A 72,089-nucleotide genomic window follows, 5' to 3' on the forward strand; every position below is an offset into this window, starting at 1 on the left:
AGGTGGGATGTGAAGATCACCCAGAATTATAGATCATCTTCTGACTACAGAAATTAGTTCTCTTAGAGAAAATGGATGCCTTGGCGGGTGCACTGAATGGCATAGGACTTTACTGAGATCCCTGCCCTCCCAAGGCACCATTCCTAAATCTCCAGGAGTTTCCCAATCTGGATTTGGCAATCCTACCCCACTAACCCCTGCTGATGGTCAGAGTGGACCTGGCAACCTTCCTGTAACTGGCCCCCAGCCCCTCAACTTTAGTCATTCAATTTATCCTCTTATTAATTAATTAATTATATTTATTAATTATATTTTCAGACTGCTCTCCCCTGGAGGCTCAGGGCAGTGTATACCAATATAAATCTTTCAATAAAAACAGCATAACAATGGTTAAAATTAGTAACCTAGCAGATTAATAACAACTATTGATGGCAACTTCCCCCCCCTCCCCGTCCCATGAGAGGTCTGGATGATACAAGGGTCCGATGGCTAACCTGACTGGCCAAAAGAATGGTGGAACAGGTCCATTTTACAGGCCCTGCGGAAACTCTGTAGATCCCGCAGGGCCCTGGTCTCCTTAGGGAGCCTGGTCCACCAGGTAGGGGCCAGCCGGACCTTTTTTGGGCCAGGGATCTCCAGCAGGTATCCTCTGAAGAATGGAGTGACCTAGTGGGGCAATATGGGGAGACGTGGTCCTTCAGATATGTAGGTCCAATGCCATTTATGGGCTTAAAGGTCAAAACTAATACTTTGAAAATGACCCGGAACTCGATAGGCAGCCAGTGTAGATGGTATTGGACCGGAGAAATCCGGTCCCGACTAGATGTTTCCGTAAGCAATCTGGCTGCCACATGCTGTATGAGTTTTAGTTTCCAGATCACTGTCAAAGGCAGGCCAGTGCAGAGCACATTCCAATAGCCCAGTTTAGAGGTGACTAAATTATTGACTAAAGATGGTAGCCACGGGCAGCCTCATCCAAACCTGGAGGCAGTGGGCTGTGGCACCAATGCAGCAGTGCCCTGCTGCTTCCATAAGTGTTTTTTGGTGGCACAGGGAGCAGGAAAAGCCCCTGGACTGCCCCACTGCTTAAAACCCCCATAGATCTGACTGGATGTAGACCACCAAAAGGCAGGTATATGTTCGAAAGCCAGTGTCCTACGCTACCAGCCCTCAATCCTGGTAGGGAGCTTACTAAAGTCAGGTCTGCCCCTGGGAACACCCCAGCCTACCCCCTCCCACTCTGCCATTTGAGCAGGAAGCCAGCACACCCCCTTCGCAGCCTGAACTTCCAAGTTCCATTGCAGCAAAGCTGTGGCGCAGCTAACCTTCAGCACATCTGGCCTTTACCCACGGTAAGTGCCCAAGGGAGGGCAAATGCATCAGGATAAGGGTGTGGTGCTCCCACTAGCCCTTTTGCCCCCCCTTTTTGGAAGGGGCTTTTACTCTTTATGGTTATTGAGAAACTAGATAAAACCATTTTTATGTGTCTTTTGTGTACAGACTGTAAAAGTATGAACACAATGCTCCAAAGAATGGAATACACTTAAACCTGCTGATATCAATAGCTTTGTGTATTTTAGTCTGGGTTACAAGATGGCTGCTATGGTTTCCAGGAAGGACAGTTACAAGGCAATGTCAATTCCTTCAAAGTCTACTGAAGTCAATGATCTTAGAAGGATATAACTCTGCTTAGGATAGCACAGTTAATATCTGTTCTGACTAATTTTGTATCAAAAAATGTCTAGAATCTGGATAAGTACCCCTTTTCACTTTATTTTTCCTGCATTAGCTCCATGTATGCCTATTTTAACAGTCTCTTGCTTCTTTTCCACCCTTCTTGCTCAATTTAAAAATGGTTGGCCACTAAGCACTGCTATCAAGGAAGATATGAAGTGAGGCTATTGTAAATATGCCAACTCAGAATTGCAGCTCCATGCTAGGACAGGAGTCAGTCACCACTGTGAGGCTGTGTGTGATTGGAGGGTGACTGGATTTTAGAAATCTTCATTCAAAAGTGACTCATGGGGATACCAGGTAAACTGCAAATATTCTCTGCACATTTTCATTATTCAAGAGTGCTTGATGCCAGATCCACTGTAAAGGTCTGCATTAAAACTCCAGCCTACAGTAGTAAGATGAACATTTTAGTTTCAAAGAGTGGTTTTATAGAAACTTGGCACCAGAAAACACATTTCTGTTTCATTATTATGACACATAAAATTTTATTGGGGTCTCATAGTCTTTTTTCCCTAAATCACTGGCATATGCCGCAATAACACAATGCATTGGCAAATACACAGTAGTCCTCGTTCCACATCATTTCCCACAGCATTTTAAAAAGTATTTGCAATAACTTCATACTTAAAACATGCAATAAGTTACAGTGCAATACAAGAAGTTATAATAACTCAGTCACTCTTTGTATAGACTTTAGCAAAATTTCTGTTCCTGAGAATAGTTATACAGTGGTAACTCTTGTCCTTTTTCCAATTTTTTTACAACTAATCCCAGGAAAACTACAGAGAGATTGCTGCATACATTAACATGACCTTCGGGGATTGGGCGGTCTATGAAATACAATAAACAACAACAACAGCATGTATATTGATGCCTCAAATCAGGACATTGTGTGTATCTTTTCATTTTCTTTCAGATGACCTGTGTTATCATCTCTGAGAGCGTTCTTCATTCCGTAAGTGAATTCATCATTTATTGGGTAATTGAAAAACAGTGCCTGATTTGAGCAGGATGCCTTCAACCCTGAATTTCCACCCCATGCCTCAACTGTCTACATACCCCAAACAAGCTCAATCCAGGATTTCATCCCACTCCCATAGAAGAAAATCTGTGAGAAGAAATCTGTTTTCACTTACTAATCCTTTTCTCAAAATCAGGGTGAGTAAAAACACTTACTAACCCAGGTCAGCAAGAAATTTTAAACAGAGACCAAATATTCAACACATTAAGGCGTGAAGAGCCAGCAACATTGGCTTTGAGTACTGACTCCCTCCCTCATAAGCAGAAACTTAGGGTCAAATTACACGTGATGTAGAATCATGTGAACATTCGCTGAATTTAAAAAACAAAACAAAACTAATGCAACTGTGGGAAGCTCAATCCAGACCAGATGTTCTTGCCATGGGTTGCTTATCTCTTTCCCTGTGAATTATTCCTCTGATAAAAATGGTTCATTTCAAACTGCTTTTGGCCCACAAAGAAAAGATGCATATACTGATATCTTTTCTCCATGTAAGGTAAAAAAAATAATAGATTACAATCCTAGCCAGAAATACAGCCCATTTCAGGCTAATAGTGCACTTTATGAGGGATTAAATTTGTATTCAAAACCGGGTGATTAATAAATTTGGCAGCATCTATGTCTTTAACTTATTTTTCATACAACAATGGTGCTGTTAGTATTCATAGGATCCCTGATCCGATGGTAAGCATATTCGAACCCTGGGAAGATAAGCAGGAGTGAAAAGAAGATTGTAGGCAGACCTCATATCGAGCAGGAACAAGGATAGATTCTGTTTCTGTGGACAGAAGTCCAACCAGAGGAAAGAGAATGGCTGAGGAAGAAATGACGAGCTTCTCATGAGTGTCTTTGCATTGCGAGCATCCAGAATGGGAAAGATGAAAGCGAAGAACACATTTTGAAAATTCACTACAAGAATGTTCAGAAGAGGTTAGAGCATATATCCCAACCCAGGATTTAGACCTCTGTAAATATTTTCTCTATTATAGTGTATAGGCAGCCTGGTGAAGAGTTTATTTCACTGATCAAGAATAGTTTAACAAATGAAAGCAATAATCTGTTCTGGATCAGTTTCATCCTACTCCATCTACCTTGTCTTTTAGAAACGTATCCTTTCCTTTGGGATTCATGACTGAATTAGTCCAATACTGACAGCAATTTCTCTTTTTCAAGACCCACTGAAAAAGTCAATAATGCTAGGAAAAGTTGAAGGCAGCAAGAAAAGAGGAAGACCCAACATGAGATAGCTTCAGTCAATCACAGAAGCCACAACCTTCAGTTTGCAAGACCTGAGCTAGGATGTTAATGATAGGAGGTTTTGGAGGTCATTAATTCATAAGGTCTCCATGAGTTAGATGTGACTGGATGGCACAACACACACACACACACACACACACACACACACACACACACACACACACACACACACACATCTGATGAAGAGAGCTTTGACTCTTGAAAACTCAAACCCTGCAATTCTTGTTGGTCTCTAAGGTGCTACTGGATCAGAACTCACACAACGTCCCAGAGTGAATCCATGGAAAAGTACCTGGTAGAATGACATTTAAATGACACCTAAAAGGGCCACTGATGTGTAATGTCAGAATGAAGGAATGGTGGACCCTGGAGAGAGTTTAGCAGGCATAAAATATTCATAACGTTCCTTGGACTATATGTTCATTAAAGCTTCAAATATGTCTCTTTATTCTTAATAAGCTAATATTCTGAAGAATTCCGAGTGCATTTTACTTTCTGAAAACATGTAAAAAAAATCCAATCTGATTAATTTTATATCATTCTTAATGTGTAATTACTTTAATCAATGGCAAACAAACAGTATTTGATACTACCATATCCTCCTCTCAGTGACTGTACATTCCTGAGGAATCCTTCTGCTGGTGTAGCAAAAAGAGCTTTGCGCTGGAACTCCTAGAGTAAAATGGCAGGCTCTGATCTATATCTCCTATTAGCTCCCATTGGAAACAATGGGGGATGGGGCACCCCCTTTGGGAGTCCATAACTTTGGACTCCTTGAACCAAACCTCACCAAACCCTGGGGGTAGTATAAGGACAGTCTCCCGATGATACGCTGAAATTGTGGTGCTGATATGTCTAAAAATGCACCCCCTGCAGGCACCAATGTCCTGGTGCAAAAAAAATTGGCTGTGGTGGAGTGGCCGCCCACGGGGGGGCGGGGGGGCATCCAACTCAGGTTTTGCCCAGGGCTACAGTTTGCCTCGTTACGCCCCTGGGCAGAGCTATCCTTCACTCTGTTCTTTTTCCTGAATCAGACTTGAGTTGTCACTGCTTTCTACCTAAGACTGATCTTAACTCCTCCCTTCTTCTGTGTTCCCTCCAAAATTTCATCCCCCTTCTCAACAGTGATTGGATGCTGGAGCAGCACTCCTATGAGCTCATCTTAGTGGCCAATTTTCCCTTCAAGGACAGGACAGCCTCCCATCCATCTCACTAACCTATATAAGATTTTGGACTCAAAGAAGCTTCTGTTCCTCCACTTCAGTGAACTTAGAAGGGTGTAACTCTTAGGACGGCTCTAGTTGTAAACCCCATTGAATATAGCTGTGTAGGAATCTGAATAGGATTGCTTAGGATAGCTCTGATAGTCTTCCAATTATCTTGAGTACACTTACTTGGTAGTAACTTATATTGAATTAATTTTTGAATTAATATTGAATTTTTGAATTAATATTGAGAAATAATTTTTGAAAGCATATGTTTTATGCCATTCTTTATTTGTTCCCATCAGAGTTCCCTTTAAATAATCATAGAGACCTGAAATTTCTGACTGCCTTTGCATATTTTACCTACCTAAAAGGATTGGCTTTGACTTCACTCTTATCAACGAAGAAGTATTCTCTGAAGCTTCAGATGACCCAGTAGGAACCTTGGGGGGGGGGGGCATTGTAGTGGTGATCTCAGGTAAACACGACTGGCTCTTGACCCCAGAAAAGGAAAGTCAAAGTTCTTTTGGAAATGACACATTGTGACCTGCAGTCTGCTGTAGCACATTAAGCCTGACAAATGTTCAGAAATGATGACTAACACAAGCAACCAAGAAAGAACATTCCAGTTATTGTACCCAGCAGTTAACCTTATGTAGTCACACTGCAGGGTGGGATCATTTGGAAGCTTTATCCCCCTAGTTAAGAGTAAACATGGCCTTACAACACCATTAAAAAGGTTTTCTACATCTTTCTTCTGTGTTAATGTGGTTCAGTGCTTCTGTCATGAAAATGAACTCAAAGGGACAGTTTCCCACACACAGATTCACAAAGACCACACTATGCAGTTCTTATAAAGATGGTATTTTATGCTTCCTTGAACACATGCACGTTGCAGAGGTTAACTATGATTCTATATAACACTGGAATAGCCTGAGATTACTGAAGAGGAGTTGACGGTGTAAGAGGGAGGCAGGGGGAAAGGGAGAATTTATAGTTCAAGATCAGAGAGCATTGTATAAACTTCCTAGGCTGCAGTAAACCAAAGGAGGGAGTCTCATTTTAATCTGCTGTCTTTTATCATCAAATTCTTAGCATATCACTCTGCATTTCTAATTATTATGCAAAAGTAAAGTTGATCAATAAAAATAATTTTTGTAATTATAATTTTATAAAAAATCTTCATAGAATATAAGCAACTGTAAACCCTATTCCTAAATTTTTGAAACAGACATTTTGTTTTCAATATTTTTCATTCAGTGATTACCAGTCACAAAGAAGGATAAGGGTGACTTGAACTAGAAACAGAATTTGCACAAGGGGCATTGTAGTACACAGTGCTTAAAATTAGACATTCACCAGTAAGGCTGATTCCGCATGGGCCAAAAACAGCAGTGTGAAAACGGTGTGAAAACAGCATAAACCCTTTTACACTGTTTTAAACACTTTTACACCATTTTCACACTGCTGCTTTTGGCCCATGTGGAATCAGCCTAAATGACAGCTAATGATGGCAATTAGAGATAGAGTAATAGATTTCTATCACTTTTCTACACTGGGTTTTTGCTCCAACTTGGCTTCTTAACTGCATTGTGTTTTCTCCTCCCTTACTCTCAGAATCATTTGCTGATTATTGCTCTCCGGTAAAGTTTTTCCATGCATTTTTTCCCAGGCTACTGAAAAAGTGGCCTGAAGAAAACGGGGGGAGGGAATTGAAGAAAAACTGAGAATGCAGTGAGCAAGCATTACTATGTGAAAGGAAGGAGGAAAAAATACAGTTAAAAAGCCAAGCTGGAACAACAACCCAGAGCACAAATGCCTGTGGTGTGGTCGGGCAGTATCAGACTCGCATTAGTAGGCCCTTTTTAAAAACTCACACAGTCTTAGACTTAGAAGGGTATAATAAGTCTGGTTAGGATTGCACTCTGAGTCACTCAAGAGCTGAATATTCATTGCATCCTTATCCTTTCTTAATGCTTCCTGTGCCGAACAAATTCATTTTATTTCCCAAGTGGAAAAAAAACAGATATGCATATGTGTGTGTAAACTGCCATCAAGTTGCCTCTGATTTCTAAAAGTAAAGGGCTTTCAGGGCAATTGAGAAGTAGAGTTGGTTTGTCAATTTGTCTTCTTCTTGGTCTCCCTTTCAAGTACTGATCCTGCTCTGTTTCTGAATTCTGATGAAATCAGTCTATATCATACCATCTTTGCTCCCAGATATGCGTGTGGAATTTTCAAAACCCATTTGATATCAGACTGTGATTCAGCAGCATGTTAAGATTTTGTTCCATTAGTACAGAAAGACAAGAAATGCTACCTAGTAACTTTGAAGAGTCTTTAGGGGAATATATGGGGGAAAGAAAAATGATTCATTGCCCATCCTGAAGAGAAGAAGATGCTGAGCTGAGATTTGGGGCAGGAGAAGGAAAAACAGGTCACAGGCAAAGGAAGTCAAATCCAAAACCAATTTAGAACCTCAGGATCCAAGGAAGGGCTGGGGGTCCAAAAGTATAAGGAAAGTATTCGGTGATTCAGCAAGCCAAGTGTCAACTAGAGAATGAGGTTAGGGTGCCGAACTAACTACAAAATTTGGGGCTAAAGATGCCCTTTTATAGATTTAGGAGGATGGTATGGAATTATTGAATTACTGGGGTTGATGGACCAGCTTGAGCCAGGCTTGCCAGCCCCTCAGTGGGAATGGAGTATACTCCAACCCAACCCTGGTTCCTGTTTGCTGTGGTGGGGAAAAAATAAAAAGTAAATGGCTGTTGATCTGATGCTGTGACATCACTACCGAGGAAATTCCAGAAATTAAGTCCATTCTCTCTAGAGATCTCCAGACGATTCTTAGAGAGGTATGATGTCACTTCTGCTTTTCCAGAAAGTGATGTCACACTGTTGCCAATAGGCCCCTCCCATAACTCTGCCCCCTCCACATCTCTTGCTGATTGCCTGGCAACCTTAGCTTGGGCTGACCTAAGTTTGAATTGTATTAAATTTTCCTGGATTTGCAGTTAAATTACTAGCATAGATTGTATCATGATGAGGATACTACTACCTCAGGTTACTGTACAGCAGTCTTGAATCAGTTATTCCTGGATGATTTCTGGAGGTTAAGGCCAAAAAGACCTTTAATCAGTGCTCACTGGACAATTTCAGCAGGTGGGAATCCTTGTGAAAGCATGCAAGGGAAAGTCCCACTAGCCAAAGCACTTCTGCTTCAATATCTAAATTGGATTATTTTATCCAGGTTGCTTGCAGTTAAGTCAAAAGATTGAAATGTGCAAAAAGTTCTTAGGGGAGGGTATATTTGCAACAGCTGCAGTTTTGTTGTGTGAAATTTATTTGCTTCTATACTTTTGTGGGCATCGCTTCGCTCAGGACAATCCTTGCCCCTCCCATATCCCTGCCCCATCACTTCGCTCAGGACAATCCTTGCCCCTCCCGCAAAAGTGCATAAAAGTGAAGTATCAACGTGGAGTAATGCAACAGTTCCAAGCTTGCATAAAATGAATTGTAGACAAAGGAGGAATGCATGAGTGGGAAGTGGTGAGAGAGTCTACAGGCTTATATCTCCGCCTTATTAAAAAACGTTTAGATGATACCCTGTACTATCTCCAACTACTAGAAATGACTGACAGTGCAATCTAAAAGCAATGGGGGGAGGGGGACTTAATTTTTCATTCCACTCTGACCGAGTTTGAGTGTTTCTACTTACAGTGGCAGTTTCACTGGGTGTAGACATAGACAGGTCCCAAATGTTGCTTATTTCTGAACTTGACATCGATACACAGCTGTGCCAGTGCTGGGTTTACTTTGGTCCATCAGTTGCAGGCAACTACATCAATTTATGCCTGAGATATCCAGGTATGAGATTTCATTGGCATCTTAAAGTAGTTCATAGACTGGCTTTAGGACTGTGCCCTGAGACATTCATATACAATTATTTAGATTTATTTTATTCTCTTTTGTCCATTAAAAGTTAAAACCTTAGATGTTTACTGGACTTTTTTTGTACTGTGTAATCTGGAATTGTTTCTGTAAAAGATGAACTCAAATGTGGCTGGGAATCTATGTTCAAAAGCTAGCATCTGAAGAAAGGAAAAATAAACATGAAGTGGGAGGAAGGAGAGGAGGGTGATCAGATCAACCGAAATCTGATTGTGTGTTTTCCCAGGACAAGTTTCCCTCCTTTTCTTGAATAATTTGTCCTTCTCCATGTCTGAAATTGCCATACATTTGTAAATATTTTGATGTTTTGTAAGTGAAACAAATGTGCAGTGAAATACATCTTCCTAGATGTAAAAGCCCAGGAGCCGATTATAGTAAAAACACCCTTTTAGAAGATAATCATAGGCTATTCATTTATGTATGTTCTCCTTTGCTTTCAGCATACATTTTTGTTTGGGTTTATTTTCATTTACACACACATTTCCCATTCTTTAGCACCGACCTTACTTTCAGCCTTGCAATTCCCTACATTTTGTTAATGTTGTGTACATATGATAGGAAAAGTGAAGTAGATGCCTTTAATGTCACCCTCCACAACCTCCCCCGCCACACCACAGCACACCAATTCCTCCAGCTCCACCATCCACCTCCCTCCTATGCCTTCTCTATTTCGGGGTGCTTGGAAGTTTTGGGAAGTTCCCTTGTGAATTCCTCTTTTTAAAAACAAAATTCACAGTGCTGTCTATTGATGGGGTGGTGTGGTGTACCCGGTGAAATTGACAAGGCTCAGTTAATTGAGAAAATATACTCAAGCCTCCCAACTGCCTGATCTATTCAGAAAGAACCAGGTTTCACTTTGAGCAATAGTGAAAGAAAAGGAGGGGGGAAATGGAGGGAAGATTTTTTTGTGGAATGCCAGGACTATCACACTGCAATTGTGCTTTTGCTGCCACCATCTACCCCAGACACACACCAGCTCACTCCCGCTCACAATCACACAGCTTCAGAGAGTAGTGTAAATATGTTTAACAGCACCTTCTGAGACCCGATGAGATCACGCTAGCAGCAATAAAATACAAAACTTGAGTTTTTTACTCCCATAGTCAGTGAACTATCTATAAACCGGGTCTCACCCCCTCAAAGAAAAAGCTGGTAGGAAACCTCACAAAATGCATGGCAACAAAGAAGGCAAAATGGTAGGTAGATTGGCCTGGATATGGGGCACTTTGGGGAAGGCAACTATGACAGTGGAAACAAAAAAGAAGGTGGGTGTGGAAGGGTGGTGCAAACAGAAAATGGCACTGTGAAGCAAAGATTCAGAATCAACTGCTTGTCAACCTGCGGTAAGCAGTGCATGCTTAAACAGCCATAGACAAACTTATGTGCTAATTATGTGCTCTTGTTTGAGAGCTAGTGATCTTACAGGAAATTCAAAACAAGTACTCCTATGTGGAGAAAGGTTTGTGGGATTTAGAGTAAAGATGGAGAGAGTAGACCACTTTGAACTGAAATCATGCCTGACGCTATGGACATCAGCAGTACACATTATGGGAGTCAAAAACCTCTCTCCCTTCCTTCCAACAGCCCTTGAAATAACTCAGAACACAAACCTGAACCCTTGACCCAAATTTCAGAAGGCTAAAAAGATGCATGTAAAGTGGAGCGCTAGCTAGAGGAGAGCTACATTCACCACTGGTTTTGTGCCATATATCTGCATGATCCTCCAAAAGTCTGTAGTGAGTTCAGTTAGTGCATGTAAAAACGTAAGTATGAAACGTAAGTATTGGGTATTTTGTAAAAACAGAGTCTTAATTGCATGGAAGAACTATACACCTATGCATAGGATTGCAGACAGTCGTTTAAGTGCAAGTGGATGTATTCCCATTATCCTGTGCATTTTTAGAGTGCATTAAACCAATCCCTTCTTCACTGCATTGCCTTCAGCTCAAGACATTTATAGGCTAATCAGATAGAGCAATTCAAGGTACCTGCTATAACCAATCCAAGAAAGGTTTATGAAAGGGAGAATCCTCTCTCTGGCTAAATTTGGAAGAAAAGTGGAAAATTTTGCCTTCTTCACACATTCGCTAATCCAATGATATTTATAATTATGGATTTGGAATGTAATTTTTCCAGAGTGCAAATAAAGCTCAGTGCAAATGAAAGTTTTCAAATTTTGTCTGTGATGTAAAGCTCTCAGTTTTCATATTGTGAGATGCAGTTCTGGCGTTCACTTCAAGAAATGATTATAAAAGACATATTCCAAGGTCTATTAAAATTAAGGAATATAACTGCTGATTAATATAGACACTCAAATTAATGATAAGCTCGTGTGACTCTGTAGCTCTAATCTGCATATTCTATATGCTGCAGAATCATCATTTATTTTAATGGACTACTGTAGAGCAAAGAATGTGTGGCTTGCAACCTGTGGGTGTCTAATACAAAGCAGGCTTCTTTTATTCAGTTTTCCAAAACTCTTGGGACTTGGGGTCTACTGCGAGTTTAACAAGGGTCAGTGATGAGGTGATATTGAATTAGCCATCAGCCTATCTACAGTGTCTGCACCAAAAACATCTGGGAATAGGTTAGACACCACAGTAAATAATGTTGGCACATTCTAGTTGCAGTGCTTTGGAGAAAGACAAAAATGGATGATAAAACATTATGAAATCTAAAAATATACAGGCAGTCAGAAGTGAACACTGTGGGAGGCCCCCTTCTCTCCCAGCAACCTTAGGCCATTCTGCTTGGTGATGATATAGCCAGGTTTCCCAATTTTGACTTTGTACCAGGTTGTGCAGCAGATCCCTCTTGAGCAGTGAAAATAAAGGTGGCCCAGAGGCATAGCTAAGGAAAATGGAGCCCATGGCAACATCTGAATTTTCTAAAAAAAACCTTCCCGGTATGGGCAGCTGCCACCCCCCACCCCCCATGACCAGAAGTGTGATAAAGGCAGTAATAGTATTCTATTAAATGTTATAAGTAAAAAAAGTCAATGGAGATGCCATTGGCAAAGAATTCACATGAGGGGGATGAGATCTGAAAGAAAGAGAGAGGGAAAGAAAAAGAGGGTGGAAGAAGGGGGAAAGAAGGAGAGAGAGAGCCCAGCAGAGAAGTACTTGGCATTTCCCCAACCCCCACATGGAGAACTGGAATTTCACTCCCCACTTCACCAGACCACACTCACCAGCGTTGTTTCCACTGAGAGCAGTCGCTGCTCCAGCCCACCTTACCTCTCTGATGCTAAACATTTGGTTCCAACTCTTTGTCCAGCACACAGAGAGGGAATGGGGAAGAGCCAGTGGTGTAGTGACAAGGGGGCAAGGGATTGCACAATGTACTGGGCGCATGCTGGCATGGGGGCAGGGCATGGGAGGGGCGCAGGGCCCACACATGTCCCTGGCACTGTTGCCCCTTGCTCTGGCCTTGGGAAGAGCCTCACTGAAAACAGGGGGAAGGGAATGAAGGTTGTGGAAATGTGTACTCAGCCTTTCTTGTCTCCACTCTAATACAAACACACTTTACATTCAAATACTATTACAGGTATAATAATACTATTACAGGTATAATAATAATAATAACAAATACTATTACAGGTATAATAATACAAGGCGTGCCTCTAAAGTGGAGCTGAAGGGTGGTGACTTCCCTCAATTTGGCTTCCTTTTTCCCAAAGAAATGCCCAATACCTGCCGCTTCCCCTGGCCTGCACTCAAGCCCTAGGATTAGGCACTCACTCTGCACCTGCTCAGGAGCCCAAGCCTCACCCCCCCCCCTGCCAGCACTCAGCCTGGCAGCCAGCAGCACCTGCTCGTTAGCTGGCCCACACCACTTCATTCCCGCTTGCGCTTGGTCTCTGCTCCAGTGCCTGAGCACACTGTGCCCCCTCTACCTTGTCCCTCGATCAGCAGCACAGAGCACACCCACTAGGCCGGCCGAGGCCTGCCCACACAGCGCTCGCACATCACGCCCAGCCCAGGCTAAAAGTGTGGGGGGAGGCAATTTTCCACCCCCACATGATTGAATGGCAGCTGCCCAAGGCATTTGTCCCCAGATGTCCCTGTAGAAGCTCTGCCGCTGAGGTGGTCCTTTGGTTATTCTAGCGTATGGTGTCAGCTCTCAGCTGTCCTTATTCCAAGTGCAGGTGCCATCTCTCATTTGGAAAAGTGCTTAGCCAACCTTCTTCCAAACTACCCCTTTTAAACTGTCAAAGTGTAAAAAGTAGTTTGAGAGTTTGCTTGATAATTGCAGTATATGTATGTGGGGGAGGGGTGTCACATACAATTGATTTGTGACTATCACTTTTGAATTTTGAAATTTTTCCAAGTTGATCCAACTTAGCATGCAGTCTGGATGTGGTGGATTTTTATTACAAATGTTAAAGAAAATTATATTCCTTAAGAGAGAGAGAGAGAGTGTGTGTGTGTGTGATATATACAGGGAAATATATACATTTATTTCCTTGCATTATTTAAACTGTCCAGGTTAGTAAATGAAAACATAAATACTGAGAGCAGCTGTAGAATTTAATAAAACCTCGGGTTTGAACTAACATGTGAAAAGAACAATATTATTGGAAACTTGTGGTCGAATGTGAAGCTTGAAAGAAATATTTTAGCACTATCACAATATTAAATTGCAAACATTATTCAATTTATCTTCCCTGAAATGCTGAAGGGAAGTGTGCTCCATAGCTCTGTTTACCTAAACCAGGAAATAAGTCAGTGATCCGATTGGTGAATGAAGTAATCAAAAGCTGACAGGGGACAATATAATGTCACTATTGTAATAGCACTTACTCATATTGTTTTGACTTGGGCTTGCTTTGGAATAAGCATTGCACAGCCTTCGTTTAATATTAGAAAAAGTAAAGTAATGAAACAAAATATGTTCTTCTAACTGATTTCTTGGTTTAAAAATGATGAAAAATATCAGCTTTGGCACATCTGTAGGAAAGGAATGTTCCCCCCAATTATGAAGATTTGAAAATATATATGTGAATTAAAAATTAAGGTATTTGCCATTCAGTATTGGGGAAAATAAGAACCTCTGGCAACCTGTGCATTTCAGTTGTCACTTTGAACTTTAGAACAAAGGCCAGACTGTAAAAGCAGTTTATAAAAAGTATTATGAGATACCACAACTGGCATTTTTATGGCCTTATTAAACTACATTCAAATGGCATAAATTATGTGCAATGAAAACGAATCGGTTCTGTGACTTGATTTTAATATCAGGAGCATGCTTATTAGTTTTCAGAGGGGTAGAGAGTTGTTTTCTGAAGAGAAAGAGGCTTTATTGTTTTTGCTTTCTTACCTTACCAGCTGATATTATATGGAAGTCATAAACGTCAGATTAAATTTGGTTCATGGGATAAAATCATTGTTAAGCCACTTGAGGTAATGAGCAGTTCTTCTCACTGAATCGTGCTGGAGGTGCTAATTTAGATTCAAAGCATTCTTGCTTATTAGAAAGGTATATTAATTTCCCACATGCAGAAGATGTATAAACCAGCATTTACAGTTCAAAAGGTCATCTCTCCATGAGAGTGCTCCAGGAAATCTTGTGCCCCTACCTTTTTTGTCGGGAAGGTTGCCTGTTGGAATAATTGCAAGTTCTCCCAGAAGCAGGGGTATTTATGAGATAGTTACAACCTTTCCTTGTGCTTTTTTTGCATTGAAAAAATCAGGCAAAAATGAAGAGTTAAAACTAACCGTGGACTAGTTTTGAGAGGCAAATTATAAGTCTGTGACTGGAGTAAGGTTGCCAACCTTCAGATGGGGTCTGGAGAGTCCTTGGAATTACAACTGGTCTGCAGACTACAAAGATCCACTCTCTGGGAGAAAATGAGAGCTTTGACGGGTGGGCTCTATAGCATTATATTCCACTGAGGCCCTCCCTCCAAATCCCACCCTTGCTAGGTTTCACCCCCAAATCTCCAGGAATTTCCCAAACTGGAGCTGGCAATGCTAATACAACATTTCAATTATGAAAATAACCATAAAGAGAGAAGAATTATCAGTGTTACAATGTTTTTGGTGGATTTAACCTTCTTGCCGCTACAATTTCCGCAGTAGAAATAAATCCTCTGGTTGCCACCACCCATAATAGAAAAAATAGTGTGGTACATCAGACAGTGTGGTACATTCGACCATCCTCCAAGGAGCGTTCCTCTAGCCTAAGGACAATTCCTGCAATTTAAGTGGCTTTTTATTTGGAGGACGTCTTCTTAGAGTGGGGGAGTGGGGGTGCCAAACTTTGTTCAGTGAAGAAGAATAATTTGGATTTATATCCCACCCTTTCTCTACTGTAAGGAGACTCAAAGGGGCTTACAATCTTCTTTCCTCCCCCAATACAAATACCCTGTGAGGTGGGTGGGGCTGAGAGAGCTCTGAAGTACTGTGACTAGCCCAAGGTCACCCAGCTGGCATGTGTTGGAGTGCACAAGGTAATCTGGCTCACCAGATAAGCCTCCACAGGTCAAATGGGGCGGAATCAAACCTGGTTCTCCAGATTATAGTGCATGGGGCGGGGGGATGGCACCTGGGGAATATGACTTATGGTGATTCCATAGGATTTTCAAGGCAAGACACATTCAGAGATGGTTTGCCGCTGCCTGCCTCTGTGTCGCACTCCTGATATTCCTTGGAAGTATCCCAACCAAATACTAGCTGGAGCTGAGACTGAGAGAGTCTGACTGGCCCAAGGTGGCTTTAACCATGGCAGAACGGGGATTCAAACCTGAGTTGCCCAGATCCTAGTCTAACTCTACCACACTGGCTCTCTAAGTTACTATTACCATTCATTACAATGATAGAAAACATTGAACTTAGAGGCACTATTAAAGTGAATGCCACTATTAAAGTGAATGCCACAATGAAAAAGATTTCATAAAATGAGGAAATGACTGAAGTAACAGATGGAGAAAATAAGATTCAGGGGTCATATCAAGGATTTGTCCTCACAGCATCTTAATCAAAACTCAATGAACTAAAATTTGTAATTGAACTCTTTTTAAAGAAAACAAACAAACTTGAGCTGGTAAAATGGAGCTGCTGACAATAGGATTCAATGATCCTGTGATTGGTAAGTGTCATGTAGCCTTTGGACTAGACAGCAGATTTCAGGTAAACAAAATAAGCCAGCGTCCAGTTTTGTCCTACTTATATGAACTGTAGTTGGATTTGTGATTTTTTCATATACTGTTCTAAAGAGGCATTTCATCCAGAATCCCAAAATGCTTTGCCTATGTTCTATCACATCACCAAGTTCTCTCAGTTATCACTGAAAAATGCATAAAGTTCAGAATGGTGTATCTCTTCTTTGGAGTTTCCACATATGTTTAAAACTATATTGAGAAAATGTGGTTTCCTTAGCACTCCATCTGGTGTTTTGGGACTGATAGTAAATCCATGTTCAATGAACCATGAACACTATAGAATTTTAACAAGGATTACATCTAAGACATCATTCGTTTAGTTACATAAACTAAGTTCTAGAATTCATCTGGCACCCTAATGCACTACAAAGAAAACTATCTTGATATATTATTATTAAACAAGACTTCTAAAAAGCTATGAAAACCTTAGTTATCTGAAACATTCAGTACCTTACCCATCTTTCTTCAGGAAAAAGATAGGACCTCTTTGCTGTTAAAATAGCTTTTGGTGATGTCATGTAATCATGAGGGTTGTCTGAGGCCGCTGATAAACTGAATTCGTATGTGTATGTTTTATCCACCCCTGTTTGGACTAGCAAAGGCTCCACTATTTTCCCTTTGAAATTTCTCTGCTGGAGAAATGCCATTTATTTGCAATGAATGTATCGGCATATGGGATGGTCAGGGTTTTATGGTTCATCCATCTGTAGCTCCAGAGTGTCTGAAATTGGTCTCTGGGCACTGCTAACATCAGGTGTGGTCTAACAAGGCTAGTATTGCTTACATTCTCTTTAGATTTCCCATATTCTAGAGTGTTGTGAAATAAAGCACAAGAATTAAATGCACCATTGAGATATCTTATTCATTTATTAAACACCAACAGCATATACCAAGATGACTTAAAGAAAGCATCTAGGAATTTTAAGTTCTATATATTTTAACTGGACACTTTGTTTTAATTGCATTTTTCATAAATCTGTTATTGGATGCAGTGAAGACTTGGAAAGGAGTAAAAAACCTCAACCAAGTAAAATAAATAAATTATAAATGCTACAAAACATTTGGGCTCAGTATAGCCCCCCTACCCCCCGCAAAACTCTCTCCTGCCCTTGGCTGAATATCTGCAGCATTGAGCACAGTGCAGCACCTTCACGAATGAGAATGCACTCCCTTCCTGCGCTCACAAAATATTCAGAAGGACTGGTTATGTCCTTGGTTTTAGAAGTCACAAGATTTTGATTTGCTGTGATATTAAGGGATTGCTGAGAATAAGATTAATACAAGCAAATTGTCAAAATGTTCCAACTGTTGTAAGTGATGTCATGTATCATGACACTATGATTAAGTAAAGGTGATAGTTCTTTAGATAACAAACAATGGTATGATTATGGCTAATATTGCCTGTCATTTACTTGTTATTCTTTTCTGTGATGCTACCGCCATTGCTTTAATGGACTGCTCAGGATTCTGAAGCACTATAAAAACTTGAAACATTTGTTTCATCATTAGGACTGCCAGCTGCCAGGTTGGCTTGGAAATGTCCTGAAATTACAATCAATCTCCAGATAACAGAGATCTGTTCCCCTGGAGAAAATGGATGCTTTGGAGTGTAGATTCAATGGAATTATACATCAATAATGTCCCTCCCCTTCCCAAACCCCACCCTCCCCGGGTTCCACCCCCTGTCTCTCCAGGTATTTCTCAACCCAGATTTGGCAAACCTGCTAGACACAGTCTGTAGCAGTATTCCAAACAATGTACTTTACCATACCATCTTCAAGATTCTTCAGGGCCCTTTCAGACAGCCCTTATAAACTATTTTGGATGCCAGTGGTTGACAGATTTTGGTAACTTTTTCACACAAAAACCTTTGTGTCCCATTTAAAATGCAGAGTTGTCAGATTTTTTGAAAAACCTTTTGTCTTATTCTTCACGTGCTCTGCACATTTTTTATTCAGGCTAGTGCTTGAAATGTCTGTGGCACCCGTGAAAGTATAACCGTTTTATTTTCCTACTCATTTTCAGTGCATTCTTTTTAATTTTTTGAAAACAGATTTTTGATATAGTACTACAACTCTGTCTTGCTATGTATTTATTGAAAAAGTTGAGATCATTTAAAAAAAACTGTCCTTTTTAGTTCACCTTGTTCTTTTGTCGACATGCAAGCACCCACCAACTTTCTCTGTACATTAAGTTATTATGGGACTAAGCTGCTGATGTTTGAGAAGGTAGGTGTGAACATACCTATCATCATGAGTTTGTCTAAACACACACACACTGCTGTACGACCATACGGGCCGCACAGTTAGGAATGCTCCACATAGAAGACCACACAGGCTGCTGTTATTGCTTGACAGTTTAAGTTAGAGGATGTGAGATATGTTGGTTTTTGCACACATAAGACACAAGGACTCCTGCATAAAAATGATGTTTCTGCTAATGAGAACATGTTTGCTAATAAGAAAAATTCCCAGCATGAAATAAGTGGAACTGTAGATGTTAAAATGTATGCCGGAGCTGTCGTGCCATGTACGATGCTGATATATCTTAGTAGAAAAGAGTAACAAATTGTGACAAGATGCAAGGGGTAAGCAATTTAAATTGATTTTGAAAAGGATAACATTCTTTTTGGACAGTCCCTCATTGGCAGCCTTTTACAGACCCTTTGGCAGAGATTGCCACTACCCTTCATGAGAACATCTGGTCTTCTTGAATTGTTCACCACTTGATTAAACTTGGGCCTAAATCAGTCATGTATAAACAATTAAGTGGCAAATTTTTAGAAGCAGAATCAGGGGAGGGGGGAGATTGTGTGTATGCGTAATGTCCCTATGTCTCCATCTTGACCTGAAGCTTAGTTACCTATAACCTGTCTCCACCATCACCACCAATCACTTTTCTCTTCAACCAAACACCCAACAAGAGCACCTGCTGAGAGAAAGAGTATAGAAAGCAAATGGTGGATGAGGAACAAACTGACATGGCCCACACATTTTAAATGTGATTGAGGCACAAATGTTTTGAACAAATGTATCAGCTCCATGGCATCTATTTTTCTTCTTTGTTTGTCATATTCTGAACATTTTATATTCCATAATCCAAAACATATGTACGTATTTTCTTTGCCTGTGTGGGAGCTATTGACACTGGATACAAATTTTGGTCCAACTTAACTTCATCAAATTATAGTTTGAGGGATGGGAGAGACAATGAAAAATGAAGAACACAGATGCCTAATACATGTAACAAATTGCTGAACAATGTGTCTATCTTCATTGTAAGCCAATGGAATGTTATATTTAACTTTAAAAATTGATCTCCAATTGTGCCCCAATGAGTTTTCTCTTTCTAAAACACCAAGGAGAGGGGAGGAAGGAAGCGACATTGACTTTCTGCCTCCACCTGTGCTGCATGTGGTCCCAGAATGGCAGTGGCACACTCCCAACATCTGTTCCTTTCATTGAAGTGAGCTGCAAATTGAAATTCCATTGCAATGTTTTTAGGCTCAGTTGAAGCAAGGAGACTGTCAGAAATCCTCTTTAAACTTACCCTTATCCAAACAGGAAGCTGACCTCTGACCCCCGGATGTAACAGTACACCAGTGGAAATTTCATTATCCTTGTTTCAGCTGTACTAAGTGAAAATTAATTGTGTAATTATCTGGATGAGCGCATGTGTAAAAGTTTACAATGTGCCAGTTAGATTATGTAACTTGTTAGTGGCATGGTTTTGAGCAGAGACAAGGCTGTTGTGTTAACCCAAAAAAATGCATTATAATTTTGATGGAGAGGGAGGGGGGATGCCTGAGTAAACTTTGATAAAGATAAAGGAAATGTAAGCTTAATATCCAAACCTGTTATGGGAGAGTTCTTCCTACATCACAGCTGTCACATTTAAATAGGCTGTTAAAATTAAGTGGAATAGCCAGTACTGTTCCATACACATTTTGCATCAATCATATTCTGCAATTACCATTTCACTGATCGCAACAGCTTTACCAGTTGGATAAAAACACTGAATCTCATTCCTTATCTTTGATATTTGTATTACAGAAATGACTGACTTTTTAAGTTTCCTTCATTAAATCCTCAATAGCAAAGTGGGATCAATTATATTAATTACATTTTAAAATGGTGGTTGTTGCAGTGATGTCTTTCTTTCTTTCTTTCTTTCTTTCTTTCTTTCTTTCTTTCTTTCTTTCTTTCTTTCTTTCTTTCTTTCACAAGCCTTGGGAGTAACTAAAGGCAGTACTTAGTGGACATTATTTCCATTTCAAAGCCACTGCACTGTTTAGATAGCAGGATACCAGGATGAAAGGGGCAGTTTGGATAGTTCTGTGCAAGTCCTTTGAAGAGGTATAGTCAATTCTAACAGCCTGGCTCAGAATAAACTAGTTTTTCTTTACATTAATATTAAGAAAGCTGCCATGTTAGCGGCAAATTCTGAACACGTACATAACCAGCATATGAACATGCCAGAGTGTCCCTTGATACAATTGTGAAGTCAGCAGCTTCAGTAGCTTAACCAGACTAAACTATATTTTATACACTTATTAACCGAACTAAACTATATTTTCTACAGTTATATTATTGCCATGAAAAGGCATAAGAGTGAAATGGTCAGTTTGCTGTTTCCATGTGGAAATTTTTGCTGGGTGTCCATTAACAGAAAATAAACTAGTAACGTTATATAGTGGATATGAAATGTACTGTGTTTATACACTTGGAATATCATTCAAAATTCAATTGACATGGTTTATTCATCAATTTGTCAACATTTCCTATTTTATTACAGATAGCTGAACAATAATAGAGATGGTTTACCAACCCGTAGTACTGAAATCAGCACAAATCAAAGTTTTTTCGGCCATTATATTTTACCACACAATTGGGAGGGATGCATTAATTACCTGATCAAAACAATTCAGAAAAGCAGTTAAGTATATGAGAAGTATCACACAATTAGGCCCTGATCCCCAAAGCTGTGTAGCCCCAAGGATCATTCTTGAAATTAATCAGTGGACGTTCATACATTTTAGAGAGTAAGAAAATAAGACTGTTTTGGTGAATATTTGAATATTCTATTACGTAAAAACAATATAGTATCAGCACATTTGCTTAAGAGAAAGTACCAGTAATTTTTAACAGGATTTACTTCCTAGGGGCAATTATACATGATCCTGAAGTTCCTAGTTTGGAAGTAAATTGACCATAAGTATTAGTTGTGGGGAAGCATGGCTTGAACTGGGGTCACAGCACTGGGAAAGGAAGGGGGATTATTTTTCATGCTTATTTCCCCACTCAAATACAGCTGTACCCAGCTAGTTTTCAGCCTGGGTAAAGATAAAAAGTCAGGGGCACTTTCTATCAGAGAAAAAAGATGGAAGTGCTAAATCCCATCTTTACCATAATCAGAATTCTAATTCAGTTCAGGGCCCCTTAGGGCTGCTTGGTAGGGCTGTTATATGACTAGCATTCCACTTACAGAACTCCAGCGGTCATGTGTCAGAATTGTCTCTAGATTGGACTACTAGTGAATTTTAAAAGTTTTGTGATGATGTATTAAAGTTTTAGAAATTACTTGATGTCATGAATTATGACTTGTAGTTGCTAAGGAAATTCTCTATTTATATATTTTAAAAACACATCAATTGACTTCCCAACAAAAAATGCTAAAGAAAAGATACAAACACAATAAAAACAAAGTTTAAAAAAACCCCATATAACAAGTAGCATAAAAACTGGATATGCCTGCCTGATCTTGTTTAATCAAACATGATTTTATGCTTCTTTTGCCAGTGTGGGAGTGTACAGGCTAATCTGAATTCCCCAGATAAGCCTGCACAGCTCAGGTGGCAGAGCTGGGAATCAAACCCGGTTCCTCCAGATTAGATACACGAGCTCTTAACCTCCTACGCCACTGCTGCTCTTATCTGATAGGAAGTCTCCTATCTGAATATTTGCCAGGACCAACTCTGCTTAGTTTCTGAAATTTGTCCAGATCAGGATAGCCTTGGCTATCCAGGTCAAGTCAGGTAAGCCAAGAATTGGGATACAATAAATGTTATGCAATCCATCTATACTTGGAATCCAGCTTGGGCAACAGAAGGTTATTAGTGATCTGGCTATATGAATGTCTGAGAGTTTTTGGGTCTTTCCAACCTGAATGATCACACCCAAAGCAGAACAGAAAAAAATGGCCTCAGAGAGATCCTTCACTATGACCTCTCACCCAAAACTTCTAATCATCAGCTAAAATTGCTAACCTGCAAGTGGGTCCTGGAGATCCCTTAGAATTACAACTTATCAATTCCCCTTAAAATCAATTCCTCTTGAAAAAATGATTGCTTTGGAGTGGGGACTCTATGGCATTATATGCTGCTGAGCTCCCTCCCCTCCCAAAGCCCACGGACTTCAGGTTCCTCTCCCAAAACTCCAGAAATTTCCAATCTGGAGTTGGCAACTGTATTTTTAGCCAAAACTCTCCTCTTTCCTGAACCAGTTTTTACAATACTAAAATCTTCCCCCCTCTTCCCCTCCACACACATACACATATACTCACCCATGACATCAAGAAGATGATTGAGGCTCCCTTCGTCATATCTTCCCTTACACTACCTAGTAGCCTGTTACTAGTTCCCTGTACAAAATCTGGCTACCAATAAAGCCCCGTTTGGAAAGCACTCTCTACTATAATGAGTTATTTCTTAAGCTTCTTACATTACATTTTCTATTGCTCCTATAGCACCTGGGATCCAGCTTTGGCAACAGAAAATTATAAATGATCTGGCTATATGAATATCTGATTGTTTCAGGGTCTCTAGGGCTCTTTCCGCACATGCAGAATAATGCACTTTCAAACTGCTTTCAGTGCTCTTTGAATCTGTGGGAATAGCAAAATCCACTTGCAAACAGTTGTGAAAGTGGTTTGAAAACGCATTATTTTGCGTGTGCGGAAGGGGCCTAGGAAACTGGTGGGATCACATCATATCAATTATCACATAATAGGACCATATTTTTTTTCATTTTCATTGGCAGGATAGACAGCAGCAGCGATGCCAACAACAGCAAGTTGCACTTAGGACACAGCGAGTGCGTCTCCTTCTCTGTCCCTCCCTCCCTCCCTCCCTCCCTCCCTCCCTCCCTCCTTCCTTCCTTCCTTCCTTCCTTCCTTCCTTCCTTCCTTCCTTCCTTCCTTCCTTCCTTCCTTCCTTCCTTCCTTCCTTCCTTCCTTCCTTCCTTCCTTCCTTCCTTCCTTCCTTCCTTCCTTCCTTCCTTCCTTCCTTCCTTCCTTCCTCTGGCATCCTTTCCCCTCCTTCCCTTGTCTTGTGCCTGCTATCACCTGCCCGGCTGGGGGCGTCCTCCATAAGTGCATCCACTTCTGCAACTTACTTGGTCCGCCAGCTTGCATGGCTGGCTTGCAGGCTGAAGGTGGGGCTTGGGGGGGCTGGGGCTGGGGCTTGGGGAGGCGGGGCCATGCCACTGTGGCTCTTTGGGTGTTAAAGGTTGCCGACCCCTGTCCTGCATTGATATGAGACCCTTAGGTCGATTCCCCAATGGCAATTAATCGCATGGTACTTATGTGAAAAACCCAGGTTTCAGGAATGCCTCCCCACTGCTTGAGTGATGAAGAGGGTTTCTTAACGTTGCTGGCGCTCGCTCCCCGCCCCCCCCATCCCATGTCCTGGGAGAACCTGCTTGAAAGTACAACTTTTCCTCTTAGCGTGTTTTCTATCCAGTTTCAAGGGAAGGAACGGGAATCTAATCTTTATTTAAAATTCCCGCCGTGAAGCATGACACAAATGCCAACAACCAATCACCAATCGGCGGGTGCTGAGTGATGCGCATGCAACATTTCCTGGGTTTCAATTTTGCTTTTGGGGTCGGCTAGCACATGTGCGGATAGACATGAACCCGTCAACCATTGCCATAGGAGATTGAGCAGCCGCTTAAACGATTAGCCATTCACCCTTCCAAATGAGCGAAAACCCGCTTATACACCTAAACGTTTAAACATTTAGCCTTGCAAACGAGTGACCCTCAGGTTGCAAGTATCTTGGAAGAATTTCCTCGGATGTGTTACCATTCTAACGTCATGACATCATCGTGTCATGACATGATCACATTTTTTGCAGGGAAAAAAGGACCACCCCAACACGGCACGCCAGCCAATCAGGAGAGACACAAAATGGAGATCAGTTTGTAGTGGGGATTGCTGCATTTCTGGAACCCGAGATAGGCCTACATGTCTTTGCTGAATACTTGCTGCAGTGGAGAGGTTGAAACCCCAATGAAAAGGTGCAGTTTATTTTTAAACTTGTTTTTTATCTAGATTAAATTTCCAGTGGGAAATTGCCGTTATACTACATAGACATGGAATTCTAAATGACAAATTTCAGACAGATACGAAGAGGAGAGAGAGTTTGACCAGGCAACTCAATAAAGCTTATACTCCTGGCAGTATAGGCACTTATAAATAATAAACAAAATGGCTTTGACCATGATGCTTAACACGAATGGGGAGCAATCTCTGTGGCATGTAGGAATCAGAAAACATTTTTGCAAGACCAACATCTCACCCCTTTGATATGCATGGTACCATTTCTGTGTAAAATTTACTTCTTTCCATTATAGCTCAACTAGACTACGCTCTGGAGATATGTGGTTAGATTTTAAATTTCATCTGTGGTGGAGGGCAGTTTGGATCAAGGACCTAGCACTGAGGTAAAGGGGTTACTTTTCCCTAGATAATAATTACCCCTAATTAGCTATTTAGAGAGCCAGAGGGTGGATGCTAATCTGAAAAACCAGGTTTGATTCCTTACGCCTCCACCTGAACCCTGCTTGGTGGGTGACGGGCCAGTCACAGTTTTTTCTCAGAACTCTCTCAGCCCACCCAGAGGCAGGCAACAGGAAACTACCTCCAAATGTTTCTTACATTGGATACACTATGGGGTCACCATAAGTCAGCTGTGGTGTCTTCACACCACTTTACATTCACAAAATTGGCTATTTGTCCTTGGTCAGGCAAACAGAAATACTAACTGTGAAATAGCAAAAAAGAAAACTCTAAGCCCTCTATCCCAGACCCATGGCCCCAATCCACTCCTCTGCATGGCTGCTTATTGGAAAAAAAACCCTCACGAGATATCTGAGCATGGTTCTCCATCTTGTCTCACTACACTCTCAGCAATTGGTTAGCTAAAGGTGAAACTAAACATGGGGTTCTGTGGTACTTTTAACTATTTTTAACCAAATATAGCTACTAGAGCTGTAACTGCAAATCACAGAAAGGCACAGAAGAAGGGAGAAGGTCTTTCTACTCTTATCCTGAAGTGCCATTTTCTCAACAATAATCACAACCTCATGTTTTGAATCCCCATTAGGTAAAAATTTCTTACAGACCACTCAGTAACTAATCTCTCTCTCTCTCTCTCTCTCTCTCTCTCTCTCTCTCTCTCTGTGTGTGTGTGTGTGTGTGTGTGTGTGTGTGTGTGTGTGTGTGTGTGTGTGTGTGTAATTTTTGTACATACTAGTGGGATGCTGCCTGCTGCCCAGGTATCAAGGAAAGTGTAACTTCTGTCTCAAATTCCAGAAGGTATGAGGTTGTAGAAGGATACACTAAATAACCAAAGACATGTGAAAGATACAAGCAATACTGCAACCAGAAATGCAGCCCTATTAGAATGGCAAAAAGAGGAAGTAAAAGGCGACAAATTATTCCTTTACAGGGAAAAAGAAAACAGAGGAGGTAAAATGTAAAATAATACCGATCCAGAGCTAAAAATAAACTGCAGAGTATCAGATCTTAGAAAACATAACATATTGTCCTACAAACAGAAATATAAGACGGCAAAAGGAATTCTTTCCTCACTGTCTACTTTTATCCCAAAGATCTGAGAAAGTCAAAGGAAAATTTCCTGGCATCCTGGGGCAAGACAATAATCTCTGTCTTCTTGTGAAACCACATTTGTGTGCACATCGAACAGTGGCTCTTTGAGAATTATAAGTGCTATGTAAGCATCGTTTTTTCCCAGGAAACTGAGGTTTGCTTATTTGCACAGATCTAGGCATGAATGTAATGAGAAATAAACTGCCCAGATGAGACACAATCCTTAAAAGCCGGCAAGCTGTATAAGGATAATAGTGGGCATGACCAATGGAGGGAGGGAGTGGCCCAATTAGCCTGGGCCTTAAACTTGTGGGGTGGGTGGACCTCTGATTAACACACTTTTTAATTTTTTGACATTTGGTAAGTTTTACAACCTGTTTTTATGTGCATCACCTGGTGAATTTTAATTTTTTTTAAATTATGGATAGGGACCTCAAAATTTGAAGCGGTCCAGATCACTATGGACCTCTGAGAGGGATTAGTAGAGTTCCCAGCCAGAGCTGGCTACTGATCCAGAGAATTTGGGGGCAGGGTACAGATATTACCACCCTAACACCAGCATGCAATATTACTTCTGGAAAAAAAACAGAAGTGGCATCTTGATACCGGGGGGTGGGAACACCCTTGGTGAACCCCTGATAATTATTTTCTGACATTGTGTATTCATAATTTAGGTGTTTACCACAAGCAGGAATATATTTTTCTTACTGTCATCTGTGATAAACATAAAGTTAATAGACCTGCAACACAGAACTCAATTTTGGAAACAATGAAATAAATTGATGGATTTTATGCTTCCTTGGAAGGTACCATTTGCCCAGATCAACAAGGGGAACGAACAGGGATATCTCAGTTCTTAAAGCAATTTTCTTCCACAATTCCACAGATTGGTAGCCAGCCCTGGCACCCATTGATGTATTCCCTGGTGTCCACTTGCTCCATGAATCTTAGGGATAAAGTTCAAAAGTTCTTAAATTAAACAGGAAGAAAGAACCTGAAGTCACCCTCTGTCAGCTGACTGTATAGCAGAGCACTGAACTCATCCTAAAAACCAAGTCAAAATAATGTGCTCTCAACTTGGCCATAGACAAAAGCTTTTGTAAGTCTCTGGACTTGGCAACTTCTCCCAATGGCTGCCCAGGGGATAAAACCATCCTTTCTTTGGAAGCTGAAATATCTCTTCCCTAAAGCAAAACCTTGACAGCTCCATGACAGCCTTTTTCTGATTGGTCCCATCTCCCACGACATCCATTTTATGGTGGCTCAAAATAATGTCAGAATGCCACATGTTCAACAGGGTCGGAGATCCCTTTTCCAGGCATTCTTGCTAGTACTATCTACATAAGGTTTCTAGTTATTTTATTCAACAACATTTTGTTATTGTTTATTTGCCTACAGTCTAGTTAAATGCCTGTTCAATGTCCAGCTAACTAAATTTGAAGTTCTTGGATTTAAACCAATTTAGTATCATTACAGGTTATGGAACTATATGGGCTTTAATCCAAATAGTTTAGCTTAACTGAGTTGTGGATCAAGGCTATGGAATCATTCTACATTGGATGGTTACTTGCTGACTTTTACCTGTATTTTATCCAGATTTTTTCTTGTCCTCGTTTCTAGGATATAGAGTTTCCTCTCTAATAATTTCATCCCTAAGGGTTGTTTTAGTTCAAAATATAACTGGCCTAATTTATTTGATTTAGAGCAGGGCAGCTAAACACTCAAGGTATTTAATGGGCTCTCTTGACAGGCTGAGATGCTACAAAATGCAAGCTTTCTGAATAAATAACTAGGTAAATCTTAGCTTCTCTATTTATGAATATGTCTGAAAAGTGATTTGCAAGATAAGATGCAGAGACAAAATATTTACACTGAATCTTGAGGATGAAATAATACAAACCATAGGTGGAATGAAGACAGTTGTGGTAGGATGGCAATAGACTGAGACCAAAGAAACACAAAGATTGCCCAGTTTATACAGTAAGACTACTTGTAGCAGTTTGTGGAACATCTGATTGAAAAACTTGCTCCCAGATTTGATTTAATGTAATATTACTTGGGGGTACTATGGAAAATTTGTCTGTGTACTCCTACCATTTCCTTCCAAAATAACAGCCACTCTCATACACTGGGACCCAAAATAGTACAAGCTCTTCTCTCAGAGTATTTACCAACATCACTGCTCCTGTTGCCATATTGTTGGCATTCAAAATCTCATCATAACATACAAACACTCAGTGTCTTCATTCTATGAGCAAGTCTTCTACAAGGTAGACTAAGGAAAACCACACATGTACACACTGTTAATCTCCTTGCTGGTTTTTTTTAGGTTGGGAGGGGGGAGACTGATTATAAAACTCCCCACAGTTGAATTGGAGGGAGCTGGGGTCAGAGAACCTAGCAGAATGAGATCCTACATACCTTGATACATTGCAAGATAATATAAACTATTCTCACAGGTCTGGGGGACAATCATTCTGAAGAGTAAAACCTAAGATAATATATTGATTTTGGAAGTCTGGAAGTAATGCAGCATAATAATTTATCCTCACATTTTGTACATTTGAATATATTTGATAGCCTTACAACTAGTGCCTAAATCCAAGAAAAAGCCAATGGCAGAGGCAGAAAAACAAAATAAAGAATATCACTGCCTCATGTGCAAGAGGGGCATTCTAGATTTCTGTGCGGGGGTGCCAACCTTTCTGAGCCTGTGGGGCACCTTTCGAATTATGACATAGGTTGGTGGGCGTAACCACAAAATGGCGGTGCAAGTGGTGAAGCCAGTCACACAGAAGAAGTTCAAGTGCTGGTGCCCAGACACAGCACTGCAGCTGCTCCAGCCATTCCCAAGTGGGCTTTCCAAAGGCGGGAGGCAAAAAATACAAAAAAGCCTCTCTGCAGTCAGAAAGTCACCATTGGGCTTAATGGACTTAAGTCACAGAAAAGGTAGATAAGGTCCAAAGCTCTGGGCACCGGAATTGTTGAGGCAATGGCCAGGTGAAAGCCAGCTAGGGTCTATCCCCTAGTCTATCCCCAGTACACCAGTGGGGGCAAAGGAATGCTGGCAGGCCCTCTGTGCCACATTCAACTATCATGGAGGGCCACGGCATATGCCCAACAGCAGATCCAGCCCCCTAAGTGCCCCGGGAGGGCAAATCTGTTGGTGAGGCCCCACGCTGCTTCCAGCAGCTAATCCCACCCCCCCAATGGATTGGGCTGTCAGTCATATAATTTTTATATGAATAATTAAGACTTCTCAGCACTGGCGTTCCTGCCTAGGGACATGGGGTACCCCTTGTCCCCCAGGGCGCCTATCGTGATTGAAAGGAAGAATCACATGGGGGGCGCCAAAACATCCTCCTACAGAGTGAGGGATTGAGCAAGCCCTAGAAAGCAGGCACTGGGAAGCAGCCTGACTGACATCCCGAGGAGTGCCTGTACAATGGTAGCCCCACAAGCCCACTCTGTAATGGGTGTGCCACTGGAGTGTCCAGGGGCGGAGGAGAAGTCCCACTGGACTCCCAGGGAGCAGGACTGGGGAGCCTCTGCCTCCTCCTCCCTCTAACCCCAGCATGCCTTATTCGGCCTTTAAATTAAGATGTGGCATTTCTCAGAAGCCTTCTCCCGAGACAGGCCAAACCAGGAAAAGGCAAGCTGAAGCAGGGAGCCCAGAAGCTCTTTCCAGCAGGAACCTAAAGAAGAATGATCCACTGGCTAGTTTGCTTAATAAACCTCTCTGAGATGAGGGGTGACTTTGTGAGAGATTTACATGGCAAAGTTAATTCCCTACATGCACTGGCAGGGAGCTGTTTCAGTAGAGCCTGGCAGCCTACCTCCACAGGGTTGATGTTGAGGGACACCTAAATTCACAAAAGAAAGTCAGGTGGGAAAAGGAAACCAATCTGCCTGTTTTGCCTAGAGGGGAGGAGGAGGAGGTGAATTAGTTTGTGAAAGGAAAGGAAGGATGCTGATGTTTGCTTGGTAAAACAACCTTCAGATGAGGGGGGGGTGACACTTTGTGAGAATTACAAAATGCTTAAAAGATTAAATTCCCGATGTCACTAAGGCTTGGAGCCTGTTTCTGCCGGAGCTTGTAGCCTACCTCACCTAGGAGTTCAAGGTGTGAGCACACAAATAAAGGAAAAGTCGGTGAAGGAGAAGGCTCCAAATGCATCAGTTTTTTTTGCTGGGGGTAATTAGGAGAGTCAGATTTTGGTGATGAGAGGATGCTTTTCAATGTTTTAGCCTGGTGAAGAAGCACCTTCACAGATGGGGGGGGTGACTTGTAGAGAGATTTACGGCATGCTTAAAAGTTAATTCCCATCATGCTACTGAGGCTTGGAGCTGTTTCTCAGGCTAGCAGCCTACCTCACCCAGGGGTTGGTGTGAGCTTACACAATTAGGAAAGTGGTTATGGAGAGAGAGCCATGCATGTTTTGCTTTCAGGGGTAGGAGGTGATTTGGTAAGAGGAGGATGCTGATGTTTCTGCTTGGTAAACCTTCAGATGGGAGTGACTCTCAGTGAGAAGATTTACATGCTTAGAAGTTAATTCCCACTTGCACTGGCTTGGAGCTGGGCTTTCTCAGGCTAACAACTCCTACTCCTCATAGAAGGTTCTGGTGTGAGGACACAATTAGGAAAGAGAGTTGGTGGGGAGAAAGCCATGTATGTTTTGCTGGTGGTGGGAAGTGTTTTGTGAGATGGTGCAAAAAATCATTGTTTGGTCATTGTGGGGGAGGGTGGTCGTCCATACCTGGGGTGGGGGTGGGGGGGCACCAAACTTAGATTTTGTCCCCGGGCTCCAGTTTGCCTAGATTCGCCCCTGCTTCTCAGAGATGATGGATAGAGACTTACTGAAACAATTTAGTTAAGACTAGCAAATGTACTCTCATGACAGAGCACTTAAGTATCCTTCTGACATCTCTGGTGAAAGCAGGCGGTAAAAGTATACTTTGATGAAAAAATAAACTCTCTGCCTTATTAATTTGTAGTCAAATTAACTGACAAGCTTTGTATTGCTAGGAGATTTATTTGTATATTGGTTCCTTTGGAACTTTAGGAACAATATTACTAATACTGTTATAACAATAACAATATGTTGCAACTGCATTAACTCCCTCAGGATCTGAGACAAGTGCCACCAGAATCATTCTATCAGATTTGTATTAGTACAACAGAGAGTGACTTTAAAAGGGGCATCTCACTTTACCCTCACAGTAACTCTGTGACTTGCCTAGGCTACCTGTGAGAATGTCATGACTTTACAGAAATATCTCTCCTGCCAAGATGTAGCCACTAGCTCAGAAGTTGAATGCACCTAATAAAAGTTTAAAAAGAAAGAAAGAATAATAAGTTCTTGTATGGGGCAGTGCTTTCTTTGGTTCCTTCTCTCCTTACATAAAAGCAAATCAAGGCAGTTAGATTATAATTTGTAGAACAGATGTGATGCTGACTTTTCCTAGTTTTAGTGAAAACTGTCTCTGAAGAGCTTTTGTTTCAAATCCTGAAGCAGCTGTCTCAAGCATGCACCATATCTTAAGAGCAAATGTTTTTTTTCTCCCTTTGCTTATGGAAGTGTGGATTTTACAGGTATTCCCAATATCATTTCCAGTCTTGTTGTGTCATGCTTTGAAAAAGAGATCTTCAGATATCAGTGGTCATTCCAGAGGAATTTGTATATATGCCAGTAAAGAGAAACTACACAATTTCTTGTGGCATTGTGTTTTCTTTTGAATTTCTCTTTGGGGCAAAATTGTATGTTAAAGTTAAAAAATGTACTTTCACAATTTGATCCAAAATAGGATGCACTATTTAGAATCTACGACAAAAAGATCAAGGGAAAACTATACCATGCTATCTATCAGTTCTCACTTTAGGCATTAGCATTTCCGGATATTAAAAACTCAACCCAAAGGTATTGTTAATTCAAAGGGCACCTGGAAAAGAAACCATAAAACAAGTGATTATTATCAGTAAAGTGTGATAGCAGCTGAAAGCATTAGAATCAGCCTGGAGAATCCAGATTCTTTGGGCCAGGTGGGTAGTGAAAGGGTGTAACATAATATAAGCCTAGTAAATCCTTTAAATGTACCAGTTCATACTGGGTTAAGACAATATGGTGTCACTTATTTCACCAATGTGACAGGCATACACAGATGGATAGCTGATCACAAAAGGATTTCCATTCAAGTTATGTAAAACTTACAAGATGAAATCTGACACCACTCTAAATTCTCTTGGTTTTGATTCAAAAACAAACTCAGACCATGTTCATAAAGATTTCATCATTCACACTCACTTCCAGCTCCAATGAGTGAGTGCAGTTTGTTCAAAAATCTGTTTTATGTCAGTGGAACCCATTACTACAAACTAAATGTATTTGTCCTGGTCTTGAGTGATGGCCTGGGCCATTGGAGTCAATTTCCATTCTTGGAGAAGAAAGGAGTAACAGGAGAAGTTCTAGGACAATTTTAATCAGAGTTTGTCGAGAACCACCAAGGAGTAATATTATCTCTGGGATCCACTCAAGACTACCCAAATACTATATGAAAGAGAATCTCACAATTTGCTTGGCTCCATTCCCTCATTCCAAATTTTTGTTTCTGTAGCCCCTTTCCCTCTTCTTGGTTTTAATACTGCAGCCCCGTCTATAATATACTTAGGAGGTAGGACTTTGTACATTTGAAAACATCAATTCTCCACTTTGCTAAATTAGTGTTTGATGGAAGTTTATGAACTGGAGTGTCAGAGGAGTATCTAGACCCAGATGCACCTGGCACATATTTTTGAAACGACACTAATGCCACAAGTGGCAGTGAGGCTGAATACTATTCATACTTCCATGAGACTAAATTTTACTCTGACATAATTTAACCTTTAAAATCCTTTTTAAAATACTTTTAAAACTAATTTAATGGAATACATAACACCGAGGATTCAAAACATTGGGGAATAACAGATCTTTTTCTCCTTGCTGTAGTTTGCTGTAGTCACTTGAAAGTATCTCTCAAGGCTTGAGGTATAGCATAGGTACAATCCTGGGATTCTGAAGCAGAAGGGGGAATTGGTGATGGATATCCTCCCTTCTCTTGGAGCATAAGCATCCTTCTGTTCATAGAAATAGTACTTTGATCTAATTCTAAAAGCTGAAATATAATAATAAATTGAAAAAAATTAAGAAAACAGTCTGGAGTTTTTTAAAACCATAATCTCAGAGAAGGAGGAAGTCAGGAAGATGAGAATTCCTGTGTACCTCACTCCCATTTCTCCTACAGCAAAATATTTCTTCTTTTTTTAATTGCTACTTCTTGCTACTTCTAATGCATTTTCTTGCTACTTCTTGCTATTTCGAATGCATTTTTAACTTATATTTTCTCCACAATTCCAAATCGGCAACTGTTCACATGTATCAGTGCTATTAACATTTGTGTCGCAGGATCAATACATCAAATTCTCACTGTGGCCAAACATGTAAATACTTAAATCCAGAGACCAAAGTCATGAAAAAACAAGATCTTTCTGCAAACCTGAAAAACACCCCAGGTTTGCAGAAAAAATCTGAAATCTAAACAAACATGGCAGTGGTTGTAGTTTTAAGAAATAAATACCTTCAGTGTCCATTGCCAGGCCACCACATAGGACTGCCAGCTGGCCTTGCAGCATTGGTTCCTGTCAGTAAGAGGCAGGAATGGGTCATTTGGCACTTAAAGGAGAACTCATTTGAGCCAGACCTGCAGTATCCACCAGGTGACTGGGTACCGTGCAACTTGCATGGCTGACCCACAACCTGCATATTGGTATTGCTTAACAGTAGCTGCCTCTTGAAAGCCAGTGGTCTGTGGTAGTAGTTTCAAACTAGGATCATGGAGACCCAGATTCAAATCCCCATTCTGCTATGGAACTGACTGGGTGACCTTGGACCAATCACAAACACTGAGGCTAATCTACCTCAAAGGGTTGTTGTGAGGAGAATGAGTTAAGCTGCTTTGGATTTCTATTGTGGAGAAAGGTGGGGTATAAATGAAGTAAATAAATAAATATAACTGATGATTGGGGAGCATATAAAAGTTAGGTTGATTGGTGGGTGGCAAGGAGAGAAGGAAGCAGGGGAAAGTGAAGATATCGGGACTTCCAGGAGAAGGGAAAGAGGAAATAATGTAGGCAGTGTGATACAAGGGAAAGTGAATTACCCCTACAATTCCTATTTATCTCTACCATGCAACTTTTGATGGCCAGTACTACATAATTGGGCTATAGTTTTCCTAGGCTGCCAGGGACAAGGAAGGAAGAAAAGTTGAGAACAGAGGGGGAGATAAATATAGGTTGGCTGGGGTGTGGGAAGGAGAGAAGGAAGCATTTAGAGGGGAGAATCTACAGAGTACAGAGCTTTCAGGGATGAGAAAGAGGCAATAGTAGAGGAGGAGAATATGAGATGCTTTCTGCAAGACCTTGTGGATCTATAATAATGGTTGTAAAGTCTGTGGTTCCTTTTAACACAAGTGTTTCTTGCCTGTGTCCTAATTCCTCTGTTATCTAAGGACAATACCGATCATGATGATTCGAACTGAAAAATGAGGAGGCAGGAAATAATATCAGCAAGGCTTAGGATTTCCAGCTTTCTAAATTACTTCTGTAGACATCCTTACAGTTTTATATGTATGACTACCAGTGCCATTCTAAGGAGAGTTACAACCTTCTAAGACCTTTGACTTTCACTGTAAAATACCATGTTTGTGCTATGAGATACTTTACTGGTTAAGTTCTGTACATCAAGCTTCTCTTAAAGAAAACCAGGCCTCTTTATTTTGGAGAACTGGCAATTATACCAAGGCAATAATAGTGAGTCACGTATTTTGAATTTATCTACTCTTGATTTTTATTTACAAGAAGACTCAATGTGTGAATAGATTCCAGTAGAAAGTCTTGTATTTAAGGTGATGTGGCAAAAATGAATGTTCTGTCTGTAGTGATACATCTGTGGTGGACCATTCTGATAGATGTCATCACTTAATGTCACAGTCAACAAGTGTGGGACAACCAAAGGATATTTATTTATTTATTTATTTATTTATTTATTTATTTATTTATTTATTTTATTACTTAAACTTTTATACCGCCCCATCCCCGAAGGGCTCTGGGCGGTGTACAACACAAAAATATAAATTAAGTTACTAAAACCATTAAAACAGCGATAGCAATAAAAAGAGGCGTCCGCCAACCCCAATTTTAAAATTCTCCCCGAGAAAAGAGAGGGGGAGGCGGAGAGTCACGTTAGATGGTAGGCCCAGATATAAGAACCAACTGGGGGCCAACTGGGGGGGCACCATTTCAGTGGCTGGACTCTCCAAAGGCCCGGCGGAACAGCTCCGTCTTACAGCCCCTGCGGAACTCGTTGAGGGTCCTTGGAACCAAGACTACAACAGGAAGAGTGTTCCTGAGGCGGGGGCCAAAGAGCCGTAAAAGACCCACAGCCCATGTGGAGGCCAACCCGCGCATCATCAGGAAGGGCCAGGGACCACTAATAGAATTAGCCTCCGCATGAAGCGGAGAGGCCGTGCAGGGACGATATGGGGTGATGCGGTCACCGAGATTACGAGGGTCCCAGGCAGTAAGGCCTTGAAATTCCTTACCACCTTGAAGATGATCCGGAACTCCATTGAGGAGCCAATGCAGCTGGCCTGCTTACAGGCTGAATACTTGATGCGTAGATGGCGCTGCCTGTGAGTAAGCAGCGCCGCTACATGTTGAACCAACTTTAGTCTCCGGAGCAACCATAAGGGAAGGCCAGCGTGAAGCGAGTTACAATAAATTAACCCTGGAGGTGACCGTTGCATGGATGCGGTGGCTAGGTCCGCTTGGGAGAGAAAAAAGGGAGCCAGCCGTCGGGCCTGACGAAGGTGGAAAAAAGGCAACCCAGGTTGTATGGAGCCACCTGGGTCTCCATTGACAGACGAATCCAGGTGGACCCCCAGGTTGCGCACGCCGAGGAGGGTCGGCGCCAATGTGACCCCCTCCCACACCAGTGACTGGAAAGAACCCGTTCTCTCCCTCGCTGACCAAGCCAGAGGATCTCTGTCTTCGATGGATTTAGTTTTAACCTGCTCTGCCGCAGCCAACCAGCAACCGCCTCCAAACGGTGCTGGAGAGCCACTTGGGCGGCGACCGCTCCCCCCTCCATCAGCAGGGAATGAGCTGCGTGTCACATCCCAGCTGATACTGGTGACAAGTCATTAAAACTCCCATTACCAGTTGGGCAAGAATTCGCATATAGATGTGCAAATAGCAGCGGGGATGGTAAAGCCCCCCTGCGGAACACCGCAATGATGGCGGGCACTTCCGGGAGGCCGTCCCCGCACCTCACTTGCTGACTTCGACCCCGGAGAAGCGAGGCAATCCACTGAAGGACAGTGCCCGGTACCCCGGAGGCGGCCAGGCCCGGTGGGTCAAAAGGTGCGTGATCGACCACATCAAGCGCTCGCGGTGAGATCTAACAAGCCCACCAGCAGCGCCGATCCGCCTGGGTCAAGCTGGATACGGAGTGTATCTGTGGCAGCGACAAGAACAGTCTCTCCGTCCCATGCCCAGCATGGAAACCGGACTGGAAGGAATTACAAAGCCGATGCGTCATCCAGGAAACCTTGAAGCTGCTCCAACACCACTCTCTCAATTACCTGCTTCCCCAGAAGCGAAGATTGAAGCTGGGGGGTTGGTAATTGGCCAGATCTCTCTGATCTAACTTGATGGTCTTTTTTTTAAGGTGGGTGGACCACTGCCTCCTTCAACCCATCCGGGAAGACTCCTTGCTTTCGAGGGAGCCATTGATGATACTCAACAGATGGGGTGCGTAGCTCCGCCCTGCATACGAGTTTTTACAAGCCAGGAGGGGCCTTGCGGATCCAGAAGGACAAGGTAGTTGGTCCTAACAGCAGCTAAAGGTCCTGTCAACAGCGGCTTCAGAGAGCAGGGAAAACTGGGCCAAACAAAGGGCCTGAAAGGCGGCAAGGGAGCCTCCAGTTCACTAATTGCAGCTAGCGTTCAGGGGAGAGATCCTGGGCGGAGGCGATTAGCGACCTTATCCATAAAAAAGCTCATAAAGGCCTCCACAGCTAATACTCAATCATGGATTTGAAGACCTCTCCGATAGGGAGGTCAATGACCCGAATTACTCACGAAATAATAATTGTGCGGTGAGCTAGCGGATCGCGAGGGAGGAAGGAGAAGAAAGTCCTCTTACAGCTTCGCCATTACCGCCATTAAATACCATCTCATGAAACTTTCATAAGCGTCCCTGCTATAGGATGTTAAGCGGCCCCGTCCACGAGACTCTCCTCCACACTCGCTCTAGAGCGTCTAAGCACCCATTTCATATGGGCGCCCAACTCCTCTGCTTGTATACCATGGAAGCGCCGGGAGCGAGAGGTGTAAGAGGGCGCCCGGGGGCAACAACCTCGATGGCATCCAGGAGAGCCGGGAGTTCCAGTCCCTCCACCTGCTCATCCCGAGAGTGTGCGGCGGAGTTCAGGGTCCCGTAGAGCATTCCAGGAAACCAAGTGGATCCATAAGTCTCCAGCGGGCAGGCATAAATCCAGCCCGTCGCCCTAGACAGAGGTGTTGTGGCAGAGTCCATCTGGACCCTCAGGGCGTAATGGTCGGACCATGGCACTCTATCAATAGAGGATACGACCAAATTAACCCCCAACCCAAAGACCAAATCCAGCGTATGCCCGGCTTCATGGGTGGGGCCAGAATTTACTAAGGAGAGGCCTAGTGTTGCCATGGATGACACTAGCTCCGTAGCCACCGCACACAAGGCGTCGTCGACATGGACGTTGAAGTCACCCAAGACAATAAGTCTGGGGAACCGCAACGCCCAGTCTGACACCACCTCCAGCAGCCGCGGCAGGCCGTCTCCCGGTGCGCTAGGCGACTGTAAGGGATTCAATGGTGTTGATGTTCAGAACAGCCGCCTGGCCTTGACTGAATTCCGGAACCCGGGCGATGGGCCAGCATCTGCGGCGGAGACTCTGGTGGAGGCCTTATCTCTTCGAGAGAGATGAGAACTCCGTTCCCATGAGAAACCGGGAGGGGGGATGGGATGGACAGAATTATAACCTGTGCTTCTGGCGGGAGACTTTATTCCTGCCACGTCGTGTACGTGAGCTTTCTAGGATGTCTGAATAAACGGTCTTTTACACCAAAAAGCCTTTTATTTCTGCTTCTATGGAATTCCTTACACCAGAAGAACGGCCAGCCTCTCCGAGGCCAACCACTCGAAGCCGACGCATTCCATGCCGGTGATCTCCGGGACGGGGACCGCCCTGAAGGGAATAGATTCACGGATGAACAGAGCCACTCCACCCCCCCCCCCGGCCCTGTGTTCGTGATCGGTGGAGGCACACGAAACCTGGTGGCGCGACCTCGCACAAGGCAACAGTCTCGCCTTCGCGTACCCAGGTTTCGGTGACACACGCCAGGTCCACCTGCTGGACTCCAAGAAAATCCTGGAGCACTTTGGTCTTATTATTAATGGACCTGGCGTTAAACAGCACCAAAGATGAAGCAGAGTGTCCCTGATCCCAACCACCATCGTTCTTCGGGATAGGTCGGAGGTCAGAAGGTGAACGAGCATAGCCGTATCTCGTACGCCTTCTATCATATGGCCACCGCCTACCGCTATATCTACCCCGTCCCATCAGCACAGGGATCCCTAGCCCCAAATTTGGTGCCCCCATGACTCTACCAACCTCCCTCCACCCAGGGCCTGACTAAACTTCCCACAGAAGATAGGCCCAGCTCTGCCGATAAACGTTACTAGCCTAAACTAATCTGATCTAAACTACAACAGGCTGGGCAAACTAACTATAACTTACCCACAACTCAACACTAAAATACAACCAATATACTAAAATAGTATATAAGGATAGCCACTCATCCTTAGAGGAAGAAAACAAAGCATTATATATCACTCAGCTTAAGTTGGCTTTCTTACCTAGATGGGGATATACCATTACAATTTCATTAGCATATAGTTATTGGAATCTTCCACTACTCCCAAGGTTAAATTGTGATAGATTTACTGGCTACAGTGCATTCCTGTAAAGGGACTATGAAGAGGTCGAGCAGATACAACTAAAGGAGAAATTCAAACTTTGACAGAAATTTGACATCAGAGGCCTTTTTCCCTCTGGTTTCCTGGCCAGCTACCACCTGGTTCTTCCTGTCTTGGACCCCATCAGCTGCTAGCCATTCTGCAGTAATAGGAGACAAGACCTGAGGGCAGGGATGCTTTTCCATTGGGCTGCTTTCATACTTTCACTTGTTTTTCTTATGTTTTTTCTTTTTTAAAAAAATGTGATAAATAAACAATCCCTTGTTGAGTATACAAGTTACCACAACAGTATGTGGGGTGGTAATATGCACACCAACCTCATGCTAACATCCCTGAAGTAATCTGGTGGCAGTTTCCAAATCATGGCTGGGTCAGTAAAAATATAAATGGAGCTGGGAGCAATTTTGTTACATCACATGTAGGGGCTGTTGGTCATGCAAGCCAGCCCAAAGAGCTGCATTATTTAGTTCATCAGATTTCCTTAACAGAGGGAAGAAAACCTAAATTTGGAGCATGAACCCAATTGTCAATGTAGAAAGTTTCTCTAATAGCATGGAGACACCTAGAAAAACTGAAATGATTGTGAAGCACAGCTTGTTACCTATTATAATCTTTTTTGAAATTAAAAGAAAATCTTACGTATCTTTGTTTAACTCACATTTACTTTTAAATACATATATCTATATTAATTTTGCAACATAAACCTAATATAATGGTTAGCAGTTCTATTATGATCTCACCATTGTCTTGATAAAGTCTTTGAACTCTCCATTGCCAAATCCATCTTTTCCCTTCCGCATGTAGATTAAGAACTGAAGCTTCTCTTTTATGTTCTCCCTTGCTAAATATTCAGTCAAAGCCTGGGGGTGCAGAGGAACTGAGCACATAACATGTCTGGTTTGTGATTAATGCAAGAAAACTGCTGTGGAAGATGAAATGTTGGGTTTGCTGGGAAACTGAGATGCTATCATTTTCGTTTGTACTCATTTGTACGGTTTGTAAAAGAGAATGTCTTAATTTGTTTAAAAGGGAAACAGTTCAACGTAAATTGATTGTGATTAGGACTGAGAAAAGAGCATAACAGCAGCAGCACATGAGAAAGTAGCCTAGGAGGACATCTGTTTCCTGCTTTCACTGAAAAGGCAAGACTGTCCAGTAAATGTATACCTTAGGCTGCCACCTGCTGGCAATTCTGCAAGCAGCATCTCCCCCAGTATAAGCCCTCTTCCAATCTGTGTGCTCCTTTCTCTCTCTCAGCTTTGGCATGTATTAATTCTTCTGCTTCCTTTTGAGAAAGTTACTAGATACACCTTCCTGTAGAAAAGGAAAATCCTTTTTTTCCTTGCCAAACTGTATTGCTATTAAGTGATAAATGTAACCTTGAGCATTGCTCAGTTTCAATGAGCCATGGCAAGAATCTGAACTGCTGCTCTTAAACTGAAACTCGCATGAAACCCATTGTTTCGGTTATGCCTGACATTCAGGTTTCCTGGTCTACATTTATATACTGCTTTATCAGCTGAGCTAAATTTGTGCAAGGCAAGCATGTGTAAACAATAAAGTAAATCTATTTCTGTAGTTGGTTGTGGTGGGTTAAGAACATAAGAAGAACATAAGAAAGAGCCTGCTGGATCAGACCAGAGTCCATCTAGTCCAGCTCTCTGCTACTCACAGTGGCCAACCAGATGCCTTTGGGAGCTCACATGCAGGATGTGAAAGCAATGGCCTTCTGCTGCTGCTGCTGCTCCTGAGCACCTGGTCTGCTAAAGCATTTGCAATCTCAGATCAAGGAGGATCAAGGTTGGTAGCCATAGATTGACTTCTCCTCCATTAATCTGTCCAAGCCCCTTTTAAAGCTAAAAAATTAGATCTAGTCCATATGAAAGAAAAGTACACCATTCACACCCATTTCTATTGGCATGTCACCATTTCCTTTTATACATGGATCACACATGAACACCGTGGTCCATCAAGATCAATACTGTCTACTCAGACTGGCCACACTTCTCCAGGGCCTCTGATGTCTTTCACATGACATACTCTAGTCCTTTTCACTAGAGATGCTGGAGACTGAACCTGGGACCTTTTGGGGGCAAAGCCTGGGTTTTCCAGGCTGTGTGGCCGTGGGCTGGTGGATCTTGTTCCTAACGTTTCGCCTGCATCTGTGGCTGGCATCTTCAGAGGTGTATCACAGAGGGAAATCTGTTACACACTGTGTCCTGTTACACACTGTGTCTGTTACACAGGCTAATGACTACTCCACAACAGAAATCAGAAGAGCTTTAAGACCAAGAGAAACCCAAAGGACTGAGGAGAAACAGCCCACCACAGGAAAAATATTTCTACCGTACATCAAGGGAATCAATGATCAAATAGGGAAACTGATGAAGAAACATAACCTACAAACTATCTTCAAACCTACCAGGAAAATACAGCAGATGCTACGCTCAACAAAGGACAAGAGAGACCCCCTCACTTCTGCAGGAGTCTATCGCATACCCTGCAGGCAGCTGTGGAAAGGTCTACATAGGAACCACAAAATGCAGCATTCAGACTCGTATTAAGGAGCACAAAAGACACTGTTAGCTTAAACATCCTGAAAAATCTGCAGTTGCAGAACATGTCTCAAACAAAACTGGACCTAACATTTTATTTGAAAACACTGAAATTCTGGACAATTCAGAAGGCTACTTTGTCAGACTGCACAGGGAGGCCATTGAAATTCACAAACACCAAGACAACTTCAACAGGAAAGAAGAGACTCTGAAAATTAACAATGAACAATGGACTCCACACAAACACAGGATTTGCATTCAACAATACTGCTGCTGCTATAGGGCATGAAAATGTGAATCACTCCCTGGACTGATAAGCCCTACCCCCAATACAATACTATCAACCACATCTTTGCATAACAAGTTCCACCCAAACACTAAAACATTAGGAACAAGATCAACCAGACCACAGCCACATAGCCCGGAAAACCCACCACAACCAGTTGAATTTGGCTGTGAAAGCCTTTGACGATATTTCTGTAGCATTTTCTATGTGAAGGCTATGTTCATAAAGAAAATAGTATTTAAAAGCTTATGATATTTTGCAGTGTGTTGGAATATTTGTAACTATTTTGAACAAATGACTCTAAAAGTATAAGGGCCTATTTCCAAAGAACTTGTCAATTTCCCTTAATGGGGGAGGGACACAGTGCAACTACACTTTTAAGTCCCATGGATCAGAGAGCATTTAACATTCCCATTGAAATTAATGAGACTTAAAATATGCTAGATTTTTGTTGGATTGTCACAATTGTGGGAAAGCATATGGATCCAAAGGTACCTTTTTGCTCTGAGAAAGAGTTTTCTGCTTACAGAGGATTGGATCCAACCAGCTTTTCCACTCGATAAAAAGAAAGAGAGGGATCCACTTTGACCACCCAAAATACTATGCTGGGGATCATGACCTGCATATGACTCTGATATTGTATGGAGTAAGACTGAATGAAAAGACTGGCAAGGTCCAACCCAGAATAAACACTTTCATAATCAGAAAGGCAGTTTTGGATTGTTTTGATCTGGTTTATAAAATAATACTTAGAATATCCCAGATCCTTCAAGCCCAAAGACTGTGAAACAGCTTTCATATAATCCAGTCCACAAGCAAAGAACACACCGCACTGTTTAAAGGTGGAGGTAGCTTTGTAGAACTAAAGCAAGAGAGTTAAATCAGTATATTGTATGCTCTTCGTTATTAATTTGCCTGATGATGAATTAACCCAGCACGGAATAACATAAATGAATTTTACAATACTTTCCCCCTACTAGTGACATCCAAGGGATAATTTCAGATAGAAAAAAAATTCAATTGACACCATTTTTCTACAAAGACTAAGGGAGCACAGTGAGCTGGTCAGCAGCTAGTGTCCTTGACTGTATGCTGCAAAAGCATGGGCTCTTGACTGCCATTGTTCAGCCACTTCTTACCTAGTTGGGTTTAAAAAAAAAAAGCTTAACAAAACTGGCACAGGAGACAAGCAGAGTAATAAAAGACCAATGTATTCAGCACACAGGGCAGCTTCTCCACCCAAGAAACTGAGGTGAGCCTTTGAGATACTGGCAATGCCACTGAGGTTGGCAACATAGGCAAAAGCCTATTATGGCCATGCAGAAACTGCCAGCTGGGTCCAAAGCAACCAACTGGGGATCTGGGGGCATGGCTTTCTCCCAGTGAGTCCAGACAAGTACCACCCTCATCTCTCCTACCCCTTTTACTGGCTGTAAGGATCTTCACCAGCAGACAATGCATTTTTTCTTTGAGTGGGAAAAAAGTGTTGCCTGTCCCAAATATACAACACATGTGAGAGAATAGGCATGCTGTGAATAAGGCCATTATTTCTGTTTTGTAACAATGCCTAGAATCTAGAGTTCAAGATCTCATTTTTATTTGTTCTACAGCAAAAGCAATAGAGAAATCTCCAATACAGCACCTGATTCAGATTAGCAGTTGCATCTCTTCTTTCCATTAGTGTCTTCCACTCATGCATTGGCCATCCTGGGGTTGTAAGCCTCCCTTGTCCAGTAAAACATTGTACTCTCTTATTAATAAAGAAAAGCTCCAGATGATTCCTTTCCCCATTTTGAACACTGACTTCAGTGCAGCTTGAACTTGGCCCAGAATTTTAACATCACTTTGTCACTGAATGACCAGGCGCCAGTTGCATTTATAGCAGCATGAGAATAGATATAGCCTTAGGATTCAGTAAACCTGGTGTCAAGGAGATTAGAATCAAACATTAAACGTCTTGACATCTCATGGTTTATAACCATACACAGATCTGGGGAATTAGGAAAGGTCAACAAGATCAATGGTACTGTCGTTAGAAAACATTTCGGATACTAAACTTGTTTACTTAATGTTGTATAAGTATTGCTAATCAGAAGTAAACTGACTGTCTTTGTTTATGCATGTCAGCAATGAGAAATTATTATGGAGTACATTTGTTTTTTAGAAAAACAACATTAAAAAGTTTACTGTGTTTGTCAAATGTTCCAAAAACTTTTAATACTCGCATGAATCTTACTATGCTAATGCTGACATTACAAGACCAGCATTATTAATGCATCATAAAAGACAAAAGTTCTAAAATTTGTAAACAGTGCACCAACTCAGCCATGATAATCCAGGTTGATTCACATAAACAGGCCTAAGACTTAATGCCTTGAGTTGATGACATCACATGCTCACTTTCAACTTAATGTACAAACTGTATTGTTTGAAAAACACTGTACTTGTTGCTAGCAAGATGAAAATTCTGACAATAATGGTTTATCTATCATGGTTGAACTACACATGAAAGTCATCACTTGACAGCATTTTTATTTTTCTAAGGTAAATGAAAAGTTAGACAAATATCAGGGCAATCATTTTCAATTGGGCATGGTGCTATACATAAAATATTCTTTATTTTGCTTGCCCCCCATGTTGCAAACTGGTAGTGGTACTTTCATCATGCAATGCTGGTTTCCAGCATTTGTGGTTAGAAGTCACTGTTCCAAACAAATCAAACTGAAAGTAATAACAGTGATCAAATACCCAAATATAAGATAGGGATGTTAGCATTTTCATTGGTTTTATACCATGCTTTTCTCTGCCTTTAAGAAGCAACAAAGTCTTCCCTTCCCCTCCCCACAACAGGCTGTGAGGGAAGTGGGGCTGAGGGAGTTCTTAGAGAACTATGACTAGCCCAAGATCACCCAGCAGGCTTCATGTGGAAAAGTGGTGAATTGCACACAATTCACCAGATTACAGTCCACCATTTATGTGGATGAGTGTTTTATTACTGCTATGAAAACATGTTATGGTGTTGTATCCAATCTCCCCAATTGGGGGAAGCAGCATCACTTTCAATGTTATTTAAACTGGGGACCCCAGATTCTCCCTTAAAGGTGGATTTAAAAGGAGAATCTGGGCTCCCTAGTTTAAACAAGTGAAGCTGGAATCCACCCCCAAACAGCATCATTTTCAATGGTGTTTAAACTAGGAAGCCCAGATTCTCCTTTTAAATCCACCTTACAACATTGAAAGTGATGCTGTTTTGTGGTGGATTATCCCTCACCCTGGCTCATTCCGCACATGCAGAATAATGCACTTTCAAACTGCTTTCAGTGCTCTTTGAAGCTGTGCGGAATGGCAAAATCCACTTGCAAACAGTTGTGAAAGTGGTTTGAAAACGCATTATTTTGCATGTGCGGAAGGGGCCGCTGAAACAGCATCATTTTCAATGTTTAAACTGGGGACCTCAAATTCTACCTTTAAATCCATGCTGAAGGGGATGGATTTAATAATGATGATGATGATGATGATGATGATGATGATGATGATGATGATGATGATGATGATGATGATGATGATGATGATGATGATGATGATGATGATGATGATGATGATGATGATGATGATGATGATGATAACAACAACCTTTATTAGGCATTGAGAGAATAAAAGAAAGAAAGAAAACAAGCATTGGCAGGAAGGGGGTGGATTTAAAAGGAAAATCTCTGGAAATTTAGGGGGTGCCTGCTGTCAGGGGTGCAATAATGAAGATAGAAGCACCAACATTTCAGTATCTTCATGAGACCATACTGATGATACCATCCAAGTTTGGTGAAGTTTGGTTCAGGGGGTCCAAAGTTATGGACTATCAAAGGTGTAGCTCCCATCTCCTATTAGCTCCCATTGGAAACAATGTGGGATGGGGCACTCCCTTTGGGAGCCCATAACTTTGAACTCCCTAAACCAAACCTCACCAAACCTGGTTGATATCATCAGGAGAGTCTCCTGAAAAATCCCTGAAATTTTGGTGCTGCTAGCCTAAAAATTCCACCCTCTGCAGGCCAAAAATGGGAAAACACTGAAAATACAAAAAAATCCCACAAACAAACCTGCCGTTTTTGCACCCCCCCACAAGGGGGCGCCTTGCCCAATGGGAGGAACGCCTCTGTTGAGCAGCCTCTTCCAGCTGCTTCTTTCTCTTTGCAGCTGCAGGGTGAGGCTGGTTCTCAGGTTGGCTTGTGTCTGTGGCTGGCCTGGGTCTGTCTTGGGCTGCTGTGTCTGCTCCAGGGCCTGATAGTGAAGATAGGCTGCTGGCCTCTGCTTTGCCCTTCCCCCACCTGTGCCTGCTGCTTGAAACCCTGCCACTTGGCATCTCAGACCTCCTCGCTGCCAGTGCGTTCTGGCCCCTACAGCCTTCCTGAACCCAGGAACACGTAAGAGTTCTTGCCTTCCAAGTTGGGATGAGCCATGGCAGGGAAGCTGGGGTCCAGAGGCATGGTCTCCAGATATAAGCATGCACAGCCTAAAGCAATGTATAGCTCTAAGCATGCAATGCTTTTGCACAAGTAGATTGCCCTCTTCAATTGAGTCAGCAATTTACATACTAAGAAATTAATGTAGGAACAGATGTCTCTTCAAAAAAGCCATCACACGCATGGAAATTCTTTGAACAAATAAGTAATTTCAAGTCTGAACCCACTGGATTTTGAGCAATCTGTTCAGTTAATGAAATAAAGTCACAACAAGACTCTGCATTCTACTGTACAGACAATATTTTTCTCTTGTGTCACTCAAAAACCATTAAGTAAGGAGCCCTGTGGCCTAGAGTGGAAAGCAGCAGCACAGCAGTCAAAGCTCTGCTCACAAATTGAGCTCAACCCTGACAGAAGTTTTGTTGAAGGCTTTTACAGCCGGATTAAACTGGTTCTGGGCGGTTTTCCGGGCTGTGAGGCTGTGGTCTGGTGGATCTTGTTCCTAACGTTTCGCCTGCATCTGTGGCTGACATCTTCAGAGGTGTATCACAGAGGGAAGTCTGTAACAGATTTTGGTTGAGAACTGGAGCTTAGATAAAGAGATATAGAGATCCATATGGATCAATGATTTAAATGAACACTATCCACCAACTGAAGCCATCTTGGTTCTGGGCTGAGATCTGAGAACGGAATGAAATGGGTCATGAGCAGAAGTGTCGTCCAAAAATTCCCTAGACCACCTCACTGGTTTTATGTACTTAGGGTCTAACGCAGTGGTGGGATTCAAATAATTTAACTATCAGTTCTGGTGGTGGGATTCAAATAATTTAACAACTGGTTGTATACAAGCACCATTTTAACAACCAGTTCTGCCGAAGTGGTGCAAACCTGCTGAATCTCACCACTGGTCTAATGAGATAAGATACTAGAATATCAGTGGCTGGATCTTCTTTTCAATTTAACAATAGAAATAAATGCTATCTGGAGTCCAATTTTAGATCAGGGCTATAGAGTCAAATCATTGACCTGTAGAAGTCTAGTCTGGTCTGCAGGTCTCAGTTTGAGAACAACCTAATCCCTTTATTTGCAGATGTCAAGAATTGAACCTTGGACCTTCAGTATGCAAAGCAAATGCTCTATCACAAAGCTCTCCCACTGAATGATCTTTCAAGACCTAGCCTAGTTGCTCCCCAGGTGCTAACTGCTATAAATTCATATGAATGAATTTCTGTCCTTCTAGATCTAAACCTACACACACACACACACACATTTGCAAAGCTCAATTCTTTAAAATGGTGACTGTTTCACTTGTGATGATGAGATTGCTATAAACATCCATGAGAGGTACTCCTGAAACATGCACCATCTCTGCAATATAATCTGGAATCTGTCCAACAGCAGGTGTTTAAACTTTGCTCTGTTTTGTTTCCGAATACTGAAACCTCTCCCCCACCCACAATGAAATGGAATCCTGGTCCATTGCTACATAACAAAGGGATTTTAAAATGTTTAAAATAAAATTAGTTTAAAAGTTGAACCATGAATTGAATTATTAGGCTCATCTGAAATAAACAAGGTTTTCTAAAGTCTTCAGTTCATAGAATTCTCTTGTTTAGCTCAAAGCTTCCTTGAGACTCTTTTACACTTATTACTATCTAATTCCTGTTTAGGGAAATTACAAAACTAGTTCTAGCTCTTTTGGAATGCAACACTGAAAAGTAACAAATGCATTGCATTTAATGATCTCTTTGTTTCTTGGATGTGAAACTGCATCTCTTAACATTTTCCATGTCTGTTCTGAGAAATGTTTGATGAAGTGCAAGCTGTGAAATGCAGCTTCAACTTATTTCATGCTCATTTCTTTGCTTCCTTTGTGTGCCTCCAGTGTTAATTTATGAAACCACATTCCTTATATAATCTCAAGCAAAATACTCTAATTTTTATGGGAAAAATAAATTTTCTTTTTAAATGGCACATTTGGTCACATGGCCGCTGTAAACATTCTGAGTTCAGCTTTCATTTTCATTTTAATTTCTAGCTGGTTTAAAATATCAAAGGTATCCCAGTCATCCATAAGGACCTTTCAGTCCCCTGATCTAAGGCCTCCACATATACTAGCACTACAGCCACTTCTGTTGAAGGCATGTACAGATGCCTGAGGACATCTTTCAGCAAAAGTATCAGATTTGCTTGTAGGACTGAAGTAAATATTTTCATGGTCTGTCACCTTGATTTTATTAAAGGTGTTGGGCTACACTATTAACCAGCTTTGGAAAGCTCTCCTATAGAGTCTTTACATTGTCTCTGGAATGTATAAAAGCTAGTCATTTTCAGCCCACAGCAAACTTTCTTTGCATGGTTCATTTTGGAGCACTTTTACAATTAAGTGGTGCCTCAGTGCTAAGTGTTTTACTAGGTTTTAGGAATTGTCCTAGACTGAAAGCTCTGCATTTTACACAACTAGACAACATGAGTCGAATCATGCTTACTCAAGAGAGTTAAATGGGACTTACTTACTAGTAAGTTTACTCACCTCAGCTGTGTTAGTTTGGTTTCTTACCAAAGGCATTTCCTGAAGTAAAGTCAAAAAGAAACCTAGCCACAAACAAATGTTCACCACTACTTTTTAAAATGTATTACTTTGAAAATTCATTTGCTGTAATTTTAATCTTTAAGTGAATAAAACTAAACACAAATAAATGAGGACAGCAAGATATAAAATAAATGTTTTATTTTTTGCATACATATTTTTGCATTCTATGGCGGTATCTTACTGAGGGATATAATGTAAGGACACAAACCAAAAACTATGTAGGGTGCCACGTAAATGTTGCAGAAATTCAACGCGTCACTCCCAGGCTCCAGGAATTGAAGTAACATACCAATTCAAAATATGATGTATATCCTTATATGAGTGTATATATAGTCATAAACGGTATTCTATTAATGTCAACATACACTTATTAATTCACATAAGTCACACAGTTGATACCAAAATGTAAGGACCTGAAGATAGAACTGCTATTTATAGTACCACTATTATCCTTTCCACAAGCATATTTTTATTTTTAAAAATCAGCTCTCTTTTTTTTAGCCAATACTGCTGAGTTTAAAAGCTACAGGCAAAAATAACTTGTATACCTATGTAAAATGCTCTGTGCCTGCTGTTTATATAACAAGGGCAGAGCAAGTGTATTCTACAGGCACCACATGGAAGCCAGAAGATTTGTGTGTGGTCTGAATGGAACTTTTTTATCATCCTGTTTGGGAACAAATTCAGGATCTGTTTCTGTTGGCAGTTTCCTCCTGTTGTGAATATATTAGTATCATTCTCAAGCCCTCTGTAGAGCTGCAATGTTAACAATGTGAGCCCCCGGGATGATAGACAATCATACTCCATCAGGTCAGATGTGGGTGATGGAATGAAGGAGAATAGATTAGATCACAAGACGGAAGAGAGTTAAGGAGTGCCAAGACTAATGAGTAAGCTCTAGTTTTTCTCTCTTTGACCATAAATGTCCAAGATCATCTTATCTGTGCATTAAAAAATTATAAGAAAGAAAGAAGTGCCATGCTTTGAGAAGCCAAAATATTACCCCCTAAGTAACAATAACTCCAAAAGAGTTCTTTGAAACTTATCATTCACCATTTCATTTTTAGAAGACACCACAGAATTCTTTGTTGCTTAATATTTTGAAATAGTTGATTTAAGAAGCGGTTCCAATCAATGTTGTTGATCACAAGACAAGAACCATTTTTGTAATTGAATTTTAGTAGGACTTTTAAAGTGCTAATAGTCTTCCCTTTCAGAAAATGTTAGAATATCTTTCCCCTTCCTGGTTTGCATGTCCCACTGAGCACCCAGATGTAGCTGTGTGAGGTAATGAGTGCTCTGCATGATGTTTTCTATTGCTGCCATAGGATGCAGTCTCTTTATGAGAGCAATTCTGAGCAGGTCAGCTCAGAATCCTATGTAGTTCTATTCAGTGGAGCTTACCTCAGAAGTGTGTTGTTAGGATAGCAATGAAAGGCACTGTTGAAAATTTCTCTAGATTTCATGGAGATTTTCAGCATGATGATGGTAATTAGAGTGTGTTAAGAAACTTCTGGAGATTTTGGGGGTGAATGAAAGGCTCCGTTCTGCAAAACCGATCTCCTTGTTACCTTTCTATGTCTCTTTCTTCTACTTCTATCTCTGAACACAAATGCCAGTGTTGAGTGTAACATGTTTTATTTTGCACATGTACTGGACACCTTAGGAGCAGTGGTGGGATTCAATTGGTTCGCACCAGTTCAGAAGAATCGGTAGCTAATTTTTTGTGTAGTTCGGCGAATGTCTGAATGAATCCCAACACCCCAAGGGAGGGGGAGCAAGGGGGCTTTCAGAGTCCCAGAACAGACAGTCAACTTGCTGCTACAAGGGGCTAAAAGCCCCATCACCCCCTCTCCCAAAAGGGTGAGCATGGGCAGGCCTCCCCCAAAGGCCACACTGCTGGGCAGGGGCAGTTGGCTTTCAGAGTCCCAGAACAGACAGTCAACTTGCTTTCAGAGGCCGCTTTCAGAGGCCGCACTGCTGGCTCAAGTGCGCAGCCCAATCTGCGACTGGCCAGCTCCCTGTGGGGGCCTCCGGCAGCTGCCACCCACCTGGGCCTCCTGGCCAGCCTTCAAGCACACGGCCCATTCCGAGGCCAGCTGCCTCCCACAGTCAGTCGGTGAAAGAAGCCTGGTCCCTTCAGTGGCTGGTAGTCAAATCATTAGAATCCCACTACTGCTCATGTGTCCAATATACACCAGTCTTGCAGTCATGTCTTTTTGTGACTCTGCATTTTGTGATCCAGCTATGTATTTTATTAGATTTTATTTTTATTTTTGTGGTGATTGAGCATAAGCATGCTGTATAACCCATGGGGGAAAGTTAAAAAAAAAAACACTAACACGGTTGCTTTCCATATCCCTGTACTGATTTTTTGGAACTTACCTTAAAAACAGAAAGTCTTTGCTGACTGTGCATTACTGCATTACTGTTCATTCCTAGAATGAACTCTTTTTTCCCTTCTAAAACAGTGAACAAGTAGTACGCTGCAGTAAAGCTATCCTTTCTTCCTACTTCATGGGAAAAGGATATTTTGCCATGGGCAATCGACAATGGTTTGGTTTTGTTCTAAACATAAACCTATATGGAAAATGGTATATCATTATTGATACAGTTGGTAACACTGGGAAAGTGTCTCTCCCACAACCAACCTATATCTTAGGGTTGTTAAGAGAATAAAATGGAGGACATATTTATATATACTCTGAGCTCCTTAAAGCTTAAAGGTGGGATAAATAGGTCTGTAATAGACAGATGGATTTGGCTTCTGGAACACTCTCTGATTAATTGTTTGGGATCTTGGGAGGGAAAGTGGCAAATGATACTGAGGAATGAAATATTGGATCCTGAAGAACACCGAGAGTATTAAGAATATACGATGAGAATTCTGGCTGATTAACATGGACGCAGTAAATGACAGTGGACTCTTGTGGGATGCACATAAAGCTGTGATAAGAGGAAGCCTCATAAAAGAAGAGTTTAGATTAAAATGCAAGAACAGGAAATTGAAAATGAGTCTAGAAGATGAAAAAGAGCTAACTTTGACAAGAGACAAGACTAAAATACTAAGCAAGATAAAGATAATTAAATCTCGACTGGATACACTCTTGATGGAAGAAATAACTAAAAATCTCTCTTATTTAAAACAGAAAAGTATTCTGGCTGAATGAATGAAAGTGGTACTGGATGACTATATTGTTGAAGACCAGGTAGGCTTCCTGCCAAGAAGACAGATTTTTCATAATGTACGATTAGTACTGAATATAATAGAAGTGGGCACATTGAATCCACATGATAAAATTGCATTGTTGTTTGTAGATGCAGAAAAGGCATTTGATCAAGTGAATTGGGACTTTCTACTCCATACATTAAGGATGGTGGGCATAACTGGAAACTTTTATACAGCAATCCAGAACATTTATCATATGCAAGAGGCAGAACTAAGATTAAACAATACCTATACTCGTAAATTCTGTATAGAAAGGTTTCCCCCTCTCTCCTTTATTATTTATAACTACCTTATAGATTCTCTTAAACATTATTCGAATAGATAAGACAATAAAAGGGGTTGAAACCAGAAGAAAGGAATATAAAGTAAGAGAGTATGCAGGTGATCTAGTGGTTTTTATAAGGAACCCAAGAATTACTATACTTAAATTATTGGCTAAAATTCAATAATTTGGTGACGTTGCTGGACTAAAAATAAATAAACAAAAAATTAAGATAATGACATTGAGTCTTACAAAAAAAGAAAAAGAGGAACTGGAAAGTAACACCACCATCCAAGTTGTGAATAAAGTTAAATATCTGGGAATCACATTAGCTACAAGAAATGATAAACTGTTTAAAAATAATTACATAAAAACATGGAATGACATCAGGAAGAATTTGGACAAGTGGGAACGTATGAACTTTTGTATGTATGATAGATTATCATTGTTTAAGATGATGGTGCTACTGAAGATGGTATACTTGTTTCAGTGCATTCCGTTCATAACATTGAATAAAGTATTTGCTGAGTGGTCTAAGCAGATAACAAAGTTTATTTGGGGTGGTAAAATGAAAAGGGTGAAATATTTGCACCTAATAGATGAAAAAAGAGAGGCAGACACAGTCTTCAGATCTTAAGTTCTATCATGATTTGGCGGTGTTGATGTGGGTAAAAACATGGATACAATTAAAGGAAGAATCTCTGTTAACACTGGAAGGTTATAAAATGAAAATGGGTTGGCATTATTACTTGTGGTCAAGCACAGACAAACATAAGAGGAATTATAAAGATATCTCCAAATATTTCACCAGAAGGGAACTGTTTAAAGCATGGACAAAATATAGAATAATTTTTAATACGAAAGTACCTATATGGGTTTCAAGGATGGAGGCGTTTCAGTTACAGGATAATAAAAAAGGGAGAAATTGGCCAAGGTAGTAATGGAAGTTGACAGAGGAATTATAAAACTAAAGAAGAGAGATCAAATACATTGGGAGGGAAAAATTGTCAATTGGATAATTATAATAAACTACACAGTTTTATGCAAAAGGACTTCGTCAACTGAGGAATTTCAAACACATGGAATGAATTTGATCGAATGTTGATGATTGCTAATACAAAGGCAATTAGTAAAATTTATAAAGTCCTTCTTGAAACAAAAAACAGAACAAGAAACTGTGAAAGATAATATGATTAAACGGGCACAGGATTATGGAGAAATCATACCACTAGAGACCTGGTCTAAATATTGGACATGCTTATATAAGTATACTCTGAACACTGACTTGTGAGAAAACCACCTTAAATTATTATATAGAAGTTATATAACCCCAACAGTGCTGGCAAAAATGGATAAAAATAATTCCTCGATTTGTTGGAAATGTAAACGGGAGGAGGGAACCTTTTTTCATTTATGGTGGAGGTGTGGATTGGTATACAGATACTGAAGTATGATTCATACTGAAGTTATAACAATTATAGGAATAGATTTTCCATTACAATCCATTGTATATCTTCTGAGATTGGTGTTTTCCTAAAATGCTGAAATACAATGACACATCCACTTATACCATTTGATAGTAGCAGCCAGAATTGCATTTGCGAGGTTGTGGAAGACGGAAAGAGTTCCAACAAAAGATGAATGGATCGAAAAGGTACAACAATTTTATAATGTAGACAAAATGGTACATCAGATGAGGAATTAACCCATTGATACTTACAGTAAAAGTTGGGAATGATGGAGTAGGTACATTAGAGAAAATAAGGGAATTTAAATTTCAGTTATGGCTTTCTAGCAAAGTATTATGATAGAAGAGGGAGATTGATTGTAATACTCAATGGCAGGATAATGTTAATAATGTTTATAAATATGAGATACTTTGTTAAAAATGATACTATAAAGAACTGTACTCTTTTAGTTGCTGAGGTAACATAATGAGAAAGATATGAAATGGTAGGATGATAAGATGAGAAATAATCTTAATTGAATATTTGGTTCTGTTTCCTAATTTTCCTTTAGTCAAACATTAGGACTAATGAAATATATTCAAGAAATATTAATTTATATCTGGTATATTTGTCTTACTGCGTTTACATGTGAATAATTACAATGTTATATCAATGTGAATGATTACAATAAAGAAAAAACATTTTTTTTAAATAGCTGCAGCAATACCAGATCGTTTGCGAGCAGTAGCCAAAATTACTGCAAATAGCAAGGGGTGGAGAACAGGGGTTTAAATTTTTCAGTTCCTTTCATTGTTGGCACAATAACTCTAACGATCATCCTATTATCAGTTACAAACTTTCAAATCTCTAGTTTTGTTTTCTGATGAGTATGCTTCCACTGCAAATAGTGGCCCGGAGGGGGTGTCACAATAAAATGTTCCAATTCCCTTCATCTTTTGTATTGCAACTTCTATGATCATCCTGAAGTTGATCAGGTATCTAGTTTTCTTTTCTGATGAACAATGCCTTCTGCAAACAGAGTACCTTAGTTTTCATTGTAAATGGCAAGAAGGGTATATTTGTTGTGATAACCTGTAAGAGTAGGATGTTCAAATTTCTTTCCAGTATGGCACTGCAACTCCCACAATTGTCTTGAAGGTGGTGGCAATTTTTGAAGCTCTTAGCTTTATTTTCTGATGGGTTATGCCTGCCATGAATGAACACACACAGTACAGAGATGAATCCTTTTATTATTAAGGCTTTCAAAATATTAGGATACTGGCAGCTCAATCAAGAGCTGAGGTGGATGGGGATGGCGCCACTTGAATGCACAGGACTTTTCTGTGGTGCAGGAAGCCTGAAAAGGTTAAACAAAAAAAAAAACCCCTTCAACTCCCCCGTAGGGAAGAATAGAGATTCACTGCGAAAAATGCAAAGTATCCCTGCCAGCGTATGGGGGCTGATAAGGGCCTGGCAGTCGATTAAGGTCAGCCCCACTCCCAAGGATGCCCCTGGAATGCTGGTGAAGCTAGGGATGGATTGCAAGCTCTGGGGCGAGCATCGCGGTCAGGCGTTTCAGGGTGCCACAGCAGCCGGATGCCAGCAGATTTGTCCCCCCATCGGTGTAAGTGCCCCAGAGAGGGAATTTATGGCAGTGGAAGTCCATAACACATCCAGAGGGGGATTCGTCCTCCCCACTGGGTTGCATTGCACTGTGAATTTCATAACTGATTCATTTTTTAAAGTGAAACGTTTTCTGGGAGTAAGCCTAGCAACATAAAATTACTCATTTTTGAATTGACCTGTTCAGGATTGTTCCCAATTTTTTATATTAAAGCTATTGTGTCATAAATGAAATAACCATGTTTTGGAAAAAATATTCAGGTGGACAAATGTAGTCCTCTGGCCCTACCTACACCCTGGTTTACTATCATGGGCAATATATGGGGCTAGTGATCAATGTCACCACTTCATCAGTACTGAAATTCCCAGGTTTTTGAATAGTTCAATAAAATGAGCTAAGCAAAGCACTAATATATTTCAAATGTAGACCTAATGGTAAAGAAATGCTAGGCAGGGTAATATTGATAGTCTATACAACTTTGACTTTTCCAATATCACATAAAATAGGTCAGCTGCACATATAGCATGAGGATGCCAGTATAGCTCTCATGAAACCATAATTGTTCAAACTAGGCTGAGTTTGTCAGAGCATGAACATTAGACAGGGTTGGAACATGAATGGAATACCACCAAGAAACACTAGGGCAGAGGAAGGCAATGTAAACCACTTCTGCCCATGTATTTCCTTGAAAACGTCATGGGGTTGTCATGAGTCAGTTGTCACTTGACAGCATATTTTACCTTAGTATCATGGGCCCCTGACCCATTCACTCTAGGCTCATTGTGGTCAAAGGCCTAATTTAAATCTGAAACAGCCACACATGTTATCAGTTTTGTGGGCATGTGAAGAAGACGGCAGTTTAAAATGCACATGTACCCATTTTTCTAGCTTGGCTGACTGATTGAAGGGAGTGATATTTAAACAAAAATGTGTGAAGGGCTTCCTTAGTAGGAACTGTGGTAAAGCAGAATTCCAGCTTAATTTCCACTGAATGAAAAGGCTGTTTTCTCTGATCTTAGCTAAAGTTCTTACAGTGCAATCCTGTTTAGGATTGCTGTGTAAATTCCCTGAGTCATTGGCTTGGCCCTTTTTTCATCTTCAGTCTACCTCACAAAGATACTTTCCATATACATGCACTCTCCCATTTTTGTGTATGAAAGTTCTCTCTCTTTTGTTAGATTTCCAGATTCAGGAATCAAAATGAAGCGTAAATCTTACTGCCTAATAACCAAGTCTCTTAGTTCCATAAAATTCTACTTAAAAGTCAATAGGCTGCACATGTTAAAGACATTAGAGCTGTTAACAGACCACTGTAAAGTAAGCAGAATTTTTAATAACCTGCATGGAACTTTTAGCCATGCTATTTGAAACAAGGGCTGACTCAGTTTTGGTGTTGTGCAGCTTGCCTAATGATAGTCTTCTGGCATTTCAAGTATTACTAGAGCAACAATACTAAAAACAGGGTCTAAGGATAAAATCATATGTGCTTTGGAAAGCAAGGATGTTTAAATCATTGTAAATCATTCTTTCATGAATTGATGCAGAAATCTGGTACAAACACATTAAGAACTACTTTTCTGCTTTTTTACATGGCCACATTGACAGCTGGTGAAGGGCACAAAAATAATTTTAAGTGACATGCCTAAATGTGGCTGTAATACCTCTTAGCAGTCGTGGATACGTGAATACTTTTGTGCTAACATGGAGAACTTGGACATGGTGGAAAATGCATGCTTCATAAGTGCATACTGTGTGCTAGTCTTCCTGGGCTGGTTTCTCCTCAGAACTTACAGTTGAAGTGCAATAGGCTTCCTCATCTCCTTGCTGTTAATTCTCATAATGTGCAAAACTATTGTCAGGCATTTAATCATCATATACATTGCATCAGAGGTTGGATGCAACCAGTTCTCACCACTTCTCTAGAAGTAGTTACTAATTTTTTCTGAGTACCTTTAAGGGGTTACTAAAATTTTAATAACAGGTTCCAATGGTGGTGGATTCAAACAGTGGCGGCCTCCCTGCCCAATAGGGACTAGAGGTGCATGTGTGCGGTGCCGCCACTGTTTGAATCCCACCACCATCGGAACCTGTTATTAAAATTTTTGGATCCCACCACTACATTGCATGGTATATTGCAAAATGCTTCATATTCACCTAAGCAATCAAGCCCAACCAAACAAACAGACATTATGAACAGATGAAAGATTTATAGAATTTAAATGTTCCGATTCACCTGTTTTAGAAGCATACGTCTTCCTGTTGGACCATTTTTTTCAGCATCCATCCCAGTTTGCCCTTCGGCACCCTATAATGCTAATAAGTGAACTTGCTGTATGTAGTAGTCATGTTTTTAGGAAAGGAACTGTGAACATTTAGCTTAAGTTGTTGAACTATGCCAGAACTGTTGTGAAAGAGCTATTTTATCTCCATTAAGTTTGCCTGTTAAATTTCATGAGATCCTGTTTAAAAACATTAGCATAATTTGGACATCATAAAGCTGTCTTTGTACAGTGTGCAGAAATGTACATGCCTAGTCTCTCTCTCTCTCACACACACACACACACACGCGCGCGCGCACAGCAATTACCTGAACAGTTTTATTTTTCATTTAATATTTTCAGGCAGATGTACTAATTTTCCATGCTAATACTTCTCCCATTTCCATGGTCTGAATTAATGTTCCATGGATAAATTAACTGTTTTAAAAACAATATTTATGTTTATGTTCCATATATTCTCACATAAATCAACCTAATTTTATTATATGTATAACAAATACTTCAGCTGGTGCTTAATTATTCAGGCAGTATTTGTCAAAGATGGTGGAATTGGCCGGAAAGAACCAGAAATGGTGCTCCATTTATGGAACAGATCTTCCATCTTTCCTCTATATTCTGCAATTCCTCAGGCTCCCGAAAAGCTCCGGGATGCTTGGAAACAACAGAAAATGGTTGAGGCTGCAGCTTGAGTGGGAAATCTACAGATTATGTATATTTCTCCCTGCTACCTTGAAATCAATTTCTCCATGTCACTAGAAACATACAGAACCTATAAAGATGGAATGAAAGTTACATGTCCCTCCCTATTTGGCTACTGAAAAACTAATTAGAAAGTTAGAACTTCTATACTCTGTCTCAACAGAAGAAAGAACCTCAACGTGGAATCACTCCGCAGCCAGTTCCTGAACCTTAATTTCAGTGGAAAGTTCCGTTGTGGTCCTTGTGCCTGCTTAGTTCTGCCTCTTCCCCCCAAGTCCCGATTCTCCTTTCTTCTGTGCCCTATTAATCCTGCTACTAAAGTCTATTAGGAGAACTTGCCTTTCGAAATCATTGTGCCCACCATTTTGTATCAGCTTCAGCATGGAGCATGCTCAAGCTGATACAAAATGGCAAGTTCTGCTAATGGATTTTAAATGCACTAAAATGCTATTTTATCCCAGTAGAAAGCTTAATAGGGCACAGAAGAATTTTTTTACAGAAGCAGCACTTAAAATAGCTTTCAAAATACAACCAGAGAATTTCATTTCTTTAAACTACAAAAAAACACATGGGCACATTTTTTTTCTTTTGTTGAGACAGGCTATAGCAATGTGAATCCCTAAACTGCCTCTGTCATCTCTGTTTACAAATTTTAACTACTGGTCTTGACTGATGCTTGAGGGAGGTATATCGTTTCCTACAGGAGTGTAGGTAGGGAAAATGGAGCCTGGGCAAAATCTGAGCCCCCCACCCCCACCCCCCGGTATGGGTGGCTGCCACACCCCATGACCAAAGACCATTTTTTGCACCAGGTCATCTTAAAGTCACCATCACATTATAGAACATGTCCCAACTCACAAATCTGAATACATCAATGACCCATGCCACACAGCAGAAATAAAAATTTTGACAACATTTTCAAAATGCTTTCAAAATGTTTAACTGTTATAACACTAAAGTGTTCTAAGTGTCATGTGACTTAAAATGCTTTCAAAATGTTTTATTACTGCTGTGAAAACTTGTTATGGTGTTATATTCAGCACCCCCAATTGCCCTCCAGCATTGGGAATACAGCACAGAGCCAGGAAGGAAAGGAGGGAGGGAAGGGAAGGGAAGGGAAGGGAAGGGAAGGGAAGGGAAGGGAAGGGAAGGGAAGGGAAGGGAAGGGACGGGACGGGACGGGACGGGACGGGACGGGACGGGACGGGACGGGACGGGACAGGACAGGAACAAATTTCAGGTCATGTTTTACACAGTAGTTGCACACATTGAATTTTAATACTAACAATATAAGGCACTTACTAACACGAAGTCACAAACCTGTATTATCTTTATTTTGTGAAACTATTCTTGAATTAATAAACATTTCAATAAAAACAAGAGTCCATATCTTAAGGATTCTCTCACAACATCATACTATAGGTGCTTATATTAAATAATGTATTTTTTCAGTGGGAGTATGGAGTCTCTAACGTGTCACCAGGATCCTGTCAAATGACAGAACATCAAGAGTAAAGTTATGAACCTGAGACCTGAGCAGTGGGAAGGTGCTGTTTATTTTGACCAAATTTTGGAAAGCTGACCAAACAGTTGGGAAAGCTCAAGGACGTAGGTAAGGGGGAGTTCTCGGGTTCAACCCTTCCATTGCATGTCTGAAGCTCCGCCCCGTTTGTGGGTTTTTGTATTTTTAAAGTGTTTTTTAGGTTTATGGGCTGCAGGGGGCGCATTATTTAGGCTAGAAGCATCAAAATTTCAGGCTATTGTCAGGTGACACTCCTGATGATACCAGCCAGGTTTGCAGGAAAGTTTGGTTCAGGGGGTCCAAAGTTATGGACCCCCCAAAAGGGTGACAGAGCAGGCGGTTTATCAGCGGATAGGTGCGTTACCAGAGAAAGATAAGTGCAGTTGAAGACGGCTTGGCACAGCAGACAAATAACGCCACACCACACAGTAGCTTCACTTCAAAGAAGGAATTTTACTTTGAGGTGCAAGCTATATACAGTGAACATCAAGGAACAAACCGGCAGCATGCCTCGCAGTAAACAAGAATCCCTAACAGATATTGTGCACTGATAGTGCTCTGCTAATATACAAACACTGCCCAATCACTGGCAAGGTCACAGCACCGGATCAGACTGGTTTGGTTCAGTTGCATCAGGCTTTTGCCAACTGACCCTGGATGACAGGTGCTGTCATTTAGATCTCCATGATCTGTGCACAAGATGCACACCTCTTTGTTTTGCTTCCCTGACACCCCTTCTCATCTTGGGTACAGATCGTTTATTTACAACACATTTTACATGGTTACATTACACATCATGCAACACATTGGGTACAGTTACAATACCAAGTTCAGGTAACAGGTTTCTATACTTGTGCAAAGTACCTGCTTTGGTTAAGATGTCTGGGTAATAGCTACGCTCAGTTGGTACATATTCCAATCTGATGTCACCCTTTCTGAACTAACTCTCTCTAATGCTTTGGTATTTAACTGCAATGTATTTGGTCCTAGCTCTTCATGGTTTCCATGTTAGCCATATGAATGCATAGTTTTGGGAATCTTTCTAAGATTTTCACAGGCTTTTCATACACTGCATCTCAGATCAGATAACAATTGTTGAGTCTAATAAAGTTCTGAACAAGTTTTCAGAGAGCTTAACAGAACTCTGCTTCCTGAAGTTGACAATGCTACAGTAACTGTTTTCTAGCTTTCCAGCTAATGATGAGCTTGCATATTTAATTAAGAACCCTGAACACGACTTCCCGTCACTTTCTTCCAAGTAAAAGAGCTATCAGCAACTGCTGATAAGATGTTACTGTCATCAGGGACAAATCAATAATCCTTTGTTACATGTTCCTTTTTAAATATCTGACAACTCTCTTTTGACACACCTTGCCACAGTCAATGCAACGCTGGCTTGGACAATTCTTCTGCTTAACACACTTACTGCATAAGCAATATCTAATCTTGTCCAGTTACTTAAAAACAAAAGACTTCCAATTACAGAACGAAAAAAGTCAGGTTTATCAAATAAAGTGTCACATTCGGTTTTGAGAAAATCTACAGACATAGGAGTATCAAATGTTTTAGCATCAGTTAGACCACATGTTTTTACTAACTCTCCTATTTTCTTAGATTGTAGCAAAACAAGACCACCTTTAGGACTGTGAGCTATTTCAATACCTAAATATGATTTCAGATATCCTAGGTCTTTTCAATCTTGAAAATGCTTGGTTAGCTCATGGTAGACAGAATCAATTGCCTCATCAGTTTTAGTTGCAAATATCATAAATCATCAACATACACCAATAAGATGATTTGGTTGTCATTTGAACCTTTTGTGTAAAACACATGGATCAGCAACACTTTTCTGGAAACCAAGGTTTAACAAACAATCATTTAAGCATTGATTCCAATTCCTTGTGGATTGACGAAGCCCATACAAAGACTTCTTCAAAAGAAGCACCTGGTTCTTTTGCTTAGTTTGAAAGCCAGGTATTGGTTGCAAATAAATGTCCTGAATTAAAGGAGCATTAAGGTAAGCAGTTGTCAAATCATAATGATGCATCTTCAAACCTTTCTGAACTGCTAAGGTAAGAAACAGTCTTAAAGACTCACTTTTAGCTGTAGGAGAAAAGGTTTCTTCAAAATCCTGCATGTAGGTTTGACTATAGCCCTGTGCTACGACACGTGCTTTGAAAATAACACACAGTAGCTTCACTTCAAAGAAGGAATTTTACTTTGAGGTGCAAGCTATATACAGTGAACATCAAGGAACAAACCGGCAGCATGCCTCGCAGTAAACAAGAATCCCTAACAGATATTGTGCACTGATAGTGCTCTGCTAATATACAAACACTGCCCAATCACTGGCAAGATCACAGCACCGGATCAGACTGGTTTGGTTCAGTTGCATCAGGCTTTTGCCAACTGACCCTGGATGACAGGTGCTGTCATTTAGATCTCCATGATCTGTGCACAAGATGCACACCTCTTTGTTTTGCTTCCCTGACAAAGGGTGCCCCATTCCCCATTGTTTCCAATGGGAGCTAATAGTAGATGGGGCTACCGTTTTGAGGGTCTATATCTTTGGACCCCCTGACTCAAACTTCACTAAACCTAGGTGGTATCATCAGGAGAGTCTCCTAAAGATACCCTGAAATTTTGGTTGGTTCAAGGGGTCCAAAGTTATGGACTCCCAAATGGGGTATCCCATTCCCCATTGTTTCTAATGGGAGCTAATAGAAGATGGGGTTACACATTTGAGGGGCCCTAACCTTGGACCCCCTGAACCAAACTTCACCAAAGCTGGGTGGTATCATCAGGAGAGTCTCCTAAAGATACTCTGGAAATTTTGGTGCTGCTAGCTTAACAATTGTACCCCTGACAGGAGGCACCACCCAAATTTCCCCAGATTCTCCTTTTAAATCCACCCTCTTCGGCATGGATTTAAAGGAAGAATCTGAGGTCCCCAGTTTAAACATTGAAAGTCATGCTGTTTCAGGGTGGGGGATAATCCACCCCAAAACATCATCACTTTCAATATTGTTTTAACTGGGGACCCCAGATTCTACCTTTAAGGTGGATTTAAAAGGAGAATCTGGGCTCCCTGATTTAAACACCATTAAAAGTGATGCTGTTTGGGGGTGGATTCCAGCATCACAACAGCCGCCCATGGGGGGGCACGGAAACCTCAGATTTTGCACCAGGCTCCATTTTCCCTAGCTACCCCTACGCCTGGAGGGGAGGGAGAAGGGACAGCTGGCTGCCAACTGGGAGCCCAGCCGGTGGGGTGGGGCAGGGGGTGGTGTGGGGTGGGGCGGGGGAGTCTGCCGTCCCTGGCCTCAGAGAGCTGCTTTTATAAGCACTGTCAGGGGACGTGGCTTGGGGAGGCGTGGCCGCGCCCCCATGCGCAGATGGGGGTGTGACCTCAACCGCGAACCCCCCATAAAAAATCTATACCTATGTCACTGGGAAAGCTTAAAGATAATAGTCCAGGAAAAAGCCTATGCTATTAACAAAGCAATTGTAGGCAAACCTAAACCAAAGTACATTGAAATCAATGGGACTGGAATGGTGTAAATTTGTATAGGATTATTGTGTCAACCTCTCTCCTTATGTTGTTTCCTCATCTGCTCTTGAGCTTGTCCAGCCTAGATTGACACCACTGCTCATCTATTCTCACAGTAGCCATGCAAATTTTTCCCATCCCCTTTGGCTGCCATTGGCTTGGCTGCTGTGATGGAAGTCAGTTTTACCTGATGTCACAAAGCATTTCAAGTTTTGGAGCATCTGGCTGACTGGTAATGTGAACACTAAGGAAAACTTTGATTCAGAAAGCCAAAAGTAACCTATGGAAAATTAAAGCACAGACATGTTGCCAACTCACTACTGACTCTTTGAATGATGTTTTGGGTGATTACAAAACAAATATTCTATCCTTGTTCTCCCCTGCTGTCAGAATAGCTGAACATTTGTGATAGGAAAATATATTCTTTACGCTAGTTTTCTGTAAACTGAAACAAAATCTTCATGAATAAGTTTATTTTTTGCAGTGTGTTTCTTGGGACAATTAATTTACTGCACTGAGATGTCATGCGTCCATAACTAGTCAAACTCTGCTATATTAAGCAAATAACCCAGTAATAATTCCACTGAGTCCACCTTCCAAAGCTGCCATTTGTTCCAGGTGAACTGATTCCTGACTCCTGGAGATCAGTTGTAATCCAAGGAGATCCCCATATATTACCTGGAGGTTGGCAATCTCACAATACCACCTGGGGCAAGGCAGTCTTTATGATGTTATGCAGGGTTGCCTCAGATGATAAGGATTTGCAAATGCTGGTAAACATGAATCATTGAAGGGGGTGGGGAAATACATCCCAGCAAGGATGAGAAGTCCACATTTCCCAGAATTCTCTTAAAGTTCTCTTCCTGGAACAGAAGGAAAGGGAGGATTACAAATCCCAGAAGCCATTCTGCTCCTTGGTTCCCCTGCCTTGGGATTGGCTGCGAGGTGAAAGATGGGGTGGGTTTTCTGGCTGGAGAGGGTAGCTTGCAAGAGCCTGTGGGCTGCTGCAGCTGCGCAGGTAAAAACTTTTAGAAAGTTGGGGGAGAGGAAAGGGGGTGACGCTGGGGGAGGTGTTGTCCCTCTTGCAAGCTGGAAGGGTTGGAGGGACTTTGCATGGGGTGTGGGGATGCCCACCCTTCCCCCCACCCTGAAGCACTAGGAGGGGGCACTTTGCTTGCCCCCTGCCGCCGCCCCCTCCCTGCCTGTGCCTGGCACTCACTTTCTCTGCTGGCTAGTGCCTACTCATTACAACCAGGAGTCAGGAGGACCCAACTGAAGCTCAGCCTTGGCCAGTAGAACGCCTTGTGCACAGCCAGCCCGTGCAGCGCTTCCTTCCCGCTCACTCGGCCTCCACTGCCTTGGCCCTCACCCACCAAGCAGCACACCTGCTAGGCAGCACGCCCACCAGGCAGGCCTTGCAGCTTCCTTAGAGGAAAGCAAGGCCCAGCTGAGGCTAGAAGTGTGGGGGGTAATTTCCGTCCCCCACGTGACTTAATGGTGGGCGCCCGGTGCATTTGTTCCCAGGCCGCCCCTTTGCAGTTATGCGTCTGGCTTCCTATTGCCCTATGGATTAATTGCAAGACTTTGTTGTCAGGAACATGAGCACATCCACCCAATACAATTATTTTCCAGTGTCCCTGTTAGTATGAAACCCCTTTGTTTTCATTTTTTTCCACTTCCAGTACCAGGCAATCTAGGCATACATTTTGGTGGCCTAGTATTGCCATGTCATGAAGTCAACATAGTATTCTTATGAAAATACTAATTCAATTTATTTTTACTCTAGAACTTTTCAGTCCTAATTGGAATTGATTTCTTAAGGTTCCCCAGGTTTTTTGCAACTAATTCCTCTCCATTTGTGGCCATCCTTAGCGCAAGATGGTTTACTCAACTTCAGTTTATTAAAGGTATATTAAAGGTATATTAAAATTATGATTCTCACCTATTTTCCAATCTTACTCTTACAAATGGACTTAGTTGAGCATTCAGACAACTGGGTAGCACAATAATGCATGCAAAGCATTCCAAAGTTTTAGAGGCATCAATCTTGACATTTTTACATGCTGAATTTATCTGAAAGCCAAATAAAGACTCTCAGATACATGGTTCCCATGATTCTAACACCACTCATATTGTTGCAAACAACAACTTATTTTTCATTAGAAATACTATTTCCTTATCTACAATGGTGCTGGCCTCCCATCCTCTGCCAATGGCCAGGGGAGACCTGGCACTCTATATTGTAATGGGCAATGTTTGTGTATCAAGCCAAACAAAAGCTTTTTAGATATGTATCTTTGCAGAAGAAATCATGATTAAGCAGAAGGGGGGAAATTGAAAAAAAATCTTGTGTGGACAAAACTGTATACTTTTATATGAATTTATGTTTAGCTTTTAAAGTTAGTTTAATATAAAGCAATTAAGTCTATTAAGTGCAACTGTTCATTCATTATTTGTCCTTTCACAACCTGAGAACTACTAGCAACTTCCACCCTTCACGAACAAATAAAACACAGACTGGAAAAATTATTTGCTAATAATATTTCTTTATTTAAATAGCCAAGATGCATTATAGCATTACAAATAATTAACATGTGAGGATTAGAGAGGTCAGTTTTATTTCCTGTTCAGCTAATAGTCAGATGCTGAAAAAGTAGCACTTTCCAAGAAACATATAAACCAAGATCTACCTGATTGTCCACAAAGGCAATGCCAAATTGCTGGCAGTATTAGCCAGGGTTCCCGACCTCCAGGTGGGGCCTAGAGTTCTCCAGACTACAGAAATCAGTTCCCCTGGAAAAAAGGGTTCTTCAGAATACAGAAATCAGTTCAGAAATAGATCTTCTGACTGCAGAAATCAGTTCCTTTGGAGAAAATGGCAAGCTTTGAAGAGTGACTTCATACTCCTGCTGAGCTTCCTCCCTCTGCAAACTCTACCTTTGTAGTAATGCACTGCTGACCCAGCAGCACCGTGGTAGAACGTTGGAACGCCAACGGACCTACGGCCTTCTGGTCGCACCGCACCCCCACTCCTCATCCCCCTATGAGTCACGGGTCATGAACTGTCTGGCTCAGTCACCGGGCGCAGGGACAATGGTCTTGCCCCCAGGTGAGGATTAGGCTCAGACGCTTACGCTTCCTCTCCGCAGACGTAGCGCCAGGTGAGATCATGCATCACATGATGATCTCCCCGACTCCTCCCGCCTCGGGCTCTCCCGCTGAACTCCCCCGGGTCCTCCCTCCTACACGCCCCGGATAGAATAACACAAAGGTGCCAGGAACTCAGCACGCTGGAGATTCGCTTAGGAACATCGACCTCCGGGACTCAGCGGCTGGCGCATCTCCACCAGATGTTATCTCCGCGTCTCGCCTCGCTTCCCTACTTGACCACGTGGTTCCACTACAAGCTGGTGCCGAAACCTCGGAATCCTCCAACCTCCACCCTGCTCACCGTCGCCTGGGAAAGGGCCGCTGATAACCGAAGTCCGCTTTCGATCGGGCGCGATCCAGGGACCACCATTTCTCGGGATCGCCTGTCCTCTGGATCGGCGCGATCCAGAGACATCGCGCCCTAGGACACTCTCTCGTCCGGACGGAACACCGGTGAGTATGGGAGCTTGCAAAAGCAGGCTTTATGACAAGCACGCTGGGATCTTTAACCGAAAGCCGCGAAATGCGGCAGGGTCCCCCGTAAAGAGAAGCGGGAGCTAGCGCAAATTGGTTGAGGAGATTGAAGCTCAGTGTCCATGGTACCCAGAGGGGGGGACATTGAATCTTGTTGACTGGGAAAACATCGGGCGCATTCCCCTTTTCACATGCAGAGCCCTCGCGCTACCGACATGTCACTGCTACTCGACGTGGAGACAACGTTATGTCGCCATCAGCCTGGTAGACCCATGGCTCCCTTTGCTGTAGGCCGCCCTCCTTTCGACCTTTCACCTTCAACCTCAACTCCGGAATTTTCGTTATCCACTAAATTGGACGCCTGTCCTCCTTCTGCCCCCCTTGCTCCTCCTCCTCGCCTATTTCAAACTCTGGTCATACAGCGGCTCAGCCTCCCCTCCCCTTGCTCACTTCATTGCCTTCCGAAGCCGCTGCACCTCAGACTACGCCATTTAATGGCGCTGGTTTCAAAATCCCCGCGAGAACGTATTAGCCACGATCTGGTAGAAGAAAGAAACCCCGACGGAAGACGACGTCACGAGACTCTTGCATTGTCAGCCCTCATTCATTTGCCAGATACCGAGGGGGAGGGTGGGCGCCATTCATGGCGGGTTGTCGGCACCGCCCCTTTAAGCTATAACATCCTCACTGAGCTCCGCAAGCCGCATGCGAGACGAGGGAATCACTATCCCCTACGTGGAGAGGCATGCCACAGGCAGTCAGCGAGGAATCACTTAATGGTTCCCGACGACTGGAAGACCACCTTCCGCATGCCCCTGAGCCCTCCCGTACAATTTGTGATCTGGGAAAGCGAAAGCTCCGCCAGCAGTGCTTCAGCAAGGCAGCAGCCTCTGGCGGCGCCTACACCGCAGCACAGCTTTACGGCTTCGATGCCTTCAGCAACCCCAACAATCAGACAAGTCCCACTCCTGAGGCCACTTCTACGGTCGCCTTCTGAGTGCCTCTACAAGGCGCTTTATCTGGTTCCTCAATGCAGGCCAGCCAACCCAGAGTTTCTCCACCATCCGGCAAAAACCCCAAGAGCCCTATGCCGAAGCTTCAGAACAGGCTCCCAGGAAGCTCTCAAAAGGCAGGTTGACAACGAGGGAGGCCCAGGGCTTAACTCCTTAAGCGCCTCGGCCAAAGAGAACGCCTCCGCTGAGTGCCGCAAAGCAGCCAAGCAGGCTTAGGTGGTGGAACTCCTGAACTACCGACATGCTCAAAGCTTGCTAGGACATCGGGTCTTTTCACTTCATCAAGCCAGCCTTCGAAGCTGTGCCCCTCTCTCCTCATGCCCTGAGATGTTCCCTCAGACGTAGTGTTTCAATTGCAACAAGCCAGGACACCTCCTGTAGTGGACTGTAGACTGCCCGGCTGGGGCCTACAGCTCGAACGGGAGGGGGTCTCCCCCCAGAGGGCTTAAGACCCCCAGGGAGGTCTAAGACCGGGTGCTCCCAAAGCCTGCCAGCGCCTGCGACCTGGCATCTCCCCCCCAGCCCGGAACCAAGGCCCGCACCTCAAACCCTTCCCCCGGAGCTCCCCCACGAGATCTTCGCTGCTCCAGCTCAGTATAGTGATCCCATCCCCACGGAGACCATTAGGTTGGTCTTGCCAAAAGCTTCCTGCCGCTGAACAGGGGTTGTTCATCATCCCAGGGGTCATCGACTCCATGCACCAGGAAGTCAGCCCACATCCAGGTATGGACAAACATCCCGCAGAAACTGCCAAGTTCATCTGAACAATCGCCCTCTATGCTCTCTCACCTCGAAGCCCACCTAAGTTCAGCTAATCTAAATCTCGTTGCTCGGCCCCCCCTACGCCTATACTTCCTGCCCCTGCTAGCCCCTTCTATTTCCAAAGTCACCATGCGCCAGTGCCACAGAGTGGCACGCATTTCAAAATCTCTGCAGAGTCCACAATCACTGAACTACAAGCAGCTGTAAGGATCAAATCAGATCTCGTAGCCTCTGAGCCTGTGCAAAGCCCTAAGCTCAAAGCTCCCAGTGGCAGCAAAATCGTCAGTGCCCCGGGAAGGGCAGAATCCCAGCCCGCAAAGGAACCGCCCTGCAAGACGCAGAGAGCAAGATCTCAAATCAGAGTTGCAATCCTCCTCATTACTTTGTATGTGCTCTGTATGCCTATATATGTTCTATGTGTCTTGCCCCCTTTCAAGAGACCCCTAAAGTTTTCCCCTCATGACAGGGATCTTTCCATTGCTTCTAAGCTATGTTCTTGTGCTTCAATTAAAGTTTTTCTCCTTTTGATTATGTGTGCCAATGCCTTGAAAGGCTTCACCCATTACAGCGTCAGCCTTAAACGGGAGGGCAGGCAGGCGGGATGCCGATGGGGCCTGCTTCAAGCCGCCTCCATCTTAGTCTAAACCCTCAAAACTCTTCTTCAAACCTTTCCTTGAGAACCTTCTCCTTCTGTTTTTCGACCAGTAAAGGCGGGAGGGCCAATTGGCTGACTGGCCCTCCCTGGATTAAAATCTGGGCCCGTCCTGATGCCGCAGCACTGCCAGACAGGCCCCAGTTTAAAAAGGGGGCTGCCGCACCAAATTCACCCACAAACCAGTTTGGACGCCTCCAGTGGTGATGGCATTATAGCACCATCATCACTTCTAAGACGCTTGGCCAAGTGGTTTCGGCGGGCGGCATCTCCCAAAGATAATTCGATCACAAATTTCGCGCCACTCCAGCATCCCTGCATTAGCCACCAAGGTCACGGTAAGTGCAACTCCCTTGCAAAGAACCCCCCCCCCCTTTTTTCTTTTGTGTGTGCGAGGAATCTGCTTCTAATTTTGATTGTTTCATTCCCTCGATGCACCTATCCCCCCCCAAAAGGCGCTTCCAAAGCCCCTTTTGTGTTGCTGATTAAGCATGCATACCCACAATCCCCCCCCAGGACCCGCCTGTCGTCTCTCCCCTCGAGGTTCGGACCCTCGCCTTGACGCACCCTGATGACGCTCTGAAGCCAATTCCCTCCAGGGTCGCCTACCTCCTGCCCTCCCTGTCAAACAATTAAAGCAAAGAGGGAGTGTAGGGCGTATTTCAGTAGGATTGCATTAAAAGCAACCTTCACAGGCTGCAAAACAAGCCTTCTTATATTAAACTCTAAACCCCAACTCAAAACAAAAAACTCCGATCCTGATCTCCTCCCCGCCATATCCGCTCGGTAGAACTGAGCCTGGAGGACCTGGCCCCCTCCCATAACCTGGGGAAAGGGGGTGTGTTTCTAGTCCTTCTTCCTACAGGTCCCTTGTGGACTCCTCGGACATTCGCCATGACAGGCCAACCCATGGAATGGCGCTAGAGGGAAACTAACCCTATCCCGGAGATGGAACACATCTCTCTAAAGGATCCCGGCCAGCGGTCTCAACAGCAACTCCGTCGCTAACGCCTAAAGACCCGCATGACCTGGGGAGATCGCCAAGGCGACTACACCAGCCGGGGTTCTAGAGCTTCAAGGCGCCCAGCAAGACCACCCCGGTGACACCCGAGAACCTCTGTGCCGCTCTCTTTGCGATCATCACCGCCAACTCAAGGCTACAATTATCCTTGTTCGTTATGCTGCCTCCTGCCGATGGCGATCACACCTTCTGACGAAGCTTTCACCAGACCAACATCTGGGAGCAGCTTGCTGCCGCTGCCAACGCCTCTCATCTTTTCTGCCTGGGCTAGTAATCAGGAGTCGGGAGCCTGCTAAGCTCCTGCCTGCTCCCCGCCTGCAAAGCGCCCGGAGACTTCCTAGCGGATTCTGGGCTAAGCCCCTTGGCGAATGCCTCATCCATCAGGGTATTCTATGAGCGCTGACTGGGGACCTCGGGCTGCCCAAACCCTCCCGGCTGGCGCTCTCTCCTTTGTCACAAGACTGTCGCTAACCACGTAATTCAACACCTGGGCGCTCGCGATTACCGACGAAGCCAAACGGGGAACCGATCAATTCGGGCCCATTCATCAGCTCGGCCAATTGGAACTGCACACACATGGGAGTGGACATTCCCCGTGTTCGAAACATCCTGCTCCCCCCAGGGGCTGGTTCTGGACCTGCGGGGAGAGAACGCTTAATTACATTCCCGCCCGACTCTCTGCCGGGACTTCCTTTGTTGCCTCAGTCAGCCTCAACCATCGCCCTCTTCTGTACCCCAGGCTCCACCCCAGGAGCCCGGACGCCGCCGCTTCCTGGGCTTCTGCCTTTCGCATCCCTCCTGTCGGATGACGCTGTCGCCCTCTCCATAAAGCGGAGTTCGCCTCCCTCGCGAACTTCCTAGTGGGAGTCCCTGGACTCCGCTTCTACAATGCTAAGACTATTGGCCGGCTGGCCTGTGCCCATGCGAAGTCCATCAACTTCTACCTCCATTGCTCTGATGCTCTGGCCTCCGAAAGCAGCAGGTGTGTGAACTTCGCTGCTTAATCTGCACCCTAGACAATCGCGGCCGCTATTGATTACTTATTGCTATTACATCACCAAGGTTGTGAGAATGTACATAATAGCCATGTGCTTGTTTTAATCTTTCTGATAATTCCCAATTGATTCACTATGAAAGCAATACGTGAGCTGCAAGAGAAGTTGTATCTAATCTG

Source organism: Sphaerodactylus townsendi, linkage group LG01, assembly GCF_021028975.2.
Source record: "Sphaerodactylus townsendi isolate TG3544 linkage group LG01, MPM_Stown_v2.3, whole genome shotgun sequence".
In the NCBI taxonomy this organism is placed as follows: Eukaryota; Metazoa; Chordata; class Lepidosauria; order Squamata; family Sphaerodactylidae; genus Sphaerodactylus; species Sphaerodactylus townsendi.